Genomic DNA, 72,089 nt, shown 5'->3' on the forward strand with positions numbered 1-72,089 from the left:
TTGAAGTTTGGACTGGAACTTCACCACTGGCTTTCTTGGACTTCCAGCTTGCAGACAGCAGATCGTGGGGCTTCTCAGCCTCCATAGTAATGTGATCCAATCTCTTACAGTAAGTCTCTTTCTATATATATCCTAGGGCTTCCTAGGTGACTCAGTGGTAAAGAATTCATCTGTCAATGCAGAAGACGCAGGTTCAGTCCCTGGGTCAGGAAGATCCCCTGGAGAAGGGCATGGCAACCCACTCCAGTATTCTTGCCTGGAGAAGAACCCTATGAACAGAGGAGCCTGGTGGTCTTCAGTCTATAGGGTTGTGAAAGAGTTGGAAAGAGTAGCAGCTAAACAACAACAAATATATATTCTATTGGATCTGCTTCTGGAGAACCCTAACATACCATTCATTTCATGCTTACACACCTATGCCATTTCTAAGCTACTCTATCTATTAGAAAGTTAGTGATGAATCCTGTCTTACAGTAATTTCTGTGCTCTAGACACTCCAGAAGTTTCATCAGTCTTCTTTGGAACTGACCCTCAGAAATGTGATCCCTGGATCTGCTCATCTTTTGACTTAACATCCCCAGTTTACCCACCATACCCCAGTGGATATAGTTTCTAATCCCCTACCATACCTCCCTCATGATTCCCTTTGCAATATACTCTCTAACTCAGTTGTTCCAAACTCTAGGGCCCAAACTTCTGGGAGCCTGATTTCAAAGGTTCTGTGAATCTTTTGGTTCTGCATTCCTTAGGTTTAGATTCAATTGTATACAATAGAAAAACAGCAGCAGCTTAAAACAAGATCAACATTTCTTACTCTTTCATATGACAGAAGTCTGAGGGGAGACAGTTTGGAGCTGAAGCAGAGTTTCTATGATTATATCAGGAGCTAAGACTCCTATTTTTCTTCTTTGCCATCTTCAGAATGTGGTTTCTATCTTTATGGTCCAAGATGGCTGCTGAACTTCCAACCATCAGACCTCTGTTCCAAGCAGAAGTAAAAGAGGAAAGAAAGATATACATCCTTCTCTTTTGAGGTGATTTTTTCAGAAGTGCCACACAGAGCTTTCATTGGCAGAATTTGACCACATGGTCCATCCCCTAGCTGCAAGGGAGGCTGAGAAACAGAGTCTTTTATCCTGGCTGGAACATGTTTAGCCAAAGCTAGGGATTTTGTTAACTAAGGAAGATGGGGAGAATGGATGTTTGGTAATCAATTAAAAAATCTCTGCCATAAACGCCAAGTGTTTATTAACTTAGGGTCTTTATCACAGGGAAGTGGAAGAGAGGGAAGCAGGATAATCTTTTTATGTCATAAAGAGGCCTTCGCCACAAGGTTGGGAACCATGATGTCATGTTGAAATATTTCTCTTAAAGGGCATCACCCAGGGACTTCCCTGGTGGTCCAGGGGCTAAGACTCCATGTTCCCAATGCAGGGGGCTCAGGTGCAACCCCTGGTCAGGGAATTTGATCCTACATGCCACAACTAAAAGATCATGCCACAATGAAGATGGAAGATCTCCAGCACTGCAAGTAAGACCTAGTGCAGCCAAGTAAATAAATAAGTTTAAAAAGTAGGGGAGCATCACTCAGAGGAGTAAGAAAAAAGCTGGGGAGGTCTGACATCCTGGGAAGCGGACACTCCTGTTACCTCTGTCCAGCATCTTCCCCTTCTTCTGAGAAATGCACCTTCCCTTCATCCATTCAAGAGTTGGGAGACAGAGAACTGTATCAGAGGTCCTGCCCACCCGCCACAGGCAGTTGGGCCAGAGCTGCGTGCCTGGATCCTTCTGATCCAATCAGAGACCTGGCCCTTTCCTTTCCTCCCCTTTCTCCCAGAAGGAGGCAGTAATTCTGGGGAAGTGTGGCCCTCTGCAGATCCAGAATGGGGCTGGGAGGGTCAGCACTGAAGCCACATCCTCCAGCCTAGCTCCCATCAGTAATAAGGCTGACTGCTTGGAAGAGAGAGGGGAGTTATTTCCAGGTCCTTTCAACCCCCGACACTGTCAAGTAGCAAAGGCAAGTTGCAGAGCACTAGGTATCATGGAACTTTTACAATGACATGAAAGGAAACAAGAACAGCCAATATATCCATGCACTGGCTGCCCTGCCTGTGGAACACTGTGCTAAGGGCAGAAGATTGGCTGGTGAACCAGCTGAGAATACACGTGGGGAAGATGCACTTTAACAGCACTCACAGCACAGGGGCAGGTATTAGAACCTGGAGGCACAGAGGACTACGGGAGTCCAGAGCAGGTGGTACAGCCCCACCCTAGAAGGCCTTGGTGACAACAGGAGTAAGTATTACCTAGGTAAAGGGGAGTGTGGCTGAGATAGGGAGAAGGGGAGGAAGAATTCTGGCGGGGAGCAAGGGTCTGTGCTAACACTCGGGGTGAGGGGTACAGTGGGTTCAGAGTCATAAGGGAGACTCCTTAGGGTGCACTTGTCAAATGTGGAGGGTCAGAGGTTGCAATCGTGTCAAGGCTCCATCATTGCTGGCCTGGAAAGTGTTGCTAAAGAGGGTGGACTTTATTATGGAATAGAAATAAAGTGGGGGACACCACTGAAATTCTCAGTGGGGAAGTGGGATGGTCATATCCACAATTTAGAAGGATCATTCTTGTACTGCTGGGGACACAATATTTGGGGGAGCCTGGGGATGACGGGGAGTGGGGGTCTGAGAAATGATGGTGACTCAGACCTAGGTGGTGGCTGAGGAGCCCAAGGTGGGTGGACAGGAGAGCTATTTAGGACCTGGAGATAGCAGGCCATGGCGATGGGTTGGAGGTGGTCAGAGGGAGGAGTCCAGGTAACTCCCAGGTTGGACACCTAAGTCAGGGAGGTGTCATTGCTACTCTTTATCAGATTACTTCTCCCTGGACATTCATTTCTGTAAAACAGAGGACTTGGGTTTTCCAGGTCCTTCACATTAGTCCCTGATGCCCCAAAGCCCCTAAAGTTGTGAAGGAAGGGCCCAGGTGAGCTAGAGGAGTCACAAAGAACTTTGGGAACAGATAAGATATGAGTAGCACCTCGGGAAGAAGGATTCAGATGGACAGATGGGACCAGGGAGAGAAGAAGAGGCAGAAGAAGAGGCAGGGCCATAGCACACACCCAGGTGGGGTGATGATGGCAGGATTTAAGACCCACCAGGAGACTCACCAAGCTTCCTATGTAGCTCAGTGGTAAAGAATTCGCCTACCAATACTGGAGACCCAGGTTGGCTCCCTGGGTTGGGACGATCCCTTGGAGTAGGAAGTAGCAACCCACTCCAATATTCTTGCCTGGAAAATCCCATGAACAGAGGAGCCTGGCAGGCTACAGTCCGTGGAGTCACAAAGAGCTGGACATGCTTTAGAGACTAAACAACAATAACAACAAATGAGACTCCGTGTGAGACATGAGGGTCATGCTGAGGGCTGGATGCTAATCTCTTTAGGTGGGTGGGAGGTAGTGAGAGCTGTTCAAGAATTATATCTGACATGTCAATGTTTGGAATAGTGCCCATGACTAGCGATCTCCCACACCTCACTATCTTCTCTGTGCCCAAAGTACCCCTAACAAACTTCCATTGACACTCATCAGATTGTGTTATGGTTGTTCAGCTACATGCTTGTGTTCCTATGAAGAAAGTTAATTGTCTGAGGACAGGGGTATGTCACAGTCAGTTCAGTCACTCAGTCACGTCCAACTCTTTTCAACCCCATGGACTACACGCCAGGCTTCCCTGTCCATCACCAAATCCTGGAGCTTGCTCAAACTCATGTCCATCTAGTCGGTGATGCCATCCAACCATCTCATCCTCTGTCGTCCCCTTCTCCTCCTGCCCTCAATCTTTCCCACCATCAGGGTCCTTTCCAGTGAGTCAGTTCTTTGCATCAGGTGGCCAAAGTATTTGAGTTTCAGCTTCAGTATCAGTCCTTCCAATGAACATTCAGGACTGATTTCCCTTAGGATTGACTGGTTTGATCTCTTGCAGTCCAATGGACTCTCAAGAGTCTTCTCCAACACTACAGTTCAAAAACATCAATTCTTTGGTGCTCAGCTTTCTTTATGGTCCAACTCTCACATCCATACATGATTACTGAAAAAACCATAGCTTTGACTAGACAGACCTTTGTTGGCAAAGTAATGTCTCTGCTTTTCAATATGCTGTCTAGGTTGGTCACAGTTTTTCTTCCAAGGAGCAAGCATCTTTTAATTTCATAACTGCAGTCACCATCTGCTCTGATTTTGGAGCCTAAAAAAAATAATGTCTCTCATTGTTTCCATTGTTTCCCCATCTATTTGCCATGAAGTGATGGGACCAGATGCCATGATCTTAGTTTTCTGAATGTTGAGCTTTAAGCCAACTTTTTCACTCTCCTCTTTTACTTTCATCAAGAGGCTCTTTAGTTCTTCACTTTCCTCCATAAAGGTGGTTATCATCTGCGAGTCTGAGGTTATTGATATCTCTCCCAGCAATCTTGATTCAAGTTTGTGCTTCATCCAACCCAGCATTTCACATGATGTATTCTGCATATAAGTTAAATAAGCAGGGTGACAATATACAGCCTTGACATACTCCTTTCCCAATTTGGAACCAGTCTGTTGTTCCATGTCCAGTTCTGACTCTTGCTTCTTGATCTACATACAGATTTCTCAGGAGGCAGGTAAGATGGTCTAGTATTTCCATCTCTTGAAGAATTTTCCACAGTTTGTTATGATCCACACAGCCAAAGGCTTTGGCGTAGTCAATAAAGCAGAAAGAGATGTTTTTCTGGAACTCTCTTGCTTTTTCAATGATCCAATGGCTGTTGGTAATTTGATCTCTGGTTCCTCTTCCTTTTCTAAATCCAACTTGAACATCTGGAAGTTCATGGTTCATGTACTGGTGAAGCCTGGCTTGGAGAATTTTGAGCATTACTTTGCTAGTGTGTGAGATGAGTACAATTGTGCAGTAGTTTGAGCATTCTTTGGTTTTGCCTTTCTTTGGGGTTGGAATGAAAACTGACCTTTTCCAGTCCTGTGTCCAGTGCTGAGTTTTCCAAATTTGCTGGCATATTGAGTGCAGCACTTTCACAGCATCATCTGTTAGAATCTGAAATAGTTCTATTGGAATTCCATCACCTCCACTAGCTTTGTTCATAGTGATGCTTCCTAAGACCCACGTGACTTCAAATTCCAGGATGTATGGCTCTGGGTGAGTGATCACACCATTGTGGTTACCTGGGTCATGAAGATCTTTTTTGTATAGTTCTTGTGCATATTCTTGCCACCTCTTCTTAATATCTTCTGCTTCTGTTAGGTCCATACCATTTCTGTCCTTTATCGAGCCCATCTTTGCATGAAATGCTCCCTTGGTATCTCTGATTTTCTTGAAGAGATCTCTAGCCTTTCCCATTCTATTGTTTTCTTCTATTTCTTTGCACTGATCATTGAGGCAGGCTTTCTTATCTCTCCTTGGAACTTATCTCTCTTTGGAACTCTGCATTCAAGTGGGTATATCTTCCCTTTTCTCCTTTGCCTTTCGCTTCTCTTCTTTTCTCAGCTATTTGTAAGCCCTCCCCAGACAACCATTTTGCCTTTTTGCATTTCTTTTTCTTGAGGATGGTCTTGATCTGTATGTAACTCCTGTACAATGTCACGAATAATGACACAATAATGTGTGTCACAATAATGTCAATTTTAATAATAATTTAGCTGCCACTTAACTGAACACTTTATAAGTGCCAGACACAGTCCTATGTATTTAGCAGGCGTTTTCTCTTTTTAGATGTCCTGGGAGGCAGGTACCACTATTATCCCCATTTTACAGATGAGAAAATCAAGGACCAGAGAAATTACATAGTAATTTGCTCAAGGTGACACATTGAAGCATGAGAAAATTTGTTGATTTTGTTCATTTCTGTGTCTTCAATGCCCAGTGCACACTTGGAACACAATGAGTTGCCATGGTCCAGTGGGTGATGAGACACGTGGACAAATACAGCCTGGTGTTCCCAGGCAAATGTGTCGGGGCTAGCTTGTGGATCACTATAAACATTTGTATCTTGGCTCACCCTTTGCTCAGAAATGGCCTCCATTCCTATACCTGGCCCCAGACAAAATGCTGCAATGGGACTTTTTTATTTTTTGCAATGTGACTGTAAAACAAACAAACAAAAATCCTATGGCTGCTGAAGCAATCAATCGCCAACTCATTTGAAGGGAGGACAATGGATGTTTTCAGAGATAAAGTGGTGGACAAACAATTTTTAAAGGAATAGTAAGCAGAAGTAGCCAATGAACTGGCCCAAGAAGACCCAGCCAACCAACCAACAAGCCAACCAGACACATGCTATCACTTAGAATCTAGACTTTTCCAAAATTTACATTGAAAATTCAAGCTTTGAAAGTTGGGATGAAACTCACTCAAATCCAATGTGTATAAAACAAATGATGGGATTCATTGGGAAAGTATATATACAGTACATAGAAAAGTAAGAGTGAGTCCTTATTTAAAGTTTCATTATTACTTCCATTGTCCCCTCCCCCTAAAAAAGTACCACAACAAGGATCACTCTTACAAACGTTATGTTAAATTAAAGAGGTCAGCTGCAAAAGATCACATATTGCATGATTCCATTTATATGAACTGTCCAGAAACAGCAAATCTAGAGACAAAATAAGTTAATGATGGCCTGGGGTTGAGGGTAGAAATGAGGATTGGCTGTAAAGAGACACAAAGACCTTTCGGGGGTGATGAAAATGTTCTAAAACTGGATTGGGTGATGACTACACAATTCTGTAAATTTACTAAAAATCACTTAATTATACACATAAAATGGATGCATATTATGCTATGTAAATCGTAGTTCAATAAAGTTTTTTTTAATTAAGAATCTTTAAAATAACCAAGAAATTGATATTTCATAAAATCTCCATGTAAGAGATCTTGGAGATGACTGAATCCAGCTTTACAGAAAGCCCACAGAAATGCTGTGGCTGATAAAGGCTTACAGGAAAAAGTGAAGAATTAGATGAGGCTGAAGTCCAGACCTCTAGATGCCCAGGTAGAATCATCCTCCTGGTCCTCACAGAGTTTGCTTGGGATGTCTCATTGGAGGGGTGTTTTCCTTTGCTTGCCCATAAATACTCTCAATGTGGATGTCAGCTGCTCCCTCCCTGGGCCTATGAGTGGAGCCTGGGCAGCCCTCCCAGGTAACATTATAAAGAAGAGCTAGGAGGAAACAAGAAATGGGCTGAATGAGGCTCTCTGCATCCTTCTTGTCCACAAGTGGTGGCAGGTGTGGGTAGAAAGCTGTACTTCTGGTTTCCAGGCCCATAGGTACATATTGCCCCAGTCTGCACCTCACCTCTTTCCAGACAAAAGATACCAAAATACAACTGCCTCTTAAATCAGTCCCCACTAAGTCTCCTGAGGAGTTGGTGTTTGCGTAAGACAAGCTGTCAGCCAAGTGAAATGTGAGAACATCCTACAGTCTAAGATTTTGATGTGGTCTTGACATCCAAAGTGAATGTACCATGTCATCCATGCAAACGCCCACACCAACACTCAGCCACTCATCCCCATCCACCCATTTCTCCACTCACCCATCTATCACTCCATCCATTCATCCACCCATCTATCTCTGCCTCCACCTACCCATCCATCCATCTTTGCACTCCTCCATCCAAACCTCTATCACCCAGCCACCCACCAAGTCACCAGGCCTCTCTCAGCCAGTCTCCAGGCCAAGTTGATCTTCAGTTGCACAGCAGATGACAGCCTAGAGCACACCTGTTGGCATGTTTAACTTCCCATATCCTACTTATACTGGCAGGTCACATATATGTGCCCAAAACTTCTTGCTCCCCAGGTTTCATCATCTCAGGAAACGTCTGATTTCTTGCTCCTTCCCCTCCTGCGTCCAGTGTACAGTAACTCATGTGAGCCCTCTTTCCAAGGTTCATGCAGACTCCACCCTCTTGCTTCCCCCACCACAGTTCAAGCCACCATTTACCACTCACATGGCCTCTTACATCAGCCTCCTCTTTGACCTTCCTGCTTCTACCTCTGTTCCCCTATCCTGACAGCAGCCAGAGCTGATCAGATACTTTGTTCCCCAATGATTTTCTATCCCAGAATGAAATCTGTACTCCCCATCTTCGTCCGTAAGGCCCTCCAGGTCTGCATCTCTGTCTGGTTCTGGAAATCTCCCCATTGCTCATGTGGGTTCAGCCACGATGGCCTTTGTTCTGTGCCTCAAGAGCTGAAGCTCCTTCTGTTCTCAGAGACGCTGTCCTTGCTGATGCCTCAGCCAGGAAAGCCATCTCTCAGGTCTCCCCATGGCTGCCTCCTTTCTGCCACTGAGAGGTCTTCTTGGCTCACAGTTTAAGGAAGCCCCCTCTTTCCCAGTTGCTAATGTTATCACCTATTTTCACTCTGGTACTTATTAGCTATTTTTCTGAAACCAGAGTCTGAGTAAATTACATTGACTATTCATTTCCTAATTACTCAGTTCTCTTTCTATTACAGAATTGTTGGTCTTAATTTAAAAACTAGGTGAGGATGGGATTTATTCAGTTCAGTTCAGTCGCTCAGTTGTGTCTGACTCTTTGCAACCCCATGAATCACAGCACGCCAGTCCTCCCTGTCCATCACCAACTCCCAGAGTCTACCCAAACCCATGTCCATTGAGTCAGTGATGCCATCCAACCATCTCATCCTCTGTCGTCCCCTTCTCCTCCTGCCCTCAATCTTTCCCAGCATCAGGGTCTTTTCCAATGAGTCAGCTCTTCACATCAGGTGGCCAAAGTATTGGAGTTTCAGCTTCAACATCAGTCCTTCCAATGAACAACCAGGACTGATCTCCTTTAGGATGGACTGGTTGGATCTCCTTGAAGTCCAAGGGACTCTCAAGAGTCTTCTCCAACACCACAGTTCAAAAGCATTAATTCTTCAGCGCTCAACTTTCTTTATAGTCCAACTCTCACATCCATGCATGACTACTGGGATTTATTGGCTGATCAAATTGGGAGGTTCAAGAAGCAAGTTCACTTTGTGCATGCTAAGTGACTTCAGTTGTGCCTGACTCTGCGACCCTATGGACTGCAGCCCACCAGGATCCTCTGTCCATGGGACTCTCTAAGCAAGAATACTAGATTGGGTTGCCATGCCCTTCTCCAAGGGATCTTCCCAACCCAGGGATCGAACCCACCTCTCTTACTTTTCCTGCATTGGCAGGTGGGTTCTTCACCACTAGCGTCACCTGGGAAGCCCCCCAATAAGAAAAGAGCCCCAAATGGACTCACTTGTGTTGTTGCATGTGCATGCTCAGTCATGTCCGACTCTGTGACTCCATGGACTGTAACCCACCAGGCTCCTGTCCACAGAATTTTCCAGGCAAGAACACTGGAGTGGGTTGCTATTTCTTACTCCAGGGGATCTTCCCAGCCCAGAGATCGGATCCACGCCTCTTGCACTGGCAGGCAGATTCTTTACCACTGTGCCATCTGGGAAGATATCAAGTTCACTTCCAACACTGCTAAATCACAGGTTCCATCAAGAAACCAGGAACCAGCCTCTTTTCCTTGTCTCCTGAATTTACTTTTCTCTGTTGGTTTTGTTCTCAAGTAGGCCCTCCACATACTGGAAAAATCAGTCACCAACAGCCTTGAATCATCATCATCACTGGCTATTCCTGAGAACAGAGGAGCTTCTTTATCTAGAATCCCAGAAAAATCCTGAGAGGGCTCTGATTGGCCCAGTTGCCTAACTGTGAGCCGGTTACTGGATAGAGAACTCTCATTGGCCAGGACTGGTCACATGCCCTCTCAGGTGTGTCACTTGCCTGCCCAAACTACAGACAGAAGGAGGAGCCTGGCTTCCCCAAAGAGAGGGTAAGCAGATAAAACATGTCCCTCCCCACTGCCTGTGTTTCTCCCCCCCCCCACCCGGCTTCCTTCCTCTCAAGCACACGTCACCAGAGAGAAGTGAAATGTGGGTTATCTCCTCATATCTTTCTCTTCCAAGGCTGGCTCCTATTCCAGACATTTCTTTTTTACCACTCTTTAATCCATCTATATTCTATACTGAGCACCTTCAAGGCATCAACTGTTTTGCAGAGAACTGCAGGAGGTGATTGGCTACTAAACTATGGGCCTTGCCAGGAAGAGAAGGTGACCTACAACAATCTGTCATGAAAATAATTAACCACTTGGTTGTATGGTCAGAGAAAGGGAAGTCAAGGAGTTGCAGAAAGCTCTGGTGAGGGATCGGAAATCAGATTGGACACTTGGGCACATTTGAAGGGGCAGAGAGGTCTGCTTCATGCCATCAAGCCTTCTGTTTATACCAGTTGTGTCTCCACATGGTGTGTATGGTAGTGGTAAGGGTGGGGATTGTGCCTTCACAGATGCAAGCAACCCGGCTCCATTGTGATATTCAAAGTAGAACTGTTTATTCCTTCCAGTGTAAATAAAACCTCTCAAGGTGCACCTTGTTCTTGATCATTTGAGGCCAAGCCTACTTTCTGTGAGTCTTTCCTCATGTTGTTGTCGTTGCTCAGTTGCTCGGTTGTGTCCGACTCTTTGAGACTCCATGGACTGCAGCACTCCAGGTCCCCCTGTCCCTTACCATCTCCTGGAGTTTGCCCAAGTTCATGTCCATTGCATTGGTGATGCCCTCCAGCCATCTCATCCTCTGACACCCTCTTCTCCTTCTGCCCTCATTCTTTCCCAACATCAGGGACTTTTCCAATAGGTCGTCTGTTCACACCATGCCATCAAGCTTTTTCTCTGCCAGTTGTGTGTCTATGTTGTGTGTGTGGTAGTGGTGGGGGTGAGGACCAAAATACTGGAGTTTCAGCTTCAGCATCAGTCCTTCCAGTGAATATTCAGGGTTGATCTCCCTTAAGATTGACTGGTTTGATCTCTTTGCAGTCCAAGGAACTTTCAGGAGTCTTCTCCAGCATCACAGTTCAAAGGCAGCTATTCTTTGGCATTCTGCTTTCTTTACAGTCCAGCTCTCACAACTTTATGTGATCACTGGAAAGACCATAGACTTGACTATATGGGCCTTTGTCAGCACAGTCATGTCTCTGCTTTTCAACACACTGTATAGGTTTGTCACTGCTATCCTGCCAAGAAGCAATCGTCTTCTGATTTCATGGCTGTAGTCATTATCCACAGTGACTTTAGAGCCCAAGAAGAAGAAATCTGTCACTACCTCCACATTTTCTCCTTCTATTTTCCATGCAGGAATGGGACCAGATGCCATGATATTAGTTTTTATTAATATTTAGTCTTAAGCTGGCTCTTTCACTCTCCTTCTTCACCCTCATCAAGAGGCTCTTTAGTTCCTCTTCACTTTCTGCCTTTAGAGTGGTATCCTCCGCATATCTGAGGTTGTTGATGTTTCTCCTACCTATCTTGATTCCAGCTTGCAACTCATCCAACCCAGCCTTTCTCATGATGTGCTCAGTGTATAGGCTAAACTAACAAGGTGACAGCAGACAGCCCTGTCATACTCCTTTCTCAATCTCGAACCAATCAGTTGTTCCATACAGGGTTCTAACTGCTGCTTCTTAATTCTCATTGATGTATTGCTTCATTTATCTCCAGTCTCTTCCTTTGTCTCTCCAACTCTGTACAGGTTGGTATCTGTAAAATGCTGCTCCTCTTCATCTCTTTCAAGAACATCCCTGTCCCCCACTGTGGAGACCCAATAGCCCAATAGCCCTTACCAGAAATAGTTGGCCCCACGGCTCAGGAACACGGCTGCCATTCTGTTTCTACCACTCACTACGATTGGTTCTGCTAGGGCTTCAAGGCCAAGTAATATCTCACGGGCACCACCCTCTGAAATTCAATCATTCATTCATTCAAGGGTACATAAGATTGCCAAGGGCACATGTCACCATCTGAAGAAAACCAAGTATTCTCTAATAATTTGGTCCAAACCAAGCACTTTTGACTCCTCTCCTGCTGTACAAATGCACAAAAACAGATGTGGTCACCACAGGGGATTCTTACCTGTTGACTGAGCTGGTCACCAATTCTGCTTCAGCTAGTGCTTAGACCTTAACTTCATGGTCTGGCATTTCTCTCTCTGCTTAGAATCAAAGCTTTCCATTACTTCACTAACAGACCTCTGCTGAGTGACAGACCCTGGCTTAGTCAGGGAAAGAGCGAGAGAGATGAATGGGTAAAAATAAGAGAACAAATCCTTCTGAAACAATGAGATATACTTTGAAACAAAAGTGAACTTTGGGGAAGGTTTTGGAAGGCATGGGGTATGAGGTGGCCTTTGAGGATTAGTAGCCTGAATTGATGGTTGTCAAAATATAAAACTAAAAGGTCACTGGATGGGTTCTGTGCCGTAGAGTCCCCCTCCTGGTGTCCAGATGGGGCTCAAATTTAGTCAGTCAATCAGCCAACAGTTAACATGACTTACTTTGCAAAAAGCCCAGGGAAAATAAAAATACCCACAATCTCCCCCCCCCCCAATATTTTGTGCGTGATGGTGCCTGCCCTGGATAAATTGACAATCCAGAGAGACTGGTAGTAAATGCTTCCAGAGTGTGGAGCAGGAGACAGCCCTCAGTTCTGGGGCAGGAAAGGAACACTTCGGGAGAGGGTCAGGCATGGGTCTGAAGGATGGGAAGTCCCATCATTAACCTGTCTTTCTTACAAGGGCATTGAAAGAGCAAAAAAAGAGATCTTTGCTTATGACAATGTGCAGTAGAACCCCTACCTACATACCTACCTACCTTTCTTTTTTTCTTATTTTTAATACTTATTTATTTATTTGGCCATCTTGGGTCTCAGTTGCAGCAGCAGGACCTTTTAGCTGTGAACTCCTAGTTGTGGCATGTGGGATCTAGTTCCCTGACCAGGGATGGAACCTGGGGCCCCTGCATTGGGAGCATGGTGTCCCAGGTACTGGATCACCAGAAAGTCACTTCCTTTCTTATTTTTGCAGAGAAGAAAGTTAAGTCTAAGAGAGGTTAAGTGACTTGCCTAAGATCACACAGGTAATAAATCATGGAGTAGGACTCAATCCAGGTCTTTCTGGATTTGATCGATTCAGGAAATTTTTACTTCTTTTATGGAAGAGGGAGCATATGTATTATTATTAGCCTTTTAGTGAAGGCTTAGTTTAAACTCATTTGCCAGATTTGCTAGTAGGGACTGTATACCAAGGACATGGGACACTGATAAGTTTTGGTGGTATTCAGAGGTCAGGAAGAGTCAAGAATATGAGTGCCCTCAGAAATGGAGCTATAACAGGGAAAGCGGGAAGCTGGCATGTGGGAGCTCACAGGAGATGCTCAGTGTGTGTTAGCCTGTCCAATAAACCATGACAAACAGAACAACACACACGGAAGTGCTGGTCTCCCCCTGGGTGAGCCGGGCCTGGCCTGGCCTGGCGATCACGTGAATGAGCAGGGAGGTCTCCCTATAACCCCGCTGCTGTATCCAGTGGGTCCATGGTGGCTGGGCTGGGCCACCCATCTTGAGTCACATCTCTTCACACAATCACCAGAGAGGTGGGGAAGTGCTTTTCTCAGAGCAGATGGAGAAGCAGTAACTCACCTTTGCCTGCGTCCTTTCATTTGGGTAGAGGGAGGATTGGGTCATGTGTTTGTCCTCCAGGGAGTTCCGAGAACCTGACAGGTGATGAATTGCCCACGCATAGTGCTCAGTACTGGGGAGTCTGGCAATCCCAGGATTCCATTTGGCCTCTTCACTCTTCAGTCCAGTGACTTTCGACCTTCAATCTCCTAGAAGTCACTCAGTCTCCATGAGTGGCAAATTCTCCTTCTTTTTAAAAATACTTTATTTTTATTTATTTTTTTTTACAGTCAGTCCTCGTGTTATCTGTTTTATACATTAGTAGTGTTTATATGTCAGTCCCAATCTCCCAATCCATCCCATGTCCCCTTCCCCTCTTGATATCCAAATGTTTGTTCTCTGGGTCTGTGTCTTTATTTCTGCTTTGCAAATAAGTTCATCTATACCATTATTCTAGATGCCACATACATGCATTAATAAACAATATTTGTTTTTCTATTTATGAGTTACTTCACTCACTATAATCATCTTTAGGTCTGTCCATGTCTCTGCATATGGCACAACTTCATTCTTTTTTATGGCTGAGTAATATTCCATTGTATATAGGTAGCACATCTTCTTTATCCACTCCTCTGTTGATGGACATTTTGCATCCATGTCCTGACTATTACAAATATTGCTGTAAGGAACATTGGACTGGATGTATCTTTTTGAATTATGGTTTTCATGTGGCAATTTCTTTATCTGTATCCCAAAGACAGCAATTCCTCACAGGCTGAAGAGAACAAAGTAAGGCATATGAAGCTCTAAGTTGGGATGTGTGCAAGTTGGCTTCTCATAACAGCTTACCTAAAATCACAACATTTATTATGCTCCAACCTTGTGTGTGAAACTGGTCCAAATTGGGTCTTCTCTTCCTCTCTGTAAGGTAGGGATTCCTACTCTTCCTACTTTGCAGAGCTGTTGTGAGGGTCAAAAAAGTGATGCCTGTTAAACTAAGCTCGAGAAACATCACCCACTATCCAAACACAAGGTGCTACTTAGTTTTGATGAAAGATCTAAAAATTACATTTTCCAGCCCACAAACCATTTATTCACAGACCTCTACTCCCTGTTCACAATAGGAAGCATTAACAGCCCCAGGAATATTTACACTATTACCCAGCAGAAGTCATAAAAGTGAGGGTGATAAAGTTTAAATCCACTCTGGTTGATGAAATACTATAGCTCTAAGTAAACCAACACCATGAAGAGGCACATGGTTTTCTTTAATAAAAAAAAAAAAAGACCAGGAGACAATAAAACCTCCCCTCTCAAATATTTAGAATCAATAAATATGTTGTGGAAATAATACATTAGCCATGCAAGGACTGCTTATCTGCCAAAACTCTTGATAGCTCAAGATCTTGATAGCTCAAGATAGCTCAGTCAGAGACAGAAAATCCTGAAACCTGGTTCTTGTGTCAACACCATCTCAATGTGACTACTAAACTTCCCACCCCTAGCTCCCACCAGCCCCCAGGAACCATGAGTTCTCATGAAACAAATGGAACAAAAACTACTGGTGGGAAGAACCTCTTGAAGTGGGGCGCCCATCCCGACTATCACCAGCAAGTGGAGGGAAACTTTCAGGGCCTCAGTCTCTCCACCTGAGAAATGGGCTGAATGAGAGCAGGATTTATTTCTCCTTGGTGTTAATTAACTTTATATATGGTTAAAAGCAAACTGGTAAAACACCAATATTAAACAACACAGAAAAGAAAACCAGAATTGCTCTGACCACCATTAGAGTAAACAGGAGCCATGACTACCTGCTCCCCCTGACTCTTCCCTAGAACCCCAGGGCTCCAAACAATATGGTTGCAAACCCACTCTTCTGGTGACCTCTGGAGACCCTTTGACATGTGACTTTCTGTGGTTTTACAGTTCTCTGGGCGATCTTTGACCCTTCGAGCCCTCTTTGGTCCTCTATGACACGTGGCCTTGCTTCCTGAGGCTGTGTGTGCCCGACAAGTTCTGTCTAGTCTGGAAAGTACCTCTTATGACACAGAGTCACTCAAGTGGACATGCCTGGCATGGGGCCTGGTGTCCAGCAGGGGCCCTGGAAGAGTCTCCTCTCTTTCTGGCCCCCAGCCTTGCCAGAGGTACCAACTCAGGTGACTGGGCTCCACCGAGAGCCCAGATCAGCCCCTTTCTGTGAAGACTGTAATAGCTGTGTGCTGCCCTGTGGGGCACGTGTGTGCGTGCACACGCACATGGGTGTGTATGTGGGGGGGCCATCCTCACCACCACCACGCTGGGGCCAGTCCCTGCAGGGCTGTCTGCATGCCCCGGACTCTCCCACTAGGGCCTGAAGGGGCATATGTGCACAGTGTTTCCAAATAACCTGAATGATTTTTTTTAATAAAACTGTTTTTTTTATTGCTGTTCCCAACCCACCTAGCACCAGCTGTGATGAGAATCACTTGTATGGTAAAGTGCTATTGATAAAATTGCTCCCACCGGAACTTAGCTATGCGCTCATGCGGCTCTATTGGCTCCTTCCCCGCTCTGCTCCTGCAGCCTGCTCATCCCCACCCCTCCCTGCTCCTTCCCCAGCTTGTCTCATCCCCTGGCTAGTCCCTCCTTCTGCCTCCACTCTTCCTCCCTCCTCTCCTTCTGACCCCTTCTCTCTGCCCACTCTTACCTCTTCCTTTCCACTCTCTCTCTCATGCTACTTTTCCTTCTAGCATCCTTTGCATATCTCCCTTCTGCTCCCCTTCCCTACCTCTGCCTCTCTCCCATTTCTCTCCCTCCTGCTCCCACCACTCTCCCTCCTCACTGTCTCCCAGCGTCTGCACATTTAGGGCCAGTTCAGCTCAGTGAGACCCGTTAGAAGGTCCCAGGCTTCTCTTCGGAGAGTGGCAGATGCAACCCAGACCTAATAAGCAGGCCCTAGTCTAGGCAACTGCCTGTGCTTAGCGGATCCCACCATCTCCAGATATGCCTCTGAGATATAGAAGGGGCAAGCAAAGGAAGGCAGATATGAAAAAGTATGGGAGGTTCAGGGAACTGTGTAATCTGGAGGAACCACATGACAAGGAGCTGCTGAAGGAGGTGATGAACCCACCTATTTTTGAGGAGGTGTGTAGGGAACTGATTATACATTGTGGAAGACTTAAAAACTTAGTGAAGAAGTTTTGCCTTGATCTAAGTTCCTTCCCAGTCACTAGAGTGCTCAGAAGTGCTATAACACAAACTTGACTTACTTTATACTGAAGCACACGCTGAAGAGCTACAGATCCAGTTTTATCAGGGCTCCAAGCTCCATCATTTCTGGTGATTTTCTCCAACAGACAACATCTCTGTCTACATGTCTGCTTGGTTATCATGGGTACAACAGGTCTGTAAACAGCAGTTAGAGCAAAGGACCTTCTTGTTCATCTCCTATAAGAGTGAGAGAACACAGGTTCCCACAGTTCTCTCTTGAGAACAAGAGGGGGCTTCCTGAGAAATGTCTAGTTTCATGTCTCATTGGCCAGAATTGGATCACATGCCCCTTCCTGAATCAATCACTGGCAAAGATTAAAGGAATCCCCTTACACCAAACAGGGCGAGCTTCTCAAACACAGGCTACTACTCAAGGAGGCAGAGTGGATGAGACGTTGAAGAGTCAACCACAACATCCTCTGCAGCTTAAGGTCCCCCCAGGGGAATATACGGATGGGGCAGAGGGTACATGAAACCCTGGGCCAGCAAGGAGCATCTTCCCAGAGTAGCAAAACATATTACATTAAAATGAACACAGATTTAGGAGTGACTAGGATGCAAAATGTACCTGCAGCTTTAAATTAAAGCATGAGTCTTTGAAGACATTTTCTGCTTAATCAAGCTGCAAGAAGGTCAGCTTACACCGTTTTGGATTATTACTACATTTCTAACACATGGAAAGTGCACCACACACACACAAAAACTTGCTGGATGAGTACATGAATGAACAAGTGATTGAGCCAGGGAATTTCAGGCTCCTGCCAGCCCTGGGGGGATGAGCCCCTCTCCATTTCTACTGGGGTGTTTTGGCAGAAATGTTTGAGAAACATTGTGATAAACAGAGGGGATGCCAAGGGAGCTGTTTTTCTTTTCTTTTTAATAGCAGCCTTATTGAGATATAATTCATAGACTATAAAACCCATCCCTTTAAAGGGGAGTACAATTCAGTGGTGTTTAGTATGCTTACAGTGTTGTGTGACCATGACCCGCTCCTGGGGAGTTTTAGAGCCAGGTATGGGGAGATTCACACTCATAAAGAGTGAGGGCTCAGGGCTGTGAGGGGCTGGGGGCAGATGGGGGCCTGACTGAAGGAAAGTGTATCTAGTAAAAGCAGAGAGAACCAATAGAAAGCTGTAGAGATAATAAAGTGGAAGGGATAGAAACCTCGGTTTGGGGGTGGTAATAGCAAGATAGGAGAAGAGAGGGCTCATGTCAGAGAGATTTCAAAGTTTGAAAATATAAGTTTAGGGTCCACTGTGGTAGACAGAGGCACTGCAGGACAAAGATGCCCCTCGTTTTCAAGCCATCGGCTGTCTATAGCTCGAGCCAGGCTGCATAGTTGCACACAGGCTGTGGCCCAGGGCAGCGGTGTCTGTCCATTTTTCCTGCCTGCATCAGTGATGCTGGGAACATGGGTCCCCAGGTGCAGGCCACATGGAGATGCAGGGCTGGCATGACCTGCCCACAATGCTGGGAGAACAGCACCCCAGGTGCCACCCTTCTTGCCATAAGCTCCTGAGCTCAGCCTCTCATAAGCAACAATTCAAGGATGGAGCTGATCCAGTCAAGAGAAAACAAAAATGAATTTATGTTTCACCCCAGGGGTGGGGGTCCCCTCAAGAGCTCTAGAAGTTCCTGTATCTGTGCCTGGGGGTGTGGGAGCAGATATCCAGCCCCATCTAGCAAGGCAGGCAAGGAGTCCAAGAGAGTGGCTTTCTGGAATCTCTCAGCAAAGTGGTCCCTGGTAAGGCCTGACTAAGCAGTGTTTTCAGTACAAATCAGGAAGGTGGTGTAAACACCTGGGCAAGAAAGCAGAGACCCAGCCCAGGACCCATCTCTGGCTCTCATGAGCTGCCTGGACCTTAGATTCTTCAGTCCTAAAGTGAATGGGTGAGACTAATTCAGAATTGCCCCGAATGGCTTTCTCTGAACACAAGGCCCTCTGGGTGTCCCAGAGGGAAAAGTTAGGGGCATGCCGAATACTCTGTTACCCTCCTGGAGATAGAAAGGCCCCGAGTTTTACAGTCAGGAAAACTGTTGACCTTTTCTCAGTTTGGAATTTCCCCAAGTATCTGATGGATGGGGCCAGAGTAGGGAACTTAAACTATCACTTTCTAACTCCACTTAAAAGAACTTCCTTCTTCCAGGTAAACCCTACCTTCATGGGTTCATTATGTCATTTGGTCCCCCAGTCTCCCATTAAAATACAAGTATTTTTTTTAAATGAAACTTTTTATTTTGTATTGAGTATAGCCAGTTAACAATGTTGTGATAGTTTCAGGAAGACAACAAAGGGACTTGGCCATACATATACATGTATCCATTCTCCCCCAAATCCTCTCCCATCCAGGCTGCCACATAACACTGAGCAGAGTTCCCTATGCTATACAGTAGGACCTTTCAGCATATTAATATTGCAGTGTGTACTTGTCCATGCCAGACTCCCTAACTATCTCTTTTTCCCATCCTTCCCTGCTTACAACCACAGGTTCGTTCTCTGTGAGTCTGTTTCTAAAACATGAGTACTCTTAGATGGAGTAACATTAAGCCATTATGAATTGACATTTTGGCCGGGACTGAACTAAGAGAGGGCAGAACACAAGCTAGGCCTGGGGTGAAGGGCAGGATAGGGTGCCAAGGGATAGGAGATGGGTTCAAAAGGGTAGAGGAAACAGCAAAAACCTATATTTGTCATTTAGCAACTCAGAGTGTTTCCGGGGAGGGAGATTTCGCATTGTATCATTTGGGCTGCAGCCAAACTCTCTTATGGAAGAAGTTGAGACTTTTACCCCCAGGTAAGATGTTTCAGATGAGGAAAAATCCCCCTGAAGTCCAGATAATGGCATGACCTGCCCCAGATCATACGGAGAGTGACCAGCAGGGAGGACAGGCCCCCCAGCTCCCAGGTCAGTGTTCTCTGGGAAGGGCCAAGCTAACCAGTGTCCGTGGCTGTCCTCCCCACATACACAATACCTGACTCCCTGGCCCCATGTCGATTCTGTTCCCAAGAAGGCTCTCTCTTGACAGAAAATGGAGCTAAAGGGGCAAGGGAATAGTTCCAAATGGTTGATCTGACAGCTGCAAATTTCATTTTGTGTTACGCGCTGACCTCTAATTGTTTCCCAAGTAGCCTGGGACTGAGAGATCAATAAATCCCAGAGATAGTTAATATCCCCTCTGGCATCCTCAGCTTTAGTTAGAAAACAGTCAAATTCATGGCTTTCTGCAAATTTCAGCTTTCTGCAGGACCTGATGAACTATAATTCAGCCAAGGACCAGACTGGGGTCTGAGAAATTTGTGGTGACCCAGAGGGCCAGGACTGAGAGGGAACTCAAAGTTGCTGACCCAATCTCTCCTTGTCCAGGTGGAAGGATCCAGGACAAGGGAGGCCCACAGTGGCCACCAAGAGGGTGAGAACTCCAATCCAGCCTCCTGGGCTCTTTCCACTCCACCAAGCTTCCTCCATTAGTTTATTAATAGAACAAGGGAGTTGGGGTCATTTGGTTAACCTGTCCCCAGAGATCTTCTTAAAAGAAGGCTTGGATATAGTAGAGGAAATAATAGATTTGCAATGAAAGAAGCTATTTCCCTTCTTCCCCTTCCTCTCCCTCTTAACAGCCAGCTGACCTTCCCTGCTGAGCCTCAATTTTCTCAGCTGCACAATGGGGATGGTAATTGTCCCTGCCTACAAAGATTATCGTGAGGATTAAATGAATGGGTGAGTGGAAGTCCTCACCCTGAGCCTGCCCAAAATCAGTGAGAACCTCCCTAAGTGTGAATGAGGTTCAGGACTAGTCAACTGAGACCAGCTCTGCTTAGACCTGGTCTGCTGAGACTGAGTCAGGAATGGGCTGACTTACAGGTCAGCTGAAATTGACAACCCACAAGGACCATGCCCTGGCCAGGGTGTCAAACATATGTTGGTTCCCTCATTCGATTGCGGGGGCAGGGGGGGTGGCTGGTGGCAAGGATGGGACTATAAACTCCCTGGGGTCCCCCCAAGGGTACTGAGCTACAAGCAGGTACCCAGTAAACCTTGGCTGAAAGCACATGCATGAGGCAGTTGGGTGAACATGGCAAAGACAGCATTTGGGTCCACAAGATGTTGTTAAAAGGACAGTTGGGTATGGAATAGCCCAGCATGCATGCGTGTGCACACACACACACACAATTGGCCAAGCAGCCAAGGTCAGTATTGCCCTCACAGTCTTCGTCCCATGGCCAACCAAATCTGAGCACCAAAAATTCTCTGACCCTCTTACATTTATGCAGTGTCAGGTGGGAATCCACTGAGGGGCCAGGTCTTTCTCCGAACCCTATCCTGCCTCTTTTGCAGAGAGCTTCAGCAGACAGAACCCCCACCTAGAATGCTGTTTGATCTTAGCATAACATGGACTAGCTGTGGGAGTCTGAGAAACTTACTTCACCTCTCTGGGCTTTCATTTAACCACCTATGAAAGGGAGAGATGGTGCTACCCATGTTTGTCTATCTGACAGGGTCTCTGTGGGCAAACCACAGCCCACTGGAGATGAGAAAGGCATGGCAGATCATTGAGTCTAATGCCTTCAAATATTTATTTTAGCGGATGAATCTTTTAGTTTGTTTTTTTTTAGTTCAGAACCCCAGATTATAAAAGAGCTGCTCGGGCTGCATTGAAGAGCAGGGCTGGCCTTTAGGCTTCCTCCTTCCTGGTGAAACACTGTTTGAAGAACACCTGCCTGGTTTTAAAGGTGAGGAAACTGAAGCCCAGAGAAGGCCCTTGATCAAGGTCACAGAACCCCAAGTCTTTAGAAGGCTCTTAGCTCCCTGGGCGGGATAAGAATCTCCACTTTCATGGTGTGGCCCGAAGGGTCCATCCACCACCTGAGGCACCTGAGAGCCTCCGCGGTTACCAGGCAACCAGCACCGTTGCCCAGCGCTCCCATCAGCACCTCACAGCTGTCCTCGCAGCCAAAACTGGTGCAGAAAAGGCTGCCCGGCTGGCAGGTAGGAACAAAGGGATTAGGCCTCATTTGACAGACACTGTCCCTCCCATTTGCATGTCATTAAACAGCAGGCCAGTGAGCAGAGGGGGATACATAGCTTCAGATTCCCTGCCAAGCGGGGGCACAGAGGCGCTGGGCTCCATTTTCATGTTGGACACCTGCCCTGAGCCACAGGAGTAGATCTGAAAGAAAGAGTTTCATTGAAAGAGATTAGGGGGCTGGGTTGGAGCACCCACCTCGATGGTGACCCCAGCTTGTCCCAGTCTCCCTCCAAAACTGTGACACAAGGTGGGACAGACCTTTTTGGAAAGGACAGAGCTTTATTGCTCTAAGAGTCCAAACTTGGCAACAAACAACAACTTGGGAGAAGACAGGTAAATTCTAACAACCCAGGCTTATCTGAGTTTTTCCCAGCCAGCATCCCTATGCCACATAAACACACACCAGACTAGCGGGAAAAAAGAAAAAAAAAACACAGGGAAGAAAGAAACACAGGCCACATTTTCTCTGCACTCCTCTTCCTTGGCCTCCTGGGATACTCCTGATCGACAGGATGCTAAATGCAAGAGGTTTCCTGTGATAGAGAAAGAGATTTTCTTGAAGCATTCAACTCCTGACCTTTAAGAGCTTGGGGAGCAAAATGATTTTCAGTCACTTAGGTCTGAGTGAAAGGTATGTGAATTGATCGACTGCAAGGCTCAGGCCTCCCGAGGTCTCAGTGTTATGTCATTAAAATCTTACAATCGAGTTATCCTAATGTATTCCAGCAGCCACCTTCTCAGAGGCGACTGGTAAACAGACTCAAAGTTCCAGGTACAAAATGCTTTCTCCAAGGGCTGCTCCAGACCTGGGAAGGCCAGGGGGCCTGGGGCCAATCTAGCTGCAGCCATTTGGGGTTTTATTTTTTGATCTTCTGTTAGATTATGGTAATCATTGTTGTTACTTCATTCATCTTTCTTCTTCTGTCTCCCTTTGTCCTGTAAAGATGCTCACACCTCTGATCACAGGTGGCTATGTATGTAGGCCTAACTAATCACCTTACCTTGTCTGTGTTAGTAGCTCAGCCATGTCCAACTCTTTGTGACCCCAAGGACTGTAGCCCACCAGACTCCTCTGTCCATGGGATTCTCCAGGCAAGAATACTGGGGTGGGTTGCCATTCCCTTTTCCAGGGGATCTTCCCAACCCAGGGATCAAACCTGGGTCTCCTGCATTGCAGATAAATGCTTTATCGTCTGAGCCACCAGGGAAGCCCACCTTCTTGCTCCCTGGCAGCTGCAATGGATCTGTGGGAACACCTGACCCAGGCTGAGCCAATCAGAATCTTCCCTGGGATTGCTGTCCTTTTACAGAGAAGCTTGGGCAGAGAGCGAATGTGTGTTAATGTGTGTTAAGGGAATGTGTGTTAATGGTGGCCACTTTTCCTGCCACACATGGTCTTCTGCAGAAAGTAGTTAGCACAACAAGCAGAAATGAGAGATGGACAGAGTGAGAGGTCTGATGCTCAAATCTCCTTCTTCAATTCTTTTGAGTTACACTCATAGCTTTCCTAGCTCCATGAGCCTTAAAACACCTCTTCTGCTTAAATTAATAGAAGTTCATTTCTGTTGCTTGCAACCAAATTCCTGTCCAGTAGTGGGAGCTGATATTCCCGTAGTACAACTGTCTGGGGCTTGGGAAGAATGAACTTGATAGGGAATGGAACTAACTACAATGCAGCCCCTCAGGGACAGCCCACTGAAATGCGAGCTGCATGAAGAGGACTTTTGTCTCTTCTCCAGCTTCTAGAGCATCGCCTGGCACCTAGCTCCTCTTGTTACCTCTCTTGTGGGCTGCATGGTCTTGCCTCTCACACACTACATTTGCTGTCTCCTGACTTCCATCCCCTGTCCTTTTGATCTCTGCTCCCTCCTAACTTCAGTTTGTATGTAGTCTCCATGGCCCAACTCTCCTTCACAGCCTTTACTGTTAACTGCTTCTTTCTCTCCATGTTCCTTGGTACCCAGTCCAAATGCAATTCCAGGGTCAAAGAAAAACAGAATGCTATTGGCTCAGCCCAACTTTTTTGTGCCAGGCCATCTCCTAGGTCATTCTGATGTCTTTGAGTCGGGTGTCCATGCCTGAGCAAATCAGCTGAGGCAATGGGGCAGGTAGGCGCATGGTATAAAACATGGCCCTCTGGGCAGCAGAGACAGGTCAACCAGTCCTCCCTGTCAGGGCCACTGTATTTCTAGCATAGAATTTCTTGTTCAAACTAGGCTGGTGGAGGCCAAGGTCCATCTACACCTCCCTCTTCCCTGTTTCAGAAACTTCCATCTGAGGCACAGGGTTTCTTGTTGGCAGTGGATCCCTTCCCCCATTCCAAGGAGCTTGCTCCCAGGTGTCTCTCTGTGGTGTTTCTTGCTTGAATTGCAAATGGAATCGCTGCATAAACCCTACATAACTCAGAGCCCCGTGTTGGCAGTATCTTATTTTTCAATTTCTTTTTTTTTTAATTGAATGAACATATTTTATGCAAGCCGTTCTACCTTGGTGAAGGCTGTTCCCCTGTGATTCATCAGAGTAATAACTAGAAACACCATTATTTGGCTCCATCCTCCTGCTGAGAACATCACATAACTGAGAAATGTTGATGCGTCTCCCAGAGTTGTGGGGAGAGGGAAAGGGGGGCAGTGAGAGGAGGAGGAGAAGAGGGAAGGAGGAACAGACAAATGGTTGTCTGCACACATGCAGGTGGGCAGGCGTCCGGAGCCGTGGGGGAAACACAGACCCATACAAGGTGGTCGATCACACGAACACCCCTTGGAGGCACAGAAAGAACCACACACACTTCTCTGCTCAGGTATCTCACCCTCGAGAAAAAGAAAAGAAAAATAAATAAACTCATCGTATTGCAAAATGAGAAGGGATGTTGGTGAGCTGGTGTAACTGCCTTATTTAACCTGTAAGAAAAATAAAACTCAGAAAGATAACAGATACCCCCACACGTCCCGTTTACAGACACTCACGTTCCTGGGGTTTTGCCTAGAAATATATAAATCAACTCATCTGAGATGCAAAGCATATCTTTTTAAAAATTCATTTATCTTTGGCTGCGCTGGGTCTTCCTTGTGATGCATGGACTTCCACTGCAGTGGCTTCTCTTGTACAGAACGGTCTCTAGGCTCATGGGCTTTAGTAGTAACAGCACTCGGTTCAGAAGCTGTGGCTCTCAGGCTCTAGAGCTCAGGCTTAGCTGTTGCGGTGCATGAGCTTAGTTGGCCCATGGCATGTGGTATCTTCCTGGACAAGGGACTGAATCTGTGTCCCCTAAATTGGCAGACAGATTCTTATACACTGGACTACCAGGGAAGTCCCAAAACATGTCTTTATGTATGATTATTGAGCCCTTGCTCCTGAGTTAATAATTTTCAGACATATCACTTTGATCAGAGGTGTGACTGAAATAGTGTTGCTAATGTTTTTTTGTTTTATCTTTTAATTACCTTTTATTAGTTTGGCTGAGCACCTAAAAGTTTTTTCAAAAGATTCTCTTCAGGACAGAGAAGCCCCACAATTAATGTCTTACAAACTCTAGTGTGCACTCAGGGGCTATGTGATTAGAGACTTTAAAGCTTAGACAAGTGAGACTTCCAACTCAGGTTTCTGGGAACCTTCCCATTTCTTCTCTAGTTTCATTGTGTGTGTATGTTAAGTCATTTCAGTCAATTGGCGCTTCCTTAATCCAGCCCTCCTCACCCCTACCAGGATAGCTCCTTGTCCACTGCCTATTTTCAAACTCTCCCCTCCGCAAACCTCTCTTCCTCTCACCACTAGGTTAATTTTTCTAAACTATGACTCTTACTGTCCTTCTTAGAATAACCTCCATCCACATCTGCACTGGTCAGTCATCTTCTGGCTGGAAGTGAAAATATCCAACTCAAACAACTTCATAAACTTGCAGGGAGGATGGAATACTTACAGGTTCACGTAACTGGATATTCAAGGCATAAAGCCTGGATTTTAAGTTTTAACTGATGCCATCACGAATGTTTCTTTTCTCTCTCAACTCTGTTTTCTTTTGTAACAGCTTTTTCTATCCTTTTGCTTTCAACTTTTCAGTGTCCTTAAGATTTTTACATATCGTTTAAATAATAGAGAGATGAATTAAAAAAAAATCCAATCTGAAACTCTGTGTATTTCAATTCGAAATTTAAATCCATTGAAAAATATTGTGATTACCAATCTGTTTGGATTCATTTATAGCACTTTCATTTTTGCATTCCTTTTACTCTGCCTTTCCTATGCTTCTTTTTCCTCCTCCTCTTGGAATGAGTGATCTTTTTTTCTCTATTTTCTTCTTTTCCTTTTACTGGTTTGTGGCTAATACATTGTTTTAGTGGCTTCCTTAATTTTTTAATGTGTATAATTGACTTAATAAAGTCTGAAGTTAATAAAAATCCAAGTCACCCAACAATATAAGACCATAGGATACTTTAATCACTCTCAGTCCCTTCCCATCTTACATGTTATTCTTATCCAGTACTTTAGATGCCCATTATTTTATATCTCATAATTATTTTATAGTATCTCTACATTTTAGAAAGGAAATACATTATTTGATTCATTCACAATTTAACCATTTTCTTTCCCTACTAGTTCTTCTTGCATCTCAGTCTTTGCTTCCAGAGAGAATTTTCTTTTTCTTTAAATAATCTTGCTGTAGATCTTCTGAGGAGGATCTATTAATAGGAGAGCTTCCCTTGTGGCTCAGGTGGTAAAGAATCCGCCTGCAATGTGGGAGACCTGGGTTCAATCCCTGGGTTGGGAAGATCCCCTGGCAAAGGGAAAGGCTACCCACTCCAGTATTCTGGCCTAGACAATTCCATGGACTGTATATTCAGTCCAGGGGGTCACATAGAGTCGGACACAACTAAGCAACTTTCACTTCACTTCACTTCACTTATTAATAGGAAACCCTGTTAGTCTTTGTCTGAACTGTCTTTACTTTTTATCCTGGCTCTTAATTAGAATTCTAATTTGGCAGAGTTTTCTTCTCAACTCTTTAAAGACATTGCATTTCCTCCTTATCTCTACTTGCTATTGAAAGTTGCTAATTGTCATGCCTTTACAATAATCTATCTTTTCTCTCTCTCTCAAGACTTTTTTTTTTTTTTTTTTGGTCGTTGGTGCTCTATGGCTTCAGTACAATGTGTAGTATTCAAGGAATGGGTTTATTTTTATTATCTTGATTGGGATTGTCTGTGATTTCCAAGATTCCCATTCAGTTCAGTTCAGGTCAGTTCAGTCGCTCAGTCGTGTCCAACTCTTTGAGACCCCATGAATTGCAGCATGCCAGGCCTCCATGTCCATCACCAACTCCCGGAGTCTACCCAAACCCATGTCCATCGAGTTGGTGATGCCATCCAACCATCTCATCCTCTGTTGTCCCCTTCTCCTCCTGCCCCCAATCCTTCCCAGCATTAGGGTCTTTTCCAATGAGTCAACTCTTCGCATGAGGTGGCCAAAGTATTGGAGTTTCAGCTTCAACATCAGTCCTTCCAATGAACACCCAGGATTGATCTCCTTTAGGATGGATTGATTGGATCTCCTTGCAGTCCAAGGGACTCTCAAGAGTCTTCTCCAACACCACAGTTCAAAAGCATCAATTCTTCAGTGCTCAGCTTTCTTCACCATCCAACTCTCACATCCATACATGACCACTGGAAAAACCATAGCCTTGACTAGACAGACTTTCCCATTAGTTTGTCTAATATCGCCTCTGCCTCCTTCTCTGTAACTCCCATTTGATGTACACGGGGCCTTCTTATCCCATCCTCCGTATCTCTTAGCCACTCTTTCATATTTCTATCTTTTTAATGCTCCACATGCTAAGTATTTTCCTCAAATATACTTTCAAATTCATTAATCCTCTCTCCAATTGTGTTTAATCTGCTTTTTAACTAGTCCGCTTTTTAAAATCTCAATGGCTGTTTTTTTTTTTTTCATTTCTAATAATTCTAATCAGGTTCTTTTTGCAGTGTAAAAGTTATTTTCTCATATTCTCATGTTCTTTTCTATGTTATTAACTCCTCCTTTTACATATTCGTTCACTTTAAGCACACTCATTTTTTTTTTTATAGATGAGTAGTTCTGCTACCTGGCATTTCTGTGGGTGGAGGATATTAAGGTCTAATATTACTCTTTGTTTAGTCACCCGAGTCTCATTCAACGTGGATAGATTCTTTGTGTGTTTTGTTATATAGGACTACAAGGGTACTTTCTTTTTTTTTTTTTTTAAGAATACTTTCAATGGAGATTTATCTATGGAGAATACTTTGGGTTGATGGCACATTGCCAAGAAATCTGAGTTTGCTTCTGAGAAATCCCCCAGGGTCTTCTCTATCTATCCTAGCATAATTTTTGTTAATTTATAGATATGGGGATTCCCAGATCATGCAGGTAGTACCATGATATACCTCAAACCCTCATAAAACGTAGACTTGCATCGTAAATTATCAGGGGAGACTTTCCCTCTCCAGAGCTCAGGCCAAGACACACATTTAATATAAATAAATAATTTAAAATAGTTTTTTAATACACACACAGCTTTCCTGTTGTCTCCCTGTGTAAGATGCTTTTCCAGTTTACCCTCTTGCTCTGAGCACAATACTTAAAAGATCCCACCTTTATGCAGGCTTCTCATTTCAAACTCAGCAGAGGTTCAAAGCCTTATTTCCTGCTCCATGCAAGAATCCAACCACAAGTCCAAGGGCAGCTACAACCTCAATTTTTGCTCTGATTTTGTCTTATCTTCATTTGGGACTCCATGTGATTCCCCATATATTTTGTGAGTTCAGTTAGACGTTTTATAGATATCTTATACATACATCTTTATAGCACATTTGTTATAATTTATATGCAATTTTTTGAGGAATTTTCTGAGGAAATTTCTGGGTTATTTAGGCAAATGTTACCAGGACCAGAGAACTCTGCTTTTCTCTATGTTAGCTTGATTGCCTGAGTTGCCTGCTCTATGTGAGGACATTAATGGTCCCTAGCAATTCCAGGCTTACCTGGGCCTTAAAGACAGAGAGACCAGAGGACAGAGTGGATCGTTCCTGAAATAGGAATAACTATCATTGGCCTGACTTGGTCACATGCCTATCTGTGAACCAATCATAATGACTCAGCTGCCCTTCAAAGGAGAGACTGGCATAAGGCCCACTAAAACCACATGAATGCCAAGATCAAAAAGAGGAAAACAGGTGCTTGACAAACAAAATAACAAGTGTCAACCACAGCCAATTTAAAATGTACCAAGTGTTATTCCATGTACTCCTTACCCTTTAAAGTAAGATCTATAATCATCTCTTCAGTTCACATGGTTACTAAGGGGGAGAACTGGCACTGGATTGCGGGTCACCTACCTCCAATCTCAGACATTTATAATCAGGCTAAACACCTTGACCTAGCAGATACGGCCTTGTATTCCTCAGTCCTGCTTTATCTGTCTGGCTTCACCTCTCTCTGTTTCTTACTTGCTCACCAGTTTCACCTTTGTGTTTCATCCAGGCCATCATCACAGGCATAGACCTGTGATGGACCCACTTAGTCCTCCAACCAAGCCAGGAAGAGGGCAGGACCTGGAGCAGGAGTGGCCCTTAGGTTTTCCTCCTCAGGTCAACTCTGATCATGGGCTACACGAGGTTCTGTGATAAGCCTGCATCCAGGCTCTGTGGGTATCTTAGGTCTGATTCCTAGAAGCAGAGCCTGAGGCATGTATTCCCATGTACTTCATTTGTGAAGGGAGTGGTCTCCAGAAAACCCTATAAAAAAGTGAGGGATGCAGAAGAAGCAACTACATGAAGAGGTAGTTTCAGCTGGAGCCTGATCTACAGGAAATGAATGGGACCACAGAGCTGTCCCTCAGTGAGGCAAAGCTTTCACATCCCTGTGTCAATCAGTCATTGGCTGTGGGCTGGCCCGAGCGTAGGTGGGAGGAGACTGTGACCTCCCAGGTATCTCCTGGAGACGGGTCTCCTGTCTGCTGAGCAAGATGCTCCAGAGAAAAGTGCAGCTGTGAGCTATCATCAGTGAAACCTCACAACAGCCCAGGGTTGGGAGCATGAGGATCTGGGCAGGGCACCAAGGGCATCTACAGCAGCAGGAAAGATTGTTGTCATTGATTAACAACAACAATGAGTTATGAAAGCTGTATCCTAAGTACTTCACATGTGTCCTCTCATTTAATCTTGACATTGAGCAGATAAGCTGTGTGTGCATGCTCAATCATGTCCAACTCTTTGTGACCCTCTGGACTATCACCTGCCAGGCTCCTCTATCCATGGGATTTTTCAGGCAAGCATACTGGAGTGTGTTGCCACTTTCCTACTCCATGGGATTTTCCCAACCCAAGGATCGAACCCCATCTTCTATGTTACCTGCATTGGCAGGATTCTTTACTCGTTGAGCCATCAGGGAAACCCGAACAGATAGCTAAGTACTATTATTTCCCAAGATTGTAGTTAAAGAAGCTGAGGGAGGAACAGAAAATCTAATTACTCAAGGTCATATGGTAGACAGGGTTCACACTGCACCCCAGAACCTGAACATATCACTCCTTAATGATGCCTGGTGTCAGTGTGAGAGGCAGGAATGGGCCACTTTGAAGACGTTAGACTGCCTTGTGCAGTAATCTTCTCCCTTCAGATGCCTCTGGGCACTGTCCAGGCCACATGTGGAGGATGGTGTCTCCTTCCAGAAGCTTCCATTTGGAAACTGACCACCTAGAGTTCATTTGGTCTCGAACAGCAAGTCAGGGTGGTGAGAGATTTGGAAATCAGGATGTACTGAGAATGAACTGGGGATGCTGAACCTAGAAGGACATTCTGAGAGGAGCTGCAGGGCCTCAAAGCAGGATAGGATGCTGAGTTCACAAATTCAGATGGTTGAGGGCAGACACCCTAGAGGCAACATGACTTGTCCCAGTTCAACTATCTGGTGGCTTTAACCCAAAGCCTCTGATTGAGTGGCATGCCAGTAAATGTTTAACAATCAGCTCTCCGGGAATACAGAGCCCTGATCTATAGTGTTTGCTGGTTTCTGTGGCGTAAACGCTCCCACTGTGGCCAATTTCAAGCTCCCTGTATGCCATCACCGAGTGCAGAGCTGGGAGAGATGTGCACATTCAGCTGGTGTGAGTCGGTAGAAGCCAGATCCCACACACCAGCAACTCCCCATACAGAGCTCATTCTGCAGGTCCAGTGATTCTCCAACACTAATCCCGTAAGACACCCACTAAAGGAGCATGCTAAGGTTACACAACTTCGAAAAACACAGCATTAGCTAAATCCTGTTCTCGGAACACGATTTGGTGCATTAGTTTATTAAAGTCCCCCAAAGTCCCACAGTAAAGAAACCTGGGCAAGTTCAATTAGCTCAGCATTCTCCAAACCTGTTTGACCACCCAACCATTTCATCACATACCTCTTAGCAGCATCCCTTGGAACCAGTGTTCGATGGGACACACTTTGGACAATGCCAAACAAAACAATGTCTTCATGCAAACAAAGGGCCATTATTGAAGAGGAGGATCAACTTGTTATTTGGTTTCAGCGAGTGGAAACTGGACCAAAGAGTAAAATAAAAATCAGCGGAGACAGAATTCAAATTTGTAAGAAGAGATCTTTTCTAATAGTGAAGATAACCCACCAGTAGCATGAGGCTAGAGTTTGAAGGGAGAAGGTCACCCTTGGCCTAGAGAGTGGATAATTACAGGTCAAGGCATGCTAGAAGGTGGCTTCGTGCACCAGGAAGGCAGTTAGAGAAGATGCTTTCCAAGGACTATCTTGTGAAATCCCAGGATTCTATTAGTTTGAAGTGCATAGGCCCCACCCCCACCCCCTGGGGCCTCAGAGTAAGGCCCGTCAGACTGGGGAGCTTGCGGGGTGGTGGGGGGTGTGAAAACAGAGAATCCAACTCTTATTTGCATGTGTGATACAATTTTACAAGGACTAGAATGTCATTGGGCTTCCTAGATGGTGCAGTTGGTAAAGAATCCATTTGCCAATGCAGGAGACAATAGAAACATGGGCTCAGTCCTTAGGTGTGGAAGATCCCCTGGAGGAGGAAATGGCAACCCACTCCAGTATGCTTGCCTAGAAAAATCCATAAACAGAGGAGCCTGGCGGGCTACAATCCATGGGGTCACAAAGAGTTGGACATGCCTGGGCACACACACACATGCACACACAGAAGGTCATCACTTACCCAAATACACTTCTTTAATGTCTAGTTTCTCTGTAATTCACTTTAGAGATTTATTTCTTTAGTTTAATGCTTTATTCTTTGTCTCTACACACATGGCCCTGGGAAAGGGCTAGTTTGATATAAGCTGCTGCTGCTGAGTCGCTTCAGTCGTGTCTGACTCCGTGCGACCCCATAGACGGCAGCCCACCAGGCTCCGCCATCCCTGGGATTCTCCAGGCAAGAATACTGGAGTGAGTTGCCATTTCCTTCTCCAGTGCATGAACGGGAAAAGTGAAAGTGAAGTCGCTCAGTCGTGTCCGACTCTTAGCGAACCCATGGACTGTGGCCTACCAGGCTCCTCCGTCCATGGGGTTTTCCAGGCAAGAGTATTGGAGTGGGGTGCCATTGCCTTCTCCTGATATAAGCTGCTGCTGCTAAGTCGCTTCAGTCGTGTCCGACCCTGTGCGACCCCATAGACGGCAGCCCACCAGGCTCCCCCGTCCCTGGGATTCTCCAGGCAAGAATACTGGAGTGGGTTACCATTTCCTTCTCCAGTGTATAATATAAGCTACTGTGGGCCAATTATATCCTTGCGGTGTGGTTAGGTTCTCATTTCCTTCCCAGAGAGTAGGAATTGTTTGGAGAGGGAGGATTGGGGAATGGGAAGAGGGGACAAGGGTCCTGAGACACCACAGGACAGGAGGGAGTCTGAGCGGCAAAGGCAGTCTTGACTGCCTGCATAAATGTGTTTGGGGCTGGGCCTGTCCTAGAGATATCCCCAAACTATTTTAGGAGGCGGCAAATTTAGCTGGTGATTGGTTTGCAAATCATCCAGATATGTTAGTATTTCTGTTGAGACAATCTGTCTCAGAGTAAGACATTTAAAGCCTTTACAACCAAAATGGATTTGCCTTTTGGAACACCGTCATCCAAAAAGTACAACCACTCAGCCTATTTCACTGGCCGAATCCAGTGGTGGTTAAAATGTTCAGCAGCATGTTAACTTCACTTGTACAGAGTTTTCCAGGTGAAAACTTGCTTCCATATTCATTGTCTGGAGGAATTCTCAGCACAGTCTGAGAAAGCAAGTGGTCTGGTTTTTATTTTATAAATGGGGAAACCAAGGCACTTACCCACAGTTCCCCAGGGAGTGGATGGCAGACCTGAGACTTCAGCCCAAGTTTTTCAGATTTCAAATCTCATCAGGATTAATTTTTTTAAAGTATATTTGCATTCTTAACAAGGTAATATATTAAAAAGCAGAGACATTACTTTGCCAACAAAGGTCCGTCTAGCCAAGGCTATGGTTTTTCCAGTGGTCACGTATGGATGTGAGAGTTGGACTATAAAGAAAGCTGAGGGCCGAAGGATTGATGCTTTTGAGCTGTGGTGTTGGAGAAGACTCTTGAGAGTCCCTTGGACTGCAAGGAGATCCAACCAGTCCATCCTAAAGGAGATCAGTCCTGGTCATTCATTGGAAGGACTGATGTTGAAGCTGAAACTCCAATACTTTGGCCACCTGATGTGAAGAGCTGACTCATTGGAAAAGACCCTGTTGCTGGGAAAGATTGAAGGCAGGAGGAGAAGGGGACGACAGAGAATGAAATGGCTGGATAGCATCACCAACTCGATGGACATGGGTTTGGGTGGACTCAGGGAGTTGGTGATGGACAGGGAGGCCTGGTGTGCTGCGGTTCGTGGGGTCACAAAGAGTCGGACACGACTGAGCGACTGAACTGAACTGAACTGAATATATAAGTATTAATTTAAGTTATCAAGTGATTTCATGAGGCTTTTATTGAAAAGCAGCAGTCCTCTGCCCAAAACTCTACAAGCCCTGATTTCCCAAAACGTAGTGGCAAGCAATTGCTATTTTTTGGCTATTTCTTATATTTATCGTCATATTTCTAAGTAAAATGTTTAAACTTCCAGTTCTTGATTTTAAAACATTTAGATATATAGTGAGCCCTCTGTATCTATGGGTACTGCATCTGTGGATTCAACCAACTGTGATAAAAAATATTCGAGAAAAAAAATATTCCAGAAAGTTCCAAAAAGTAAAATCTAAATTTGCCGCAGTGGCAACTATTTACATAGCATTTACATTGTATTTACAACTATTTACATAGCATTTACATTGTATTAGGTATCATAGTAATCTTGAGATGATTTAAAGTATATGGAAGGATATACATAGATCATATGCAAATACCATGCTATTATGTTTAAGGGATTTACACATCCTTGGATTTTCCTATCCATGGGGGTTAGGGGGAGGGACACTGTCCTGAAACCAATCTCATGGATATTAAGAGACAGCTGTAATCTAAAATCTTCCTTCTATGAAAGATGAGGATTTTTTTTATGCCCCATTCATGTACACACCACACACACACACGCAAATCCACACAATCACACTCATACATACCCATACACACACTTTACTTCCTCTGCACAGCACAATGTCTTTACATCACAGTTTTCATTTCTGCTATGATAGTTTTAATTTCCAAAGTCTTTCTGACTGCTCCTTTTGAATAGCATCTTGGTTTTGTTGCATAGACAGTATGTCTTTACTTAGATCCCCGAGGTTTTACTTTTTCATCTGAAGCTTTCATTTTCTCCCCACATTGTTTCTATTTCTCCGGAGTTCCTTTTGTGTTGGTTCCATGTTGACATCTGTCTTTCAAGCGAGAGATTATCTTCAAACATCTGATAATCCTTGTTTTTTACATACACATTTATGCATAAGATGCTAAAAGGCATCAGACGCTCTCCGTGCCTGGGTGGGTGATTTCACTGTAGGCTGATGAGGTAGGGACCAGCCACTTCCTCGTGGTCCTCCCATCTGCCAGTATCTGTCAGAATTATCTCTTGGGCCTGCTGGTTTCCCCAGAAACATCATCCAATCTGCTGTCTCTGGGGGAGGAACAGGAAGAAGGAGACTCTAAGCTTGGCCTCCAGCACTCTGGAAGCCAAGTAGTAGAAAGTCTCTCCGCTTCACTCCCCAGACAGACACCCAGTCTCATTTTCAGTGGTGCTTGCTTCCCTAGGCTGGGGTTCTCCTGTTTAGCCTCTCCAAGAGCGAAGCTCTTTTTCTGCTGGCGGGGAGAGAAATAGTAGCTTTGTGGCACTGAGAGGGGAGGAAATCATTGTCAAAGTTTTCCTGTTCCTGGAAAACAGACTCAGTTTTGCTTGCAGGAAGTGTACTGGGGCATGCCTGCAGGATGAGTGATGATGCGGGGTGTGAGAGAATCCAGGTTAGGCAGAGGGAGCAGAAAAACTCAGCCAATGCCAGGGAGCCCCACAGCTGAAATGGTTCAGCAGAGCTGGCTTGCCCTGAGGCAAGAGGGCAGGGCCTTTCTACTCCCTCACTGACCAATCGTTGGAAGTGGGCTCCTCCAGAGACGGGGGCAAGAGGATTTTTTTTAACCAGGAGCAGTTTGCTGGAGAGAGTCAGGAATTGAGAGTCACTAATACCCCCAGCACACTGGAGAAATGAGTGCCTGGAGCCCAGGGGACACTGGGCAGCACATCACCACAGCCACAACAGCGGCCTGCCTCCTCAGTGTGTTAGTCACTCAGTCGTGTCTGACTCTTTGCAAACGCATGGACTATAACCTGCCAGGTTCCTCTGTCCATGCGGTTTTCCAGGCCAGAATACTGGTGTGGGTAGCCATTCCCTTCTCCAGGGGATTTTTCCAACTCAGGGATTGAACCCAGGTCTCCTGCATTGCAGGCAGATTCTTTACCATCTGAGCCACCAGGGAATAACATCTAGAATTCCGGTTGGTCCTTTTCCCTGGGGAGATACAGAGGAGAAAGGGATGCTCCCACCCCAACACCAACAACCACTGGAGCTAGTATCAGGCTGTAATGATACCCCTCATCTTTTTTTTTTTTTTCCACTCCCCATTCCAGATATATCTTACCTTACTGAGTGTTTATGCTGTACCAAATGGGTAACTTAGGGAAGTGACCCAGATCCTTATCCCTGAAGGGCCAGAGTCCTCATCCTCAAGCCCTTCTCAAGCTGTGGACATTGCTCTTTTCTGTTATCTGCAGACGTGGAGCAACAGGGGGCCCAGAGACTCCCCAGAGTATTGCCTGAGTGCCACTCACAGACCCCACCCCAGCCCTGTTTTATAAGAAGAGCCTCACCTTGTCTTGATGATCAGAGTCAGCTCCTCCTACCAGGATGGGGTCCCCTTTCTCTGCCTACTGGTCTCTTGGCACAAGAAGCTCAAAGTAATCAGTCAGCAGTAATTGATGAAAGTTTAATGGAATTCTCACTATGTCTCTAGAAGAAACAGGTTCCCTCAGGAAGCCAGGACTTTGAGACCCACTAAGCCTAAAGTTGTAGGTAAAACAAGCATAAATTCCCCATGAGGGTCACGAGGCATCACAACCTGCATGTCCCCTGCTCCCACCATTTCTGGGTCCTCAGGACCATCAATTCCACCTACCAGGCATATCGCCACTGCTCATCTGTTGTTGTTCAGTCGCTAAGTCATGTCCAACTCTTTGCGACCCTGTGGACTGCAGCACATCAGCCCTCCCTGTCCCTCACTATCTCCCAGAGTTTGCCCACGTTCATTTCCACTGTGTTTGTGATGCCATCCAACCATCTCATCCTCTGCTGCCCTATTCTCCTTTTGCCTTCAGTCCTTCCCAGCATCAAGATCTTTTCCAGTGAGTCGGCTATTACAGTATAAAAAGGTAAAAAACCACTGCTCATGGATGAGTCCTTACCTGTTTTTGCTTCAGGTCCCTTCTCTCTCTACACAAAGCAGATGGCCAGCTGCACGGCCTGAAACTCTGCTCAGGGGAGGACTGATACTCAGGGCCAAATGGCAGTGGGGCTGCAATTCCACTGTCCATTTCTAGCCTGCATCCCTATTCCAAATCAATCCATCCATGAACCAAACTAGGGCTTAGTCCTTCTCCATCAGCTAATCCTAAGTGCTGGTCACAAATGCCAGCAGAGTAAAAGGGGCCAGTGAGGCAGGACGCGGGGTCCAAACCACTTGCTCAGACATCTTTTTGCTTCCTCTGACTTGTCCCTACCTGATCCCAGAAGTACCATTTCCCTCTTACGGGGGATTGTTGCTGGACCCACCTGATATTGTGAGGCACGTGTCTGGCAAAACTCAGCTCTCAAAGGCCAGTGCTGGTTACATTGGTGCTCACTGTCTTATGGGTTATGTGCTTTCTCTCTTTCAGGGCTTGGGAGCACACCAGGAGCTGAGGTTTTCTCCACTACAGTCAGGATGGCTTTGTTCTAGAACTCTAGATGTGCACTATGTGATTCCCTTGTTGGTGCTTTCCATAAATTCCACGTGACATCTTGCCCCAGCACCAATACCTCTAGTATCATAGGGACTTCTGGATGGTGTGGCTCAAATCGCAGGACCGCAGCCTGTCCCTGCTGCAGAACTCTCTCCTGGACTCCACTCAAAGACACCAGCCTCTCATGTCATATGGCAGATGGGTTTGAACAGTATCCTCAGGTGTATAATATGCTGACTCCAGAATCCAAACAGGCCTCATAGGTGTCATACTTCTTTCTTAGTGATGAGAGACACAGGATGACTAACATCTGGAGAGCACCTCCCAGGATGTTCCAGACCACTGAACACTAGACACTGCCATGGCAAGGGCCTGAAACTTTGTAAGTTTTATCTCCCAGCCTCAGAAGCACATATGCAACCCAAGTCTCCGAAATTCTTCCTCAGTCAGTCTCATTGGCACCTATCATCTGTAGGATGAGCCAAGGTGATATTCAAAAGAATGTCCAGATGGTTCAGATCCCTTTGGACTAAATTATGACAGAGGGTGGAAAGTTATCACAGCTCTCGGATAAAACCATAAATGCACACTGTTATCCAGGCTTCCCTGGTGACTCAGTTGGTAAACAATCTGTCTATAATGCAGAAGACCGCCTGCAATGCAGGAGACACAGGTTCAATCCCTAGTCAGGAAGATTCCCTGAAGAAGGAAATGGCAACCCACTCCAGGATTCTTGCCTGGGAAATACAGAGGACAGAGGAGCCTGGCAGGCTACAGTCTGTGAGGTCCCAAGAGTCAGACACAACTCAGTGACTAAATCACCACCACACTATTATCCATTCCAAGTGAATGCAAACCATTTCCTATCCTCATTCCTGATACAGCTGGAAAAGAAGGCATTCACCAAATCAATGGCTGTATACAATGTACCTCAGGCTGTGTGAACCTACTCTAACAAAAGTCACATCTGGCACTGCAGCTGCAATTAGGGTCACTACCTTTTAGAGTCTGCATACAGCCCACTGTCATCCTCCTGTGTGGTTTACGTAGGAGTGTCAGACTATTGAATATAAAGGGAAATGATGCAGACTACTGCCCACCTTCCCTACCCCCAAAACCTCCAGGTCTAAAGACCTAGATGAATCTCTTCCATTCCTCCTGGGATTGATCAGTTCAGTTGCTCAGTCATGTCCAACTCTTTGTGACCCCATGGACTGCAGCACGCCAGGCTTCCCTGTCGATCACCAACTCCAGGAGCTTGCTCAAACTCATGTCCATTGAGTCAGTGATGCCATCCAACCATCTCATCCTCTGTTGTCCCCTTCTCCTCCTGCCTTCAATCTTTCCTACCATCAGGGTTCTTTCCAGTGAGTCAGTTCTTCGCATCAGGTGGGCAAAGTATTGGAGTTTCAGCTTCAGCATCAGTCCTTCTAATGAACATTCAGGACTGATTTCCTTTAGGGTTGACTGGTTGGATCTCCTTGTAGTCCAAGGGACTCTAAGAGTCTTCCCTTACACCACAGTTCAAAAGCATCAGTTCTTCAGCACTCAGCTTTCTTTATAGTCTAACTCTCACATCTGTAAATGACTACTGGAAAAACCATAGCTTTGACTAGATGGACCTTCATTGGCAAAGTAATGTCTCTGCTCTTAAATATGCTGTCTAGGTTGGTCATGCTTTTCTTCCAAGGAGCAAGAGTCTTTTAATTTCATGGTTGCAATCACCATCTGCAGTGATTTTGGAGCCCCAAAAATTAAAGGTTCTCACTGTTTCCATTGTTTCCCCATCTATTTGCCATGAAGTGATGGGACCAGATGCCATGATCTTAGTTTTCTGAATGTTGAGTTTTAAGCCAGCCTTTTCACTCTCTTCTTTCACTTTCATCAATGGGCCCTTTAGTTCCTCTTCACTTTCTGCCATAAAGGTGGTATCATCTGTGTATCTGAGGTTATTGATATTTCTCCCAGCAATCTTGATTCCAGCTTGTGCTTCATCCAGCCTGGCATTTTGTATGATGTACTCTGCATATACGTTAAATAAGCAAGGTGGCAATATACAGCCTTGATGTACTCCTTTCCCAATTTGGAACCAGTCCAGTTCCATGTCCAGTTCTAACTGTTACTTCTTGACCTGCATACAGATTTCTCAGGAAGCAGGTAAGGTGGTCTGATATTCCCATCTCTTTAAGAATTTTTCACAGTTTGTTGTGATCGACATAGTCAAAGGCTTTGGCATAATCAATAAAGCAGAAATAGATGTTTTTCTGAAATTCTCTTGTTTTTTCTACAATCCAGTAAATGTTGGCAATATGACCTCTGGTTCCTCTGCCTTTTCTAAATCCAGCTTGAACATCTGGAAGTTCACTGTTCATGTACTGTTGAAGACTGGCTTGGAGAATTTTGAGCATTACTTTGCTAGCATGTGAGATGAGTGCAATTGTGTGGTAGTTTGAACATTCTTTGGGATTGGAATGAAAATTGACCTTTTCCAGTCCTGTGGCCACTGCTGAGTTTTCAAATTTGCTGGCATATTGAGTGCAGCACTTTCACAGCATCATCTTTTACAATTTGAAATAGTTCTACTAGAATTTCATCACCTCCATTAGCTTTGTTCATAGTGATGCTTCCTAAGTCCCACTTGACTTCAAATTCCAGGATATCTGGCTCTAGGTGAGTGATCACATCATTGTGGTTATCTGGGTTATGAAGATCTTTTTTGTATAGTTCTCCTGTGTATTCTTGCCACCTCTTCTTAATATCTTCTGCTTCTGTTAGGTCCATACCATTTCTGTCCTTTATCGAGCCCATCTTTGCATGAAATGTTCCCTTGGTATCTCTGATTTTCTTGAAGAGATCTCTAGTCTTTCCCATTCTGTTGTTTTCCTCTATTTCTTTGCATTGATCACTGAGGAAGGCTTTCTTATCTCTCCTTGGAACTTATCTCTCTTTGGAACTCTGCATTCAAATGGGTATATCTTCCCTTTTCTCCTTTGCCTTTCACTTCTCTTCTTTTCTCAGCTATTTGTAAGACCTCTTCAGACAACCATTTTGCCTTTTTGTATTTCTTTTTCTTGGGGATGGTCTTGATCACTGTCTCCTGTACAAAGTCAGGAACCTCCATCCACAGTTCTTTAGGCACTCTGTCTATCAGATCTAATCCCTTGAATCTATTTGTCACTTCCACTGTATAATCATAAGGGATTTGATTTAGGTCATATCTGAATAGTCTAGTGGTTTTCCCTACTTTCTTCAATTTAAGTCTGAATTTGGCAATAAGGAGTTCATGATCTGAGCCACAGTCTGCTCCCAGTCTTGGTTTTGCTGACTGTATAGAGCTTCTCCATCTTTGGCTGCAAAGAATATAACCAACCTGATTTCGGTATTGACCATCTGGTGATGTCCATGTGTAGAGTCTTCTCTTGTATTGTTGGAAGAGGGTGTTTGCTATGACCAGTGTGTTCTCTTGGCAAAACTGGGATATGATACTGCTTTTTATTTCCTGCTTTGGTTATGGGTGGGGAAACAGTTTCAGAGGCTTTCACTGGGCCCTCACTACAATAAGTCTTACCCTACATGTCTAGGAATAGTTCTGCCAACTACTAAGTAAGTCCATTACAATTATTCATTTGAAGTCTAGGTAATCAACGATGGACTTCCCTAGTAGCTCAGATGGTAAAGCATCTGCCTACAATGCAGGAGACCTGGGTTCGATCCCTGGGTAGGGAAGATCCCCTGGAGAAGGAAATGGGAACCCACTCTAGTACTCTTGCTTGGAAAATCCCTTGGATGGAGGAGCCTGGTAGGCTACAGTCCACAGGGTCGCAAAGAGTCAGACACGACTGAGCGACTTCACTTCACTTCAATGAACGAAGGGTAGGTCTGTGGACCTAGCTGATCCATTATGACCTGGATCAAATTGACCTGGGTTAAGACTCCATTTTATTAGCTACCCCAATATGCCCCCACTCTAACAGATGTGTCATGATTGATCAGGTGATAGGAAGGGAGATGGAATTCAATCCTGAGAAAGGCACACATTGCCTCACAGGGGAGAGGCGTTTGTACCACTTTCAAGAAAGAGAGAATTACAATATTTTAACAGAAAAAAAAAAGAGAGTACTACAAAGTTTAGAAGGATCTGGAGATTCAAGGTATCTGAGTGCATCAACCTAGATGGCCCCACCCCGTTCTCAGCATCCCACTCCTTCCCAATCATAGCCCTGATCTTGGCAGGACCAACTTCCTGAGGCGGAGAATCTAATCTCTTCTAGAGTTCTGCTACCCTTATAATTAAATCCAGCATCTGATCCTCAGCTTTTCCTGCCCTCCAGTTGCAAGAGTTAAAGTTCCTTTTATAAGCTGCCAGTTGGGCTCACTGGCTTTCAGACTTGGTCTTTAGTTGGGGAATAATCACGCTTAGGCTTTGACTTCTTTCTCCAAAGCATCGATTGACCTTAGCAACAGACATTTAACTTGATAGTCTTCATAATCACTACCTCCCCAGAATTTCTCAAATGTTTTGAATACCGCCCCCACCAGGGCTCTGCCTTCCACTGGTATCCCCTTTCAGTGCACTATTTCTGGAAGTGGTAACAGTGGCACCACGACAGCACACCGGAAGTTACCTATAGTCCACCAGTGACGGAAGTGTCATCACTAGCCAACCTGTGAAAGGTAACTCAGCTCCACAGTCCCATTTTAGAGTCTACTATCTTGGGCTTCCCAGGTGGCTCAGTGGTAAAGAATCTGCCTGCCGATGCAGGAGACACAGGTTTAACCCTGAGTTGGGAAGATCCCCTGGAAGAGGAAATGACAACCCACTCCAGTGTTCTTTCTGGAAAATCCCGCGAAGAAAGGAGCCTGGAAGGCTACAGTTCATGGGGTCGCAAAGAGTTGGATATGACTGTGCAAGCACACACGCAAGGTGTTTCCCTAGGGGAGGGTGACTCTTGATGAGGAGCTTCTGCCAGAGCTGTCAACCAACAGCGTTCCTGGAAGTGGGGGAAATGAGTTCTGAGGGAGGATCTGGGTGATACAGCACAGCCCGAACCACATATTCCCTACCAGTTTTGCTGTTGTCAGTCCCACCCCACACCTCAGCCTCAGAGGTCCCAAGTGCCTTCAGCTCCTGAGTCTTTCTGGGGGAACACTGGGAAACAATTTGCTTCATGTCATCTCCACAGCTCCCCACCACTCGCCTGCCTTTATACGGGCCCTGGCTTCTCTCATCTGATGAGTTATCTACTGCTAGGTCTTTTACTACCCAGCTTCAGCAATCTCACTGGACTCTCTTGCCTGGTGTCATCCCGTCTTTCCCCAAAGTGGATTTTTGCCTCTTTCTCATTCCTTCACTGTGATTTTAGTAGGGACTGGAGAGGGAGTGAGAGTAAACATACAATCACTCTGCCATCATTGCAATGTCCATCACTGCAGTTTTATTAATCAGCAAGTGGTCTGAGTCCTGCCTTCTTCCCATCACCCTTCCTCCCTGGACTTCCAGGAGCTCCCATCCTGTGGTCTGTGAATCTTGTCCCAACATCATCTGTGGCAGAGCCTTCTCCTGTGGTTAGACTTGACCTGTCACCTCCACCTGGAGAGGAGCTGTTCTCAGGCCCACATTATCTGACCTATCCAGAAGGGTGGAGAGTGTGAAGCTCCACCATGAAATGACTCCTCAGGAGCTCCAAATTTCCACACTGGGGGTAGGGTCTGATCCCCTCCTCCCATCCTCTCATAGCTCTTCTTCCTCATCTGAAAGGTCCCCTTCTCTCCCTATGGCCTCTAGTCTGGGGCTCCCACCTCCTGGCACCAAACTCTGATGCGGTCTGGTCAGACCCTCAAATCATTATTTCTCAAAGAGAAGCATGTACATCTTGGGGTACATGCCACTGTTTCAGGGGAGAACAAGGCCATGGGATAAATATGGGGCATTATTTGGAGTCTGCCCTGTTGGGTAAGGAGAATGTATGTACGTTAAGTTTTTCCCACTCAACAAATAGCTATTGTATTCCAACAATGCAATGGGAGATAGATTCTAACTTTTACAGATGAAGCTCTCAATACCTCTTCCCTTGAAGTGGTTAGATATACTGGGCAGGGTCCAACCAACAGAAATCCCCTGCCCTGTGTATGTACCAAGCACTATGACAAGCTAGAGATAAATAGGAAACAAGACTGATGAGGTCCCTACCCTCGTGGGACTTCCATTCTACTGGACAGAAGCAGTGGCTACTCTGAAGAGAGAAACACCCACCCGGCTACAAAAACACTCCTTTGAATGAGTAAAAATGAGTAAACCAGTTTTTCTTAACTGATTCAACAACCAAGAAATTAAAAAAAACAAAACTCTCCTCATTAATAGTCACATCTTTTTCTTGTGAAAGGAAAGAAAAGCTGAGGCAGAAAATTCTGAAAGCCCATTAAGGGACTGAAACCAAGAAACACAGCCTCATCGACTAGAGACTCAAGATGGGCTTAAGAAACACAACATCAGGACTCTCCAGGGAAACGGGTAAGTTGGAGCCAAAGGCATTAGCACTGAATTAAGAGGAGCTTGAGCTAATGAGAAGGGAGCAGGATGTGGAGGAGCCTGGGGAGGGAAGGTGACTAGGGATCAAGTGCTGGACTGAAAGGAGGGAGGCAGGAGGCCAGGTCCCCTCAGCCACCATCATTGACATGCTAAGCACAGCCTCCTTCTCTAGTGGGAGAAGCAGGAGCAGCTGCCGGGGGAGCCTGGAGTGGGGAAGTGAAGTGAGGACCTGCGAACGGCCCCTGGGGTCACTCTGGGGACTTCTGAGCTCTGGCCAGGACCCAACTAGGCTGTGGCCAGGACCCAAGCAGGCCGTGGCCAGGGACAGAGCCAGCCAGACACTAGGGTTCTACAGGTTTCTATGGCCAGGCTGGTAGGTTGCTTCATTTTCTTCTCCATTCATTCCTGTTGGTCCAGGTTGCTGTATTTCCTCCTTGCGGGGAGGGGACAGCTGAAGCTGGTCTCTGAGTCTAGGGAACCAGTCCTCATTCCCTGGTAACTGGGTCGCAGGAGGACCCTGCACCCAGGGACAGGACAAGGGTGGTGGGCATCTTGTCAGGATCCCCAGACTTGCCCCGCAGGAACTGCCACCTGTTGCAGCCCAGAGTATGTCACACTTTAGTATGTCATGCCTCTTTAGTGAACAAGTAGTAGTTTCCACAACTAGTTACTCCCCAGCTAGGCTATAGCACAGCTCAGCCACAAATTAGGAAGGGCCCCATCCTTCCAGCCAACTTGTCCTGCAGGCCGGCTCTGCTCCAGGCCCAGAGAGTGTGCAGGGCAATTCCAGGCTCTCACAAACTTAGCCAGGGCCGGGGACAGACAATCACCCTGTTCTGTAACTCATGATCCCATTCCCCCAACTCCTCACTGTGGCTTTCGATGCACCACAGATGAAGCCCCTCTGGGGGAGAGTTGGAGGGTCACACACACACACACACACACACACAGAGGGCCTGGGGCTCTGAGCTGAGCACCCAGCCCCTGCCCCCACACCCAGGCCCTCATCCCAAGCAGGTGCTCCCTGAAGCTGACAAGGACAGCGACGATTCGGGTGGGAGCGCGTGAGTTATGGAGCTGATGCCTCATAAACAAGTCTGGTGCCCGCCTGTCTTCATGAATCACCGCTGAGCCTAATCCTTCATTAGAACATTCAGCAGTAATTGCTGGCGAAATGCCACTTGCCTTTTTCTCATTTTAACAAAACATTTATGCATGAAAGATTTAATGCCAGGTATCAAGCATATCATTGTAAATTTACCACTAATTAAGCCTAATTAAAATAATTAAATGGCTGTGGAGTCACCATGTGAATTGAAATCGCTTCTCCTCCACCAGCCTGTTTCTCACTAGCCAGGCCTCGGTTTCGGAGACAAATATATCTCTTTCTCTTGATTTTTTTTTTTTTTTCCAACGCCCTGCTCAGCTTCACGCGGAGTATTTGCACGGCCAAGGAGATTTGATAATTAAGATAATGCTGTGATTTGACGGTGCGGTTTTTCAATTTCGGGACCCCAGGAGATTTTCCTTTATCTCGGTGAAGTATAGACAATTTGACAAATCTGTTGCTCGGAGCAGTCGCTGGCGTTTGCATATTCATTACTCACTGGATTTTTAATCAAAGTAGCTGATGGACCCCTTGCACCACAAATAACTCGGTCATGAATAATTTATCCATGCTCACTTGGCGGGGCCGCGAGCACCCCCCGGAGCCCGGGGGTCCCTGATTGGCTCACCAGGGCCGGCCTGCCCAGAGCAGCACATGGCCGCTCCAGATGTTTGGGTATCCATATGTGCACAGCTCATCAAAAACGGCAACGGCCCGCACCCAGGGGCCTCGGCTGTCCCCAGATAGGCCATCTGGAGTTGGAGGGGAAGACAAACCACGGTGAATTGTGGGATGCCTGTTTATCTTCAGTGGCGCCGGCTGTGGCTGCAGAGCGGCGCGCAAGAGGCCCCTGAATGCGGAGGATGCGAAGATTAAGGGCGGTCGGAAGCATCGGTGCTGGGGAAGCTGGGAAGCGATAGGCAGGACCCTTCCGGATCTTCCCCACTTCTTGGGCCCCTGTCTGCGCAACTGCCCCCCGCCCCACCCCCCACACACACCGGATAAACACACACAGCGTTCCCCCAGGGCCTACTGACCGGACAGGGCGAGTTACTGCTCACCTGGTCGCGGTGTCCACGTTACGCCTTTATCTGCAGTCCTCAGCCCCCTCCCTGCTACTCCCAACAGAACTGGCTTAGAATTTCCCTCCGCCTCAGGCACTCTTGCAGCACTCACCCCTAATCATATCAAGCCCATTTAATTTACCCACATGCCACATTAACTATATGTTATATTTAAGTGTGGAAGAGGTGAGTGGAGATGCAGTCGACTGAGTGACATCATAGTGCGTTTTGTAGACATTTAATGGGCCATTTACTCCTTCTGATTTTGCATTTTTCTTTTCCTTTGGAGCCCATGGTGATTGGCTCCCTGGGTCTCAGTGCTTCTGCAGGCTTCTGACAAGCAGGCAAATGCGCCATTTGGTCTCCAGTGCCCAGTGGTTTCATAGGCCCTGGTCTACACCTTAGCTTTCACCGCACACAAGATGCACTGAATGGAATCTTCCAAGACCCCCACCACCGAGGCGGAAATGATACCCCTTCCCAGTTTCTGAAGCACCCAACTCCTTCCTGGCCCCACCACACACGTGGCGTTTGCTAGTTGGCACAGCCCCCTTTTCCATGAGACAGTGAGCTTGGGAAGACAGCATAGTGCCTGTCCATCTGTTCCCCACACCTAAGCTCACGTTTGAGAGATAAATGACATTGACTTCTTGTTTCCAGGAAGAGGATCAATGACTCGGAAGGGAAAGGAAGCTGGAATCGCAGTCTGAAACTGTGTATGGAAAGCGGACAGGGACAGCCCTTCTCACGCAGCTGGGGATGACCCCAATCACAGATCTCTGTACAGGGTCGGGGAAGGAGGGCACTTCCTCCTCTGCCTCCAGCTGCTTCCTGGCCACTCCTCAGCCAACAGCCTTATCCTTGATGGTGGGGTGCAGGTACCCTGGGCCCCTATCTGCTGTATCACACAGGGTTCTCCCCCACCCTGAGATCAAAGGAATAGCCCCTGCCCAGGAAACAGATCAAACCTAGGTCAACCTCAGTTACAGACCCCCTTCTCAAAATTGAGGCAAAGGTTATCACACACCCCTTGTGAGGCGGCAGGTGAGACGGCATCATTGTAATTGCCACCCCCCACCCCCGGCAACCCGCCCAGCTCCACACGCCCCAGGTGCTGGTGAAGAGCTGGGAGAAGACGGCAGCCTGATTATCAAGCAGACAGGAAAAGCAGCAGGCCATGCTATCCCTGTGACAATTAAAGTGAAAATATTTCTGGATATTTTCGTCTTTTTTTAAGGTGAAAGGGAAGGTGTGATTATACAATGTGAGTATGTTTTATGGAGGAGGAGGGAGTGAAGAAACAGGCTGAGCCCTAAGCAGTCTCTTTCCCAGAGCCTTTCACAGATGGTAACGACCCCCTGTCGCCCTGAGTGGCTGCTATCAAGCCCACCTGATACACTATGCCTTCCCATGTGCAGCTGGAAACCCCCCCCACCGAAGCCCACTTACACCCCAAGTCATTGGAAAGAGCTGAGGTGCCCTAGTCCTCAGGCCACTACCCAGCCCCCAGCTCCACCCCTAGAAACACCAGTCAAAATTTCAGACAGAGACACGGAGACACGCAGGCAGGGTTCCAGAAGCAGAGTCACCAACCGACTCCTCTCTAGAGAACAGTGAAGAGCACTTGCCTGGGAGGGCCAGCAGACAGCAGGGAGCTGGAGAAAGACCAACGCCGTGCTCACACCAGAACCTTCCTCCTCCACTCATGGCCCTCCCACCCTTCTTCCCCTCTCCTTGGGGAACCACCCACCAGCAGTGCTTAGTAGACCAGACATGTCAACTCCGGACTGCCCCACACCTCAGGCACTCTGCCCCACCTGTCGCCCTCCTGAGGGAAGCAGGGACCAGGCTGTGCCTTAAGCAAAGGCCTGTCCCTGACTGAACGAACCTTGGTGGGGACTGGAGGAAGGGGCTGGAGGACTCCTGACCGAGGAGCAGCCAATGCACAGGACAGGGGTAAAATCAGGACGTGGGGGGTGGTGTCACTCAGACTTTCCCCTCTGGAACTTGAATGGGGACACAGTGGACAGAATGCCAGGTGAGGCTGGAAGAAGGTTATGAAGACCCAGGGAAAGGAGCAGTTACATTAGTGGTGGAGCTTGGAGTAAAACTTTACCACTCTGCTTCTGAGGGAGGAGAGAAATTAGCTGCCCTTGAGATGACTGGGCTGTGGGAGATGGTAATTCCTGGGAGCTGAGATCCTTGTCGCTCTCGCCACCAGAGTGCATAAGGTCACATAAATCCTTAAGGTCACTGCACAATTGGGGTTTATTCCTTGCGACTGAGCGACTTCACTTTCTGGAAGCGCCAAGCCATCACTGCTCATCCCCCCATCCCCACCCCAGGGCTCCCACCTTGCAGGTCTCCTTCCCACTGACAGCCAGGAGCACGCACTGATGCAGCAGCCATCCAAACAGATGCAACAGTACTGCAATTATGCACCTCGCTCAGAATTCCCCAGGCAGCCATCTGCAGCCATAACCATTCTTGGGATACATTCTAGATCCCGGAATTATGAGTTTTGTTTGTTTGTGTTGTAGTCAGAACAATAATGTGTATTCCCAATTCCTTGACAACACACTTTGTTTTTATTATCTTTGTGTTCTATTGTTGAATTTGCAAAAATATAGCACTGTTATCATTTGCAACTCCAAGGAATATTTTTGCTTGTGTTTCCAGCTCGGCAAACGTATTTTGAAAAGCTACTGGGTGAAAGGCCCGATGGTGGTCGTTGAGGTGGTTGAGTCATTAAGTCGTGTTCAACTCCTGCATCCCCATGGACTGTAGCCCACCAGGCTCCTCTATCCATGGGACTTCCGAAGCAAGAATACTGGAGTGGGTTGCCATTTCCTTCTCCAGGGGATCTTCCTAACTGTGGGAGCGAACTCAGTGATTGAACACAACACTCCTGGAGTGCTGCAGTCTATGGGGTCGCAAAGAGTCGAGCACAGCTTGGGGACTGAACAGCAACATCTCCTGCATTGGAGGTGGTCTCCTGCATTACAGGCAGATGTTTTTACCTACTGAGCCACAAGAGAAGCCCTGGAAGGCTGGATACTAGGACACAAAGATGATAAAAAATAATAAGAACAGTGGCTCATATTAAGCATTTACTCATTTAATTATCCTAATAACCCTATATATTAGTACTGTTATGATTCCAATTTTTACCAGTTTACCAATAAAGAAACTGAGGTCACACAATTATTAAGTGGGAGAGCTATTAAGTGATAGGGTTTGAATCTCAGAAATCTGATTCCAAAATACACCCTCATGATCACTGCTAGAAAAAGAAAATAAAAACCTGTGGAAAGCTTACTATCTAATAGCAGAAGACCCATAAAGAGATCATTTGAATTCTTACATTAAGCGCTAAGAGAATAGTGTACATTGGATGCTTAAAAGCTATAGCTTCATTTACCATGTATTTCCATTAATTCCAACTCTAATTTTTCGTGACTTAAACTGTTTGCAGGTGACTACTGTCATCATAAAGGCTACTAAGCATAGATATGGCTCTCTCTTGAGCACTGGTTTTCTTTCCTGATGGGACCTGGCTTCTGTGCTGGGGAAATTGCTAGGAAGTAAATCAGGAAAGCTGAGCACCGCTGGTGTCTGTCATCATATTGGTGACACATGGGTCAGAGCAGTCTAAATGATCTTCTGTTGCTTTGTTTCATATCCCCAGGGAAAGCCCCCTGAGGACAGCATCTGTGAATTTCCATTCATTAATTCCTTCCTCGATGAAAGAAAAAAAAAAGACACTATTCTGAGCACCTGTGAGGTGCCAGGCATAAGCTAGAAGTCAGGGACAGAGAAAGAGGGCTTCACATTCTGAAGGAGAAAGATGGCCAAAGAGTTAGTGAGTAATACATTGCAACCAGGGCTGGATCAGAGGTAAGAAAAGGTGCCAAGAACCTAGAGGAGGAAGCAAGCAGCTCTGCCCAGTTGGTGGCTATACCAGTCCACAGAGAGGGCTCCTGTTGCTGTAAGGTTTAAAGGAGAGTAACAGTGAAAAGTAGCTCAACTGCCAAGTGGCAATAACACCCAGAGTCCTTAAGCAATTCTATTATCACAACTATGATTAATGAACATACTTCAGTACAGTAAGTCTCCTACATACAGACAAGTTCTGTTCCAAGAGTGCATTTGTAAGACTAATTTGTTCCTAAGTCCAACAAAGTTAGCCTAGGTACCCAATTAACACAATAGGCTATATGGTACTGCACTGTAACAGGTTTATAATACCTATCACAGCTGCCTTCACACTTGCTTCTGGACATCTTAGGTTTAAAGTAAGGATGCTGTACTACTGTACTCAATACAGTACTGTAAAGTACACGAAAGCACAACCACTCGTAGAGGATGCACACCTGTGACAGTGTATACCAGACACCTGAACTAACTTACAAGACTGAACATGTGAACACGTGTTGCATCTTTGAAAGTTCACAATTTGAAGGTTCGTATGTAGGGGACGTCGGAGAAGGCAATGGCACCCCACTCCAGTACTCTTGCCTGGAAAATCCCATGGACGGAGGAGCCTGGTAGGCCACGGTCCATGGGGTTGCTAAGAGTCAGACACAACTGAGCGACCTCACTTTCACTTTTCCCTTTCATGCACTGGAGAAGGAAATGGCAACCCACTCCAGTATTTTTGCCTGGAGAATCCCAGGGACAGCGGAGCCTGGTGGGCTGCCGTCTATGGGGTCGCACAGAGTCGGACACGATTGAAGCGACTTAGCAGCAGCAGCAGCATGTAGGGGACGTAGTGTGCACACAAGGTCTTGCACACAAAGTGTGAGTCTCCTCTCTAATTCAAGCTTTTTACCCCACTCTCCTCCTTTATTCTCTCTCCTTCTCAGTGTCTCTTTCTCTGCTTCACTTTCCCTCCCTTCTTCATCCTACCATCCCTTTCCTCTAATGATCCTCTCAGCATCTACCTCCTTTTCCTTCCTTTCTTAACTGTGGTTAACTGGATAAGATAGGAAACTCAGATTCTGGAAAGAATGGTATTAATACTAGTCTGGTTCTACTTGGGTTACCTCCTTCTCTCTCCCAGGTTCCACAACCTCCTCCTGGAAGTTTTTCTCACTAATCAAGAAGGTGCTTGAGTATTTCACATGTGAATGAGTTATCACTTTCAAAATTAGCCTTGGATTTCACCCTCATTCATAGGGCAAAACCTCATGAGTGGGGCTAACACATGTATCCACTCATGTGTTCATTCATCCATCTATCTAGTCACTCAATCCTCGGGACATTCTGAATCCCTGTGGTAATCACCAGGGAGGTTGAAATGAACACAGCCCACTAGCAGAGGCAAACACATAAAAGCCTAAATGATAATAGACTGTAATATAAATCAGAGTTGAAAGCACTGGCCTGTGGAAATGGAGCCTGAGAAGGGGATTGAAGAGTGATCAGAGAGGTAGAAGGAGGATCAATAGAGAATGGTGTCGTAAAAACCAACAGAAGAAGGTTTTAGAGCAGGGGAGATGCCAACAGGTCAAAGGCAGTTGAGTGGTCCAAGAGAACAAGAACAGATAGAAGAATAAATAGTAGCGTTCCCTGTAGATCTGACCGCAGGAAGTTGCTGGTGATCATGGTGGTGCAGTTTCAGTAGGCAGGGATGGAAGCCAGGGAGTGGTGGGTCAGGGAGGAAGTGGGTGCTACAGAAATGGAGAACTTCAGTGTACAGAACTCTGCAGAAGTTTGACTGGATGGATGGAAGAGAGAACTAGGGAAGTAGATGGAAAGAGACAAGCAGATAGAGAGTTTGGGGATTTTTTTTAGGATGAAAGAAGTTTCAGCAATATGATAGATCCCACTGCCTCCACCTGGGACAGGGAAAAAACCACTCATTTTCCCTCTTTCCTTCCTTTTAGAGGGTCCCAGTTCCTTCATCAATGCCTGTCATGTGGAGGGTGGGCAGGCAGCCTCTGCTATTCCTGATTCTGCTAGGGGATTTGGAGCCAGCAGACCACCCACCCCCAAATTGGCTTTTGAAGTTCCAGCTGCTGGATCCAATAAGCGTATGTCATGGTTGGTTGCAGAGGGCACCCAGGCCACAGAAACATGTTGGTTAGGAAGCCTGGTAGTCCTTTTCTATGCAGAGTGACTCTCCAACACACCTTGGCTACTCAGGTGAGCCCTTCAGAAGGAGTGAGATTTGCAGGGCACTTCCTCTCCAGGCCCCACAAACTTGGCTGCTTGGTTCATTTCATGCACAAACCTGAGTATCACCATATGGGAACTTCTCTCCTGGGTCTCTGTCTCCATGTAGCTTCCTGAACATTTGACAAATGCAGAAAGACTGGCTGGAGTCAGCAGAGTCCTGCGCCTTTAAGTCACAGACCCTGTAAATATTTGGCTGAGTCAATCAAAGTGAAGAGTTGGGGGTGGGCAGTGCACAGGACAGGGACCTGGAGACAGAACCCAGTGTGGATCTGTGACTGCACTCATGGAAGTGTGCTGTGTAATAGGGAATCCCCAGATCATAGAATTGAAGTCCACAGCATCGTCAGCTCTGAGGATCCTCTTTCCACAGGTGAAGAAACTGTAAGGCCCAGAGAGAGGAGGAGACTTGCCTGAGATCGTACAGAGAGGTTTTGTAGCAGAGCTGGGGCTAGCCTGGGCCTTTGACTGTTGGCTTCTAGCGTCATCCACTCCAGCCACCAGAGGTGTGACCACACTCAGCTTCAGACAGCATTACAGGCCTGGCTGGGAAAGCACATTTGAATTCAGGATAATGTTTCTGGAAAAGCAGTGTGACCCAAGGAGTGACGTGTAACCTTCCAGCCAATCATGAAAGATAGAGATGACACCATCATCAGGACCTCAGGGAAGCATACCCTGCGCCCCAGCACAGGTTCTTGAGGTGCAGCCTGAACACCCTGCCCATCTGGGTAAGAGGCATATGGCCCTCAGCAGTTCTTGTCCCAAAACCACCACACACCTGGACCACACTCTGTGGGAACCTGGATCTGTTTGTCTTTTACACTGCTTTGCCCCAACACTTAGCCAATGACTGGCTCAGGATGCAGTTCAATTAGTATCTGTTGAAATAATTAATTAGTTAATTAATTATACCCTGTAGAACCAGCTCTCCAGGTGGAAAGGTGTTTGGAATTCTGACCTCGAACCTGAGGGAACTGTCTCTCTTCAAGGCAGCTACAGAAGCGCCTGTTTCCCCTGAAGCAGGCCAGGGCTGGGCTCCTCCTCCAGATGTCGGCTGAATAGCAAACACTATGTATGCCTCCCTCCATCCATGTTTGGATGCTGTGCTTCTCTTAAAGCTACCCAGTCGGGCCCTCTCTGTTGATAGCCAGATAACAGCATACTAACTGCCACCCCAGCCCCACTTCTCACCACCCTTGCTGCCTATTTTGAACATGTACCCCAGGATTTGTGCTGTTGGCTATGAGTCCCCAAACGTAGGGTTTGGTGTCTGTCCTTATTAAATGTCTTACTGGATTTGCGCCTTCAATCTAGACTATCAGGATGCACATGCCTGCTGTGTTTCCTCCAATGTACTTAACTGTCCTTCCCAAATTCAGGGCAAGCAGTTCTGTCTTGATCAACTTAATTGACTAGATCGATCAGCATTTAAGACAGAGTCCTATGGCATATCACTAGAGACTCTACCCATTAGGTTGACGGCTCTGTGGTTAACTGCTACTTATTAAACATTCTCCCTTACCAGTGAGTATAACCCCAGAGCAGTGAGAGTGAGGGCAGAAGAAAAACAAAGAAGGAAACTGTTGAATAGTGTCCCCCAAACTCATGTCTATACAGAAACTCTGAAGGTGATATTATGTGTAAATAGGATCTTAATTAGTTAAGATGAGGTCACACTGGACCACTTAGGGTGGTCCTTACATCCAGTGGCTGGTATTCTTATAAGAGAGGTATAGAGACACACATGGGAGGAGACAGATGAAAAGGAAGGCAGAAACTGGAGTGACGTGTCTGCAAGCCATGTTGTTGTTCAGTTGCCAAGCCATGTCCGACTCTTTGCGACACCATGGACTGCAGCATGCCAGGCTTCCCTGTCCCTCACCATCTCCTGGAGTTTACCCAAGTTCATGTTCATTGAATTGGTGATGCCATCCAACCATCTTATCCTCTGTTTCCCTCTTCTCCTTCTGCCTTCAATCTTTCCCAGCATCAGGGGTCTTTTCCAATGAGTTCAGGTGGCCACAGTATTGGAACTTCAGCTTCAGCAAGCCATGGAAAGCCAAATATTGCCAGCAACCACCAGAAGCTTAAAGAGACAAAGAAGGATTCTCTCTTCCCTTAGGGGAAGCTTGAACTTGCTGACAACTTATTTCAGACTTCTGACCTCCAAAACTGTGAGAATAAAATTTCTGTTTTTTTAGGCCACCCACTTTGTGGTCCATAATTATAGCAGCCCTGGGAAAACAATACAGAGAGAAAGTAAGTACAAGGCCTGTGTCTGAGATGGGCACACCTTTACGCAAAAAGAGGTTGGGGAGTTTTCCTGGTGGCCCAGTGGTTAAGAATCTGCCTGTTGGTGCAGGGGATCTGGGTTCAATCCCTGATCTGGTAACCAAGATCCCACATGCCACGGGGCATCTAGATGGGTGTGCCACAGCTACTGAACCTATAGTCCTGTGCTCCACACGAGAGGAGACACAATGAGAAGTCTGCACACCACAACTAGAGAAGGTCCACGTGCAGCAGTGAAGGCCCATCACAGCCATAAATAATAAATAAAACTTCCTTTAAAAAAAATTGGATGATAAATTTTATGTTATGTGTATTTTACCACAATTTTTAAAATTAAGAAACAAAAAGAGACTGGCTATATGTGGAGAGGCTGTTTGGCACCAGTACTCCTTGAAATGGTCTGTCAGCAGGGGAGAAATAAAAGAATTGATTTGCTATCTTCTTCCCAGCTACTCTTTCTCATTGGTCAGAATTTTCTACCCAAAGTGCTAAATCCTGTGAACCTCCAGACTGTGTCATTGATGAGCAGTTGCTGGGGGAATGAAACCTATGTCTGTGGCTGGGCTCCTCCACTGAGCCTAGAAATGGTGCTAAGAATCAGAGCCTCTGCTCTGGGCAGATCAGGCTCCAAGGTTGGTGACAGGGGGCATGCAGATCCTGGTCCTCCAACCCCGGGAAGCTGAGACTAGGGAGGTGGGGAGAGTGTCAGGAGCTGAGACATGAGCAGCAGCTTAGGTACCAGAGGGAGGTGAGGCAGGCAGACCTAGAGAGGCTCAGGCAGTGACTTCACAGTAAGAGGAAAAACCATTGAAAAATGTTTTTGTAATCTTATAGTGGGCAATACTTTTTAAGTATTAAAAGAACTCGAAAACCATGAAAGAAAAAAAATGATAAATTTGATTATAGAAAAAATCTCTTAATGGCAAAAGCCATTAAATTAAAGACAAAAATAAGTGAGTATCTGGTAAAACACATATACACACACTTCTATCTCATATAATAGACAAAAGACAAATAACCTAATATACAAAGAGCTCCTTTAGAAAAAAGACAACACAAGAGAGAAGCTGGCGAAGAATATGAATAGAAATTCACAGAAAGACACTTATCCTTACTCATAATATGAAAACTGCAAACTAAAACTCTGATGAGATACAAGTTTTCATCTGTCAGATTAGCAAGATTGAACATTTTGCTACTTCACTCTGCTGATGAAGGTGTGAGAGAACAGGTCCTCCCAGGGACTGGCCATGAGAGTATAACCCAGTCCAGGCCATGGTGACAGGCAATTTAATAACACCTTCAAAATTATAAACACGTACACCCTTGACCCAGGACCTCTACTTCTAAAAATTTATCCTACAAATACATTCAAACGTTTGCAAAACAGGTCATACAAGTTTGCAGCATTGTTTGTAGAAGAGAAAAAACTGGAAACAACACAAATGTCTATCAGTGGTAGTCTGATTAAATAAATGATGATCTCTCCATAGGGTGTGGGCTTCCCAGGTGGCTCAGTGGTAAAGAATCTGCCTGCAATGCTGGAGACACAGGAGACGTGGCTTTGATCCCTGGGTCGGGAAGATCCCCGTGGAGGAGGGCATGGCAACCCACTCCAGTATTCTTGCCTGGAAAATCCCATGGGCAGAGGAGCTTGACTGACTACGGTCCATGGGGTCGCAAAGACTCGGCCACAACTAAAGCAACTAAGCATGCACACACGTCATACAGGGCAGTGTGGGCACCTAACACACCACGTAGCCTGAAAACAATGTGGATGTTCTGTGTCAACATGGAGAGGTTGCCAGAACATATAATTGTGTTATTCAAAATAATGAACACAACGAACACACAAGGGTTAGGTCTGGCTTGAGAGCTGCCAGTTTCCAACTGGGGCAAAAAAGTAAAGTTAGGCTTCTTATTTCACACCATGCTCCACAAAGAAATCCCTATGGGTTAAAGAACTAAACATAATAAATGAAACAATAAGAGTATTAGAAGAAAAATATCATCTTGGGGAAAGAATATATCTTTGAAAGATTCAGGACTCAATGGCAACTGATAAATTTCACCACATAAAAGTGTCATAAAAATGATGCAGGAGAACATAAAGCCAAAAGACAAGAGACAGACTAGGAGAAAATATTTGCCACATGAATAAAAGACAAAGAAATAATAACCCTTATATATAAATCGTGTGTATAGATCAATAAGCGGATAGGCAAACAATCTAGTAGAAAAATGAGCAAAGAATGTGAAAGGGATTTTCACAGTAAAAGAAATGTCAATAAATCATGAGAAGGTGTCTATGCTTGCAAGTAGTCAGAAATGCAAATTAAAGCAATGATGGGATATTGCTTATCACCTATCAGATCAACAAAAACTGGGGAAAGGGAAGAGGAACATATTCCGTGTTGGAGGTGGACTGAAGATATGGTCTCATGTGTTGCTGGCAGGTATGTAATTGGAATATCATTGTTGGAGACAACTAGGCATAATCTATCATACTTTTAAATATGCGTACCCTTTGACCGAGAAATTTTTGAGTAGCCTTCCTGGAGAAATACTTGCATGCATACACAAAGCAATATGTCTAAGATAGTCATTACTGTATCGCCATAAGAAGGAAATAAAGAACCAAACTAAATGTTTATCCACAGAGGGAGGTCAAACTGACACATATGTATTATACAACACTTCACAAAAGATCTGGTTTTTAATGAAATAGATCCGTAACTGAACAGGACCTAATGGGGCCTTTCCAGGACAGGATACCCCATCACTTCTTTCTCCTGCCTCTAACCGTAGAAAAACTTTACCCTCCTAGGCTTTCCCTGAGATCCAAAGAATAAATTCAATTAGAGAAATGAGAATATGCAGAAATAAAGGAAAAGAGTCAAGTAAGAAAAATAGTAATAGCTTAGCCATTAAACAAAGTCAAGGATCTTTAGTTCCTTCTCAAGGGCTATAGATAATATTCTAGGCCATGTCCTTTAAGCTCAGATAGTGAAACTCCCACAAGTGGAAGAAGTTAACTGTAGGCTACCCATAAGCGTATAGACCCCAGACTGGTTGGAACCAGAAGGTTGATGAAACTCCCAGTTACCTCACCACCAACCAATCAGAAGAATGTCCAGGAGCTGATCATGTACCCTGCAACTCTCTCATCAGCGCACAGCCCTCCTTTTTTCCTTATGTGATTCCTGAGCAAAACCTGGCAAATGAGGAGTTGGTTCCCTGGGACACGAGTTCACCTTCTCCTCAGGATTGTCAGCTTCCTCAATAAAGCTAACTTTCCTTTTACCCAACTCTTGTCTGTCAGTATTGGATTCTTGAGCTATGAGTAGCTAAACCTGAGTTCAATAACAGATCTACATAGAAAAGAAAAAGGTATCTACAAAGACATATTGTTAAGCAACAAAAAATAGCAGATCATAGAAGAATGTATATACCATTTTGCAAACAGAACAAACCATATTATTTCTATATTAGCATGTGTTTGGCATTATCTTGTTTAATTCTCATGACAATGTTATGACCTAAGCCCTGTTATATCGCCATTTACAGATGAAAAAGCTGAGGCTGCATCAGGTTAAATCAATGCCCTGAAGTCATGCAGATAGAAAAAGGCAGAGCTGGGATTCAAATGCAAAGGTGTTTGACTTCAGAGGCCTGTATCCTCAGTCTTGGTCTTCTAAGAATACATTTAGGTAATGACACCTGGAGTCCAATTTCTTCCAGCTCCCTGGTTCTACAAGGTCCTTGGGTCAGCTGGACATGCCAGAAGAGGGAGTCAGAAGCGCTGGAGGGGATGGCTCTCTACAGCTGGTCAGTTCCTGGAGGGGCAACTCCAGCCAGTTAGCCTGGGGACCTGGTACTGCCCATCTTTCAGTTGATGCTGAGGGCCTGGGCTCACAGATGGACAGCTTTAGAGCAGAGCCCCCAGACCCCTCACTGCAGGGCTGACCTTCTCCTAATATAGATAGAGAAACCGAGGCTCAGAGCAGGAAGGCGCTCCATTGTACGTGAAGGCAGGGCCAGAATCGGAATGGGATCCCAGCTGGTCTCACTCTCTCCTCCAATGGCTGCCAAACCCTGTTGGAATATCTTTGTCCATTAAATAGAGGTGGAGTGGTTCCACAGTGGGGGATGGTAAGGGCCCAAAATGACAGGGCACAACCTCTTCTAACTTCTTAAATCAGCCATGTCTGAGGGTGGCTCTTGTACTCCAAACCTACCTTGGAATACAGGCTCATCTATTCCTGAAGAAATATCCACAAATACTCTGGTGTTGACAAGTAGCAAGAGATGGGCAAGGACTGAGCTGGCCCTCTGAGGGCCATAGGGACTGGGTTGCACACAAGATGCCACACTTGGGCATCCCATCTATCTATCTATCTATTTTTCTCTCTGTGTCTCTCAACTTCTCTCTTCCCCCTCTCTCTCTCTGTTCTGTCACCACTGCCCAACCCCATCTCTGGTTTTATTAATAAATCACCTAACTGCTCCTGGGTTGAGCAAAACAATTACAGCCAATTGACCTGAAGTGATCTTTTAGGTTGCAGGGAGAGATCTCCTTCTGGGTTCATCAAAAAGGCCCCCATTGTCCCTGGTGGGAGCATCTGACTCATCTCTGGGGACCAAGGTGATGACATCAGGCTCACTGGATCTGGAGACTTTGTTCTCAGGTGGGATTAAAGGACTGTCTCCTAAAATTCAACCACCCTGCCCTGCCAAGCTGCCTCCTATCTCCCTCCTTTTGGGCCTCTTTGCCTGTTTCTCTCTGTCCCCCATTTCTTCCTTTGCTTCTATGTCTATTTCACTTGGATCTCTCCTCTCTCTCTCTCTGTCTCTCTCTCTCCCTTCCTTTCTCCCATCATGTCTCCATGTCATTGTCTGGACCTCTCTGTGTCGCTATAATAATTTATCTGTCTCTGATTGACTCCCCCCTCCAACTCCCCCCTTAGTCATTGAGGACTCTACTTGCTGATTGCCAATTACCTCCCCTGCTATTTCCCTCTCATCTTCCTCATCTTTTCCCTCTTTTCCCCTTCTCCTTTCCTCTCTGCTCTCCCCCAGCCCACTGGGAGATACAGGAGCTAGGCAGCCTGGGACCTGCAGATGAGAGCCATCTGGCTCTGGGGATGGGCATGTGGTCTGTGACCTGGTCACAGGGCAGCGTGGCCTCCACGTGTGATCCCTGGGCTCTGTCACTCTTCCCGTGGCTTTTGTCAGTCAGCGCCATGACAGGCCATGGTACAGTTTGTCACGCATCACTTTTAGATGTGTTGCCAGCGCTTATTTTAAACTTTTGAGCCCAGTGCTGGGATGGTGGGCTTGATGGTGCAAAGGAGCAGAACACAGGCCTGAAGATAATAGAGAGCAGTACCTCCCCCTACCCGGATCTCACGGTGTATCTTGTAGGGCTCAGGGGGACTAGGTACCCTGGCACTCTCCAGGGTGAGGCCACGTCGGCTCTTGGGCAGTGAGGAGAAGCCTGAGTCCTGCCAAGGCCTGGCTGGCTGCCAAAGGAGTGTCTGCTCTGGACACCAGCTGAGACCTGGGACCCACGCTAAGCTAAGAGCAGTTACGCTGGCCGTGGTATCTGTCCAGACAGGCTGCCCCAACCAAAGCCCAGGCCTGGCTACCATGAGACTGGCCGGCAAGCTGCAGCCCAGGCCAGGTTGGGGGAACTGTCTGCTCGGTCAATCTGCAGGGGCACAGGCGCCCCCACTCACTGCCTGCAGGCCACCCCTCTCCCCCATCCCCCACCACCCCTTACCACCTAAAGATTTCTCTCCAAGAGAACCTTGGGGAGGCTGCCCCAGACACCAAGGGCTTGGTCAGGAAACAGTGCTTGAGAAGAAACACTGCTCTGGGGGCAGGAGACCTGAGGCCTGCCCAGCTCACTGGAACACAGCAGGTCACGACTTCATCTGAGTCTCAGTGTCTCATTTATAAATCTAGACATCCACTCACAGGACAGTGGCTAAGGAAGTACAGATACAGCCACACAGTAGAAGGGACTGTCACTGTGGTCATCATGGCCAGATGTCCATTCCCCTTTCTTTGGGTTTTAGCCTGGCTCAGGAACATGCACCTGGAAACTACATTTCCCAGCCTCCCTTGCAGAAAAGGGTGAAAACTTAGGACAGAAGAGACGTCGGAGTTGTAAGCAGAGTGATGGGTGTATTTTCTGGATTGCACACTTAAATGGGAGCTGTTTGCCCTGTTTCCTCTTTCCTCTTCCCAGGGTCTGGGCTCCCTTTTCTGAGGATGATGAGCTAGCTTCTGTGATGCAAATAGGGACTACACATAAGGGCCGTCTGTAATGCAGGAGACCTGGGTTTGATCCCTGGGTTGGGAAGATCCCCTGGAGGAAGGCATGGTGACCCAGTATTCTTGCCTGGAGAATCCCCATGGACAGAGGAGCCTGGCAGGCTACAGTCCATGGGGTCACAAAGAGTCAGACACAACTGAGCGACCTAGCACAGCACCCCACAGCATAGGGGCTACAAGACAAGAGCAACCTGGACGCCTGGAGGAGATGGTGGAGCCGAGCTGCGCACCCCTGGATCACCACTGGCACTCACATGAAAACCATACCTCCTGTCTTGTTGAAGCCTCTGCTAGCTGGTCTTGTTGAAACAGTCAAACCAATAGCCACACTAGTGTTCATGCCAGGGAGTACTATGGGGACATTAAGAAGGACAATGTAGCTCTATAAATACCTCTGTGAAATGATCTCTAAGATGTACTGTTGAATGAAAAATGCAAGTTGCAAAAAAAAAAAAAACAAAGATGCATGATTCCATTTAGGTTATATCATGTGTGAACCTCATGTACACCGAGAAATACGTAGATTTCTATATGTTCACATTCATACATGGAAAAGCACAGAAAAAGGATAGAAAGGACACATGCTAACTGATAACAGAGCCATTTCTGCAGAGGGCTCTAGAATTGGGTCCTAGAGGGTCAAGTGAAAATTGTGATTGTTTCTTCAAACCACTCATAATGCGATGGCAGGCACTTATTTTTCAGCCCCCTTTCAGCCATGACATCTTATGCTCTTAAGTGCATAGAATTTGAACTTGGCACTGCCACCATCCACCACCTCTCATTCTGAAGAAGTTCTGAGGACACCCTGGTTAATCAAATGGATTTCCGCCCCATCCCACCCAGGCCTCCCTCTCTGACAGCCAATGCTCCAGGTCTTTCTTCCTCCACTCTTTGTTAAATTTCACCTCCCCTTTTTCATTTTCCTCTCTGTTGATCGTGAGCTTGGGAAATATGTGAGAGGCTAATCCCTGTTATAAGCTTAGTGCCTGATATCTCAGCTGATGGTGTCTCCCTGCCCTTTTGTCATATCTCCTCAGTACACCAGGCCCAGGTGGGAAAGTGGCAGAGAGCAGGTGTACAATGAATATTCGAGGAAACAGAAACAAGGCTTACACACATTAGGAGAGTGAGGTAAGCCAAACGAAAGGACACCTACTGCATGAGTCCACTGATATGAGGTACCTGGAATAGCCTGAGATAGAGACAGAACAAGGGTGACCAGAGCCTGGGGGAACAGGGAAAGGGTGAGTCAGTGTTTAGTGGATACAGGTTCAGTTTGGGAAGACAGAAATGTTCTGGAGATGGACGGTGGTGATGGGTATGCAACAATGTGAGTATACTTAATGCCACTCAACTGTACACTTAAAAATGGCTTAAAGCAGTAATTCTTCTGTGTATTTCACCTCAATTTTAAAAATCAGGCTGAATAAAAAAAAAAAGAATAGAAAGCAAAAGGGAAGGAAGGAGCAGAAGCCTGTGATGGATGATGCTCTGAGGATGGAGGGGGCTTCCCCGTAGTACCCTTTGGAAAACACCCAAAGCACTTTAAAATTGGCCCTAAAATTCTTAGTCCTATAAATTTCCTTTCAACCCACACTGAGCTAAAAATAAGTGATAAATTGTGGGGCTTTTAAATTTTACATTAAGTGAATATGTTACCTTCTAAAACCAAATTATTGCTGGGATGGAAGAAAGGAGGAAAAGAAGATGGTCATGGAACTCTTGGGACAGAGGGCACATTAAAAGGCATTTTAAAGATGCTGGATGTCAAGTATTTACATGAAGATTGAGAAGTGGCAATGAATTTAGCGATTAGGAGACCAGAAGTGGCCTTTCCTGTATAGGCACCTGGTGTAGCAGGAGCAGAAACCTGATTTCAATGGATTATAATAGTGATCTCTCACATACACCATCCACACTCCAAAGACTGTGGTGTGATACTTAAGGTAATTTGTTAATTAAAAAAAGCTGTTATAGAACTATATATATACACATATATATACTATAATATATATACATTATATTATATAATATATATATTTAATACTATATATATAGTATGATTTTAATTAGCTTAAAATCAAAACAGAAACAAAGACTAGAGGAAACATATCAAAATAGGAACCATTGTGTTTTTAGTATCCTTTATCTTCTTTCTCTATTTATACATTTAATCTAATGAACATGTGTTACTTTTATAACAACAGATAAAAATCCATGCCTTGGTGGAGCTACATTACAATGGTGGGGATTGGGCCATAAATAAATAAACAGTGTGTCAGGTGGTGATAACACAGAAGAAAAACAAAGCACTGGGAGGGGTTAGGGAGTGACAGGCAGAGAGGTTTTTAGTAGAGGGTGTTCAGGGAAGTGACAGGCAGCAGAGACCAGGAAAAGTGGAGGGGGCAAGTCTCGTGGATATATAGGAGAAAGATAAGATGTAATTGATGATGTGAATAGTTTATGTCCAAGGATATTCTATGCAACATTAGTTATGATAGTGAGATGTTAGAAACAACCTCAAGCATGAGTAAAAGAGGAACAGTTAAATAAAATGTGGCACATCCATATCTCGGATTATCCTACAAAATAAAACCACAGAAAGTCACAGCCACCTTTCACATTCATAGGACTGATTTGATGATAGATCAGAGACAACCAGAGTCACCCAGGAGAGGAGTGCTCAGAATCACTGCTGGGCAAGGCATGTCTTGCTTAGGACTTGGTGCTTTCATTGCCGAGGGCATGGGTTCAATTCCTGTTTGGGGGACTAAGATCCTGCAAACTGAATAGTGAGGCCAAATAATAACAGTAAATTTTTTAAAAAATTTTTTAAATGGGCAAAGCAAACCACACTCACTCACGATGCTGAAAAGCTGGAAATGGTCTAAATGTTCAATAGATATAGGTATTTAAACGTAAATACATGTGATTTATATTAATTACATTAAATCACATTAAATCCATGTGATGAGATGGGCTTCCCTGATGGCTCAGCAGGTAAAGAATACACCTGCAATGCAAAAGATGCTGGAGACTCAGGTTTGATCCCTGGGTCAGGAAGATCCCCTGGAATGGAACATGGCAACCCACTCCAGTATTCTTGCCTAGAAAATTTCACGGCCAGAGGAGCCTGGCGGGCCACAGTCCCTGGGGTTGCAAAGAGTCGGACATGACTGAGGACTGAGCGCGCATGCATACACGATGAAATACTTTAAAAGTATGTTTTTGAAGTTCTTTTTAATTATATAGGAAAATGCTCATGATACAACGTTAAGCACAAAAAGAGATCAACAGTCAAAACTGTATACAGTTTTGTACAGTATCATGAAGAAAAGGACAAGTACTCTTAGGGAAATGTGAAATAAATGTGTTCAAACTGTTATTCATAGCTGCCTCTGGCTAAGAATAAGGGTAGTGTTGTTATTAGGTTTTCTTTAGACTTCTTTACTCTTTCTTGAACTTTACAGGCTTTAAAACATATTACAAATGTGCATATTATAGAGCACATATTAGTTCGATAACTATAAAAATAATACAATTAAAAAACTACTCTCTGGGGAGAAAACAGAATGAACACCTATGTAAAAGTAAAGGTAATAAGTGTAGAATATTCTTTTTTAAGATTTTTTTTCATGTTGACCATTTTAAAATTCTTTATTTAATTTGTTACAATATTGCTTCTGTTTATGTTTTGTTTTTTTGGCCACAAGGCATGTGGGACCTCAGCTCGCCAGCCAGGGGTTGAACCCACACCTTCTGCATTGGAAGGCAAAATCTTAACTACTGACCTGCCAGGGAAGTCCCTAGAATATTCTTTTGGTAAAATTGGTTCTCAAATTATTTTGTAACCAGATGGCATAACAGGCGCCCAGTTCTCAGGGTAAAATTATGATTCATTCTTAGCTATTGTTTTTTGTTTGTGTTCTAAGTGATGGGGGAGATTTGACCTGGTTCATAGCCTTTGAATAAAGCACCAGTAGAGAGAAAGTAGTTAAAAATACAGGACAGAAGAGCTATGAGTGAACTTAACGGTAGGCCTTTTTAAACTCACAACGAAAATGTCTCTGCTGATAAAGAAATGTCACCCTGGACCCTAAGAGAAGAACTGGGCACACACCCGAGTGTGAGGAGTGAGTTTTGGCAGTGCCGACAAAAACAGATGAGGCTGTCCCCACTGTACTGTTGGAACAATATCTGACCCAGTGGTAAAGAATCTGCCTGCCAATGTGGAAGACACGCAAGAGACATGGATTCAATCCCGGGGTCAGGAAGACCCCCTGGAATAGGAAATGGCAACCCACTCCAGTCTTCTTGCCTGGAAAATTCCATGGATAGAAGAGCCTGACAGGCTACAGTCCATGGAGTCGCAAAGAAGTGGACACAACTGGGCATGCATGCACATGTAGCATAACGATTATGAGAATCTATACTTGTGCTAAAATTCATAGCACAAGTGGAAAAGAAGCACACCAATGGAAAAAAAGGCAAGTTTAGTGAATGACCATTTTAAAAATAAAATGAATAATTAAAGAAATAAATAACCTGGAAGAGAGATAACATTTCAGTGGCTGCCAGGAGTTGATGGTAGGATGACTATGAAGGACCAGCAGGAGGGAATTTGGTGGGGGGGAGGGCAGGTGACAGAAACATTTTGTATCTTGACTGTGGTGGTTGTTACATGTCAAAGCATTTGTCAGAACTCATCAACCTATACACCAAAGAGTAAATTTTACTGTATGTACATTAAAAAGCAAGTAAGTAAAATTTTAAAGCTTTAATAAAAAGTTTTTTTTTAACTGGGTCAGGGGCACATAAGTGTTCCCAAATCTAAATTTTACCAGTTCCTTGAAGAAAAAAAAAAAGCCAATGGAGTGAAGTCAATAATCAAATTCAAAAGAGAAGAGGTCTTTTATTTTCCGTCGTGTTATAGCAATACCCAACAAACAGAGACTTCTTATCTTAGGGACAGTTTTTGAAATTTAAAAAACTAAAATATACCTTAGGAGCATTAAAGATGAAAAAACCAGTTGTACCTCAAATTTCTCAAAACCACCATACATCAGAAAAAAATAGAGCTTTTTTTTTTTTCCAAAGAATCTTGATGGGAAGGGAAAAGTGAAGCCCAAGAATTTGCTACCTACCCAATTTGTTTTTTCATTGGAAGGGCAACACAAAGACAGTTGCATATTTGTAAGACTCAGAAAATATATCACCCACATGTTCCTGCTAGAAAAAATGATATTTCAAGACATGTGTTAGTCATCTGAGAGATGAATCAAAGTGGAGAATTCAAGAAAGGAAATGAAATAGTACAAAAGAATTAGGGACAAACTTTAAAATCAATTAAAACCTCAAATACAATTAACAAATTAATGCTAAAAGAAGCAACGGTTCTTAAAAGGGGAATTTTTTTCAAATAACTGAGAAAATTAAACTAGATTGCTAAGCTCTGATTAAATTAACACATCTAAAAAGTGAAAATAGATGTAAAAATTCAAAGTACAATACAAGCCACTACATTCAACAGTCTACCAAGAGAACAATTCTCTGTGATTTATTAGGCTTGACATCATAAACATGGGAATCATTTAGTGTGAGGAGGTCTGATGATATAATCCAGCACTTCAAAGTCAAATTCTTAAAACATCTACTTAACGTTTGCTAACAATTTCTCAAGGAAAGCTATGGCAAACATAGACAGTATATTAAAAAGCAGAGACATCACTTTGCGCTCCTACTATGTACCTGTCTGTGCTGGACGGGGCCAGCATACCACACACAGCTGTGCTGGGTGCTGACCTCAGTCGTGTCCCGACTCTTCGTGACCCCATGGACTGTAGCCTGCCAGGCTCCTCTGTCCATGGGATTCTCCAGGCAAGAATACTAGAGTGGGTTACCACTTCCTTCTCCAGGGGATCTTCCTGACCCAGGGATCAAACATGCGTCTCTTGTGTCTCCTCGCTAGCAGAGAGTAACTACAAAGAAGGTAGAGCCATTTGATGGAGAGCTGGGACCACGCTGGAAGAGCTGTGTCCTAGACATTGTGGGGGGCCTGTGAGGGTTTACGAGGTGGGGGTGGGGTAAGAGATGTATGCTTAAATATTAGAGGCTGGAGGAAGAGGGACCAGCACTGGCAACATTCCAAACTCTCTAGTTCAATGGTAGAGAGTTGGGGGTGGGGTGAGAGGCTTGTAGGAACAAGGACGTTGGCAAAGGTGGCAGAATCGGGAGGGCTCCCAGAGGCATAGGATCTGGGCTCCACCTGGAAGGGTGAGCTCCACAAGGCCGGCAGAGAGCCCCAGGGGGATGATTCTGCATCACAGCAGCTCTCTAGGGCTTGTGAAAGTGAAGGGTGAAAGTTACCAACCAGCCATCTTTGTAAAGACTGATTACACCAGGGAACCGCCTTCATATACAACACTCGGCAGAGGTTTGAGAGGACTCGGCAACAAACTTAGAACAGGATCTTAACTTGAACCGTATGAAATTGCTGTTTTGTACTTTTATAAAACAGTCACACATCAGTAAATTTATATGGCTCAATCTGATATATAGTGTGGTCTCTCCTTATTTAAAAGGAAAGGAAAAAGCAAGTGTGCATGTTCAAGTACACTAGGATAAAAGGGAACACTGGAGCAGGGATAGAATTGAGTGGGTTGGGGAGGTGGGAGCTTTTATTTTCACTTTCACAGCATACTTCTATAGGGCTTAATTTCATCACAATTCATATGGTGATTTTTTTTAAAAGAAGGAAAATTAATTATATATGAAGGTTGAATTAAGGATGTTTTAACCCTCAAGGCTGACCTGGTTCTGATCTTGGTTTTATATCCAATATATGACCTCAGTCACTTATTTCCTCTTTTGTGAAATGAGGAGGTTGATTAGGTCAGTGAGTCCCAAACATAGATAACAGACACAAATGAAAATCTCTTAGAGACCTTTGCAAAAAATAAAAAGAAGAAGAAAGAAGGGCAGAAGTTCTGAAAAGACATTTCTGCAAAGAAGACATACAGATGGCCAAAAGGCACATGAAAAGACACTCAGCATTGCTAATTGCTGAAGAAATGCAAATCAATACTGCAATGAAGGATCACCTCACACTGGTCAGAATGACATCATCCAAAAGTCTACAAATAATAAATGCTGGAAAGGATCTGGAGAAAAGGGAACCCTCCTATACTGTTGGTGGCAATGTTAAGTTGGTACACCCATTATAGGGCACAGAATGGAGGCTCCTTAAAAAACTAAAAATAGAGCTATCACATGATCCAGCAATCTCACTCTTGGTATATATATCCCACTCTTGGGCATATATCCAGAGAAAAACATAGTTCAAAAAGATACATACACCTCAGTGTTCATTGCAATGCTGTTTACAATAGCCAAGACATGGGAGCAGCCTAAATGTCCATTGAAGGATGAATGGATAAAGAAGATGTTGTATACCTATACAATAGGATATTACTCAGTCACAAAAAAGAATGAAATAGTGGTATCTGCAGTACTATGAATGGACCTAGAGATTAGCATACCAAGTGAAGTAAGCCAGAGAAAGACAAACATCATATGATATGTCTTACATGTGGAATCTAAAAGAAAAAGGGATACAAATGAACTTATTTACAAAACAGAAGTAGATTCACAGACACAGAAAGCAAACTTATGGTTACCAAAGGGGAGAAGGGGACAGGGATAAATTAGGAGTTTGGGATTAAAATAGACATACTACTATATATAAAATAGATAACTAACAAGGACCTACCGTAAAACATAGGGAAATATACTCAGTATCTTGTAAAAACCTATAATGGAAGAGAATGTTAAAAAAAATTATGTATACATACATAGATATGGGCTTCACAGGCAGCTCAGCAGTAAAGAAACTGCCTGGAATGCAGGATATGTGGATTCATCCCTGGGTTGGGAAGATCCCCTGGAGAAGGGCATGAAAACCCACTCTAATATGCTTGCCTGGAGGATCTTCATAGACTGAGGAGCCTGGTGGACTAGAATTCATAAGGTCGCAAAGAGTTGGACACCACTGAAGCAACTTAGCACACACACACACATACATATATATATATATACACATAACTGAATCACTTTACTGTACACCTGAAACTAACACAGCATTCTAAATCAACTATATTTCAATTAAAAAAAAAAAAAGCTTTTAAATGCCAAAAAAAAAAAAGGGAAAAAAATCATCAGGCCTGGAAAGCTGCATTCTGATCAGGCCCTCCTCAGGTGACTGATAATCAACCAGGAAACCCCTGTCCAGAAGACTCCATAATTTTCCTTCCAGCCTTAACATTACTGTATTCCATCTCAGTTGTTTCCTTCTTTGAGTTTAGTGCCAACCCAATAAGACATTCAACTCCGTATCACAGAAGTGTTTTAAAAAAACCCTTCTAGCACCCAGTCCCTTCAGCAAAGATGAACTGGAGCCAGAAAGGGGGGAAAATGTTTTTAATGCTCAAATGCTTGAAATGGATTAAGCATTTGGTTTTACTTGGATTATTATTTTTTCCATGAATATAAACCATTTTGCATTTTGGAATCCTTTTGCAAACAGAGCTGTTTGTCTTTGTGTTTGCTCATTTAAAAACAAATATTTGCCTGCCAAGCAAATACTGTCTCTTAGGATGTGCTATTAATAGGATAATTAGGCAGCCGGTAATGAAAAGGATTGCTGGTAATTATGGCAAGATTTGTTTTGGCATTTGAAGGCAGCAATGGGGGCTGGAGTGCTAAAATCTACCTTAGAGTTAATTAGTACAATTAGAACACACCTGAAAAAATAGCCCAGCTAATGAACACTTTACTTTTAAAGTGACAGCACTCAGCGGTTCCCTAGACTGCCTGGGCAATCTCAGCCTTGATGTTTCCAACATGACAGGGGACCGTGGACATGACAGAGAATTTGAATTTGCCCAGCCTCAGTTTTCAAAAGACCTCACTGTTTATGAGCTCTTTCCTCTCACCTCTACTCATCCCGTGTTCTGTTTGAAAGCAAGTTTTCCTGTATTTTAGTATTTGGGTTTCATCATAACCCTTTGATAAGTGAGGTTTGGGTTTTTTAAGGGAGGGTGTTTCCTGACATTTGGGGGATAAGGAAGTTGAGGACCAGAGATGCCCAGGGTTTGCACAAGGTCAGAGGAATGGATGAGGTCAGAGGTCACAGACTAGGTCTAAGTAAACTTAGAGAATGACTCAAAAGAAAGCAGTTTTCTAATTCCTATTGGGGTTCCCACATCTGCACAAAATGCTAGACTTGCTGGGTCCTCTTCAAAGCAGGCACCATCCAACTTGCCACCCTGGTTGAGTTCCCTATAACAGGTTAAGGTTCCAAAGTAACTAAAGTCATTCTGCTCAGAAAAGATTCTCAAGTATACCCTTCTCCCTCTCCCCTGCTGGCCTTCTCTCTCCCGTGGCTCACTCGCAGGGAGATTTGTCTCCAGGAGTAGGTACACATGTGGGTGTGTGGGGCCTGGAGGGCACGCTGGCTAGCGGGTGTGTGTCTGCATGAGCGCTGGGGGCTGGCCATGGGAACACATACACACATTCTCAGGGGAAGAGCATTCGTGCAGTGAAGAGAAGACAGAAACTGACAGCTTATCTAAGGAAAGCTCTGCAAAATATGGTGAGTTATTCCACCTCTTTAAAATCTTAGTTACTTTATCCCAAAAATGGGAACAGAATTGGCACCCATTGTGTAGGTTTGTCATTAAGGATACAGTGAGACAAAGTATGAAGCATGCCCAGTCCACTGTCACCACCCTAGTTATTGCCATGTTTGAGGCTGCTGTAAAACCTCCCTTCTCGCTGACCCTGTGTAGGGTGGGTCACGTACTGGCGTTGTCTCATTCAGACCTCTGGGGCAGTTTGGTGAGACAGTGAGGAAAGGAGTGCTGGAAAATCTAGGGAGATGACGCCCTTCTTAGATTCACGAACCCTTTTCTCTATGCAGGGCAAATCCAAAAACAGAATCCTGCCAGAACAAATGCAAAGTCTCCGGCCTGAGATTTTAGGTCATCTCCTGCATTGTATCCTCTAGAATCTTTATCCTCCCTTGCAAATGACAACAGCCCCTAACAGTTCACCAGGTACTGCGTACATGCTCTCAGGCACAGCATTTGTTGTTCTCTGCATCTCCATGAAGCAAGTCTCATCATCTTTTTAAGAATGAAGAATTTGAGACTCAGAGAGGTTAGGTAACATGTCCTACGCCACACAGTCTGTGAAGGATCAGGCCAGGATTGAACCTGAACCGTGGCCCCAAGCCCAGCCTCTTTCCACCCCATACAAAGTTGTGTATTGTCCATGATCCAAACTCTCCTGCTGAGAATCTGAGGATTTAGGGGTCACTATGAGGACTTTCCTGGGAATTGTCAGACCTCTGGACCACCCCATGGCTATTAACAATAGAAATCACGGGGACAGGACTTGTATTTTGTAAACTAAACTCAAAGAAGACTACCACTCACATAAAAGCTAAAATTTATGTCCCCTGCAATAGCTAGATTTGCACTGATTAATTAGAAAATTGCATTTATATAACCCCTTAATCTGTACTTATGTGTCGCTAAGGGTGCAGCGAGCTGGGCAGGGAATTACATCCAGATTAGCTTTGATCCATAAGCAGCCTGGATTGGAGCTGCTTTCTGTGCTGAAAGGGAAGAATCAAAGGGATTTGGGGCAGGGATCCCTAGTGAGAACTCTACCCCCTCTCCTGTCTTGGACTCAATGAGTTCAGGGCCTTCGAGAATTCCCCACTAAAACCCACATGGCCTCCTTGATCAAAACAAGGGGTGAGATTACCCAAAGAGCTAATTTCCAGATGAGTTTGGCCCTTGGTTTCCTAAACAAAATTGGTATTATTCTTCTCAACATGTGTTTGGCAAGATTAAAGATCCATCAACCTGCACAGCTTAATTTAAGCTGTCCTGGAAGCAGACCATGTCCTCCCTGAGTGGGGGAAGGAAAGTGGGAGGGCCCAGGACATGAAATCGTGTTTATTGAATTAGAAAGACCCTTAATGGATAAGGGGTGCTGATGTAGGAATCTTCATACTTCATGATGTTTTCAGGAAGTTACTTGATCTCAAAAATCATTTGAAAGCATTTCAGTTGTGATTTTCATTTTCTTTTCCTTCTTTTTAAAGTTGGATCAACAGATGGGCGTCGATGGGGAAGATGCAGCTGAGAGGGTCAGTTCTCTTCTTCAGCGTGTGAGGCAGTCTGATTCTGGGGCTGTTTGGTGTGGGAGTCAGTGAGC

General features: G+C 45.3%; 1 long non-coding RNA gene and 1 other non-coding gene across 2 annotated transcripts; both read left to right on the forward strand.

Moving 5' to 3' along the window:
- Positions 1-21,702: 21,702 nt before the first annotated feature.
- On the forward strand, positions 21,703-47,206 carry LOC145513215 (uncharacterized). Its single transcript, XR_014059213.1, has 3 exons — positions 21,703-21,774; positions 43,675-43,802; positions 46,653-47,206. It is a non-coding gene; the product is annotated as an uncharacterized LOC145513215 (long non-coding RNA).
- On the forward strand, positions 40,946-41,017 carry TRNAC-ACA (transfer RNA cysteine (anticodon ACA)). The gene has a single exon. It is a non-coding gene; the product is annotated as a tRNA-Cys (tRNA).
- Positions 47,207-72,089: the final 24,883 nt, after the last annotated feature.

This window comes from Giraffa tippelskirchi, chromosome 7 (genome assembly GCF_054371585.1).
Source record: "Giraffa tippelskirchi isolate mGirTip1 chromosome 7, T2T-mGirTip1v1.2.pri, whole genome shotgun sequence".
NCBI classification, from domain to species: domain Eukaryota; kingdom Metazoa; phylum Chordata; class Mammalia; order Artiodactyla; family Giraffidae; genus Giraffa; species Giraffa tippelskirchi.